At 60.9% G+C, this 61963-nt stretch overlaps 2 protein-coding genes across 2 annotated transcripts; one reads left to right on the top strand and one right to left on the bottom strand.

Moving 5' to 3' along the window:
- Window positions 1–13627: 13627 nt before the first annotated feature.
- Window positions 13628–39577, bottom strand: MAPKAPK3 (MAPK activated protein kinase 3). The gene is made up of 11 exons (XM_070391343.1): window positions 39463–39577; window positions 38942–39219; window positions 20361–20500; window positions 20016–20080; window positions 19516–19595; window positions 18222–18345; window positions 17049–17124; window positions 16647–16771; window positions 16178–16263; window positions 15845–15925; window positions 13628–15190 (listed from the first exon to the last, which is right to left on the bottom strand). Exons 2-11 carry the CDS (start codon window positions 39161–39163, stop codon window positions 15041–15043), a joined length of 1149 nt encoding a protein of 382 aa, XP_070247444.1. The 5' UTR covers window positions 39164–39219; window positions 39463–39577; the 3' UTR covers window positions 13628–15040.
- A 6185-nt stretch (window positions 39578–45762) lies between these two features.
- CISH (cytokine inducible SH2 containing protein) lies at window positions 45763–50623 on the top strand. Its single transcript, XM_070391003.1, has 3 exons — window positions 45763–45866; window positions 48690–48898; window positions 49118–50623. Exons 1-3 carry the CDS (start codon window positions 45847–45849, stop codon window positions 49642–49644), a joined length of 756 nt encoding a protein of 251 aa, XP_070247104.1. The 5' UTR covers window positions 45763–45846; the 3' UTR covers window positions 49645–50623.
- The last annotated feature ends 11340 nt before the right edge of the window (window positions 50624–61963 follow it).

Below are 61963 nucleotides of genomic sequence, written 5' to 3'. Positions count from 1 at the left end.
CCCATCCCCAGCACTACCGAGTTCAAACCCTGGTGTCGTCCCTCCCTATCACTCTTAGACACCCCACTCTTCACAGCCCAGCTGGGTGCCTCACCTCCAGGAAACCTTCCCTGCTGGACCAGCAGCCAGACTGGGTCCTTCCCATCCTGGGATCCCGGCTGCGTGCATTTGTGTCTTCTTTCTCCCAAAAGGCAAGCGCCAGGCGAAAGCCACCCTTCTGGTCCCTCAGCACCCAGATTGGCACCTGACAGATACATACTTGCTGAGTAGGAAGCAAGGCGAGTACAAGAATATCTTGGTCATCAACAAATCTTGTTGAGTCTTCCTTCCCAGTGTCATTTGGGATTGGTTTCCTCCTCCCAGGCCTGACTGTGCTCAGCTGGATTCCAGTGGTCCCCCCATAACCCCCATTAGTCATGGGGGGATGCATTCCAAGACCCCCAGTAGGTGCCTGAAACTGTGGGTAGCATGAAACCCTCTGTTTTTTCCTATATGTACATGCCTTCTCACCTAAAGGAAGGACTGGGCAGCTTCCCGTTGGCATGCCCACAATGCCAGCGTCACTACTTTTGCACCTTGGGGCCATTGTTAAGTAAAATAAATGTTACTGGAACAACACGAGCGCTGCATGCAATACAGTGACAGTCGATCTGATAACTGAGACAGCCACTAAGTCACTAACGGTGGAGTGTCCACGGCACGAACACACCGGACAAAGGGTGATTCACGTCCCGGGTGGAATTTCATCGCACTCCTCAGAACGGCATGCAATGTAAAATTTATGAACTGTGTTTTTCTGGAATTTTCCACTCAATATTTTCATACTGCGAGGTGAAGATAGGCAACTGAAACTGTGGGAAATGAAACGGTGGATAAGGGGCGACTACTGTATTGCCACCAGCTCCAAGTTCCGATAGATTCCTCCTCCCACCAATGAAGGCTGCCCACTCCTGCCCCCCGAACATGCTCTGTGGGTGATTGAGTTTCTCAATAGCTAGGCGCTTTGTTGGCCCGGGAACATAAAAAAAGAGATGCTCTTACTTAAGTCGCTAACTGTTCCAGGGTGACAGACCCCTGCCCCATGGCTACCATGGAATGTTACCGGGGGATGAAGCCACATTCCCACAGATCTTTCTCCGGGGAGCTATCCAGCACGTGGGGCCAGGTTACACAGACCTTCTGGACAACCTTAAAGCTCTTATTTCATCCTCTGGTTTCGCCCCATCAGCGGATGTACGTGGTGACCATCTCAGCGCCAAAGAAGGCTTTTCCCAGTTTCCCCTCTCGTTCCCGGTCTGCACCCATCTCAGCCGGCAGGTTCCTCAGACGCAGACGGCCCCTGTCCGGGAATGCGCACCTCATCCAGGGCGCATCCAGTCAGACCCAGGCCCCCACGGTCTTGCTGTTGGTGCTAAATTTAGGCTGTTTTCTTGAGCTGAAGCAAAAGGGCAGAGCACGTGTTCTGGAGAATCCACCTGCAGCGGGCCGGTGCACCTGCTCTCCGGCGCCCTCAGCATCTGCTCTGAGCCCTTCCTCCGGCTCTCGGTCGGCTCTCACCCGCACAGGTACACCCCTCCCGGCAAGAGAGCTGACCTCCAGCTTGCCTCTGAACATCAGGACCCTGCGCCCTGCCCGCCCCCCACCCACCCACACTTCTTTCTGTTCTCACCATCACCCACCCGGGGTCGCCGTCCGCTCCTTGTCAGGATCCCCAGGAACCCACTGCACCCTTGTTGCTCCCTGTCCCCCAGTTTTACTCCGTTCTGCTCCACAGGCTCCTGTGGTCCAGGGACCATCTGCCCTGTTGGTACCCTCATCCCCCGTCCCCTCTCTCTTGCGCCTCTTCGTCTGTCTTCGAAGGAGAATCATCCACTGCAGATCCTTTTGTTTCAATGCAATTCCTTTGACTCTCAGTCCTCGAAGTTCTGCTTTCTGACCCTGTCACCTCCCAGAAACTGCTCTCCCAAGAGCCCCCAGGGCCATCCCAACGCCAGACACAAACTGGAGTTTGCTAGTCCCCGGCTCCGGCTGGGCCTTTGCATGCAGTACCCCTCAGCCCATGTGCTCTCCTGTCTTGACACATAGACCCTCCTCACCCCCCAAGGCCAGCTTCCCCAGCTGCCCTTTCGGAAGGGTGCTGCTCTCCATGAGGCCTCCTGCAGCCCTGCCTCCCCCACCTCCTCCGAGAGATCAGTGCGTCCACCTTGCACATTGACAAGCATCTACTTCCTTCCTCAGTGGCAACGATTGCTCTTCATGTGGTTTTACCCCACACAGAGACTGACATCGTGCCCGCCGCCTAACAGGCACCCAGCTCCTCTACGCTCAGGGGTGAATGATCTGCCTGTATGTTTCCTGAGAACACAATGAAACAGGTTGTGGCTTCAAAGCCTGTCACAAATCTCCAAATTCAGAAGCTGGAGTTAATTAGGGTAAATTCCCTGAATATGGGCACCTTGGCTTTAATGAAAAATCCATCGAGACACCCTACTGAGTAGCCATGTAAAAGAGGAGCAAATTGAGCTTAAGAAACAAGAAAGTTTGCGGTTCGACTTAACATGTCGCGATGACTTTGGGTTTGAACTCATTGCCTCTGACGATAAACTGCAACTTGATGAGTGGGACGGGAACCCAGTTTTCAGCAGGAAACTCTTGAGGACTGGTGGTCATCCATAATCGCCCGAAATCCAACAGATCTGTACGTGAAGCGGACAGCAACATCTTATTTCTATTAAGTGGAACTTCCGTTAATCAACAATGTTTTTAACACGCGCAGGCTCCATAATGATGCCCCGCTCCCCATCACCTCCGGCGAATGAGCCTGGCCCTCTGCAAAGCTGGCCGGCTCCCCGCTCCGCTCCCCTTGCCCGCTGCCGCCCGGAGAATCCGCGGCCTTCCAGGAGCCAGCCAGTCTGATGACTCAGCTCATAAAACAACGTGTGGCCACAGAGCTGTTGTTTACTCAGAAGCATCCCGGAGGCTCCTGCTACTGAAGCCAGCAGCAGTAGGCAAGCGGCGCGGTGCAGGATGCTCATTCTCCCAGGAGTTCCTGGTCTCGGTGCCAGAGCAACACTCCACTCCCTCCCACAGCAGTTCATCTCCTCAGACGCTCTGTCCGAGCAGGATCTCGGGGAAACTTCAGAGCCATGCAGGGGGGATGGAGGCCGGGCAGGTGGGGTGCAGGTGAAGGCGGTGGCGGTCCGCCTTCTCTGGAGCAGGAGCTGCCTGCAGCGAGAGCGAGAGCGGGTGCCCACCTGCAGCCCAGGGGCAGGTGGAGAGGCGGCTCGGAACGGGTGGTACCCACCTCCGCTCCTCCCCGCTGGGTCCCTGGGAGGGGGGCCGCTCTGGCTCATAAAGCATCCGCAGAGCTACTTTTCTTCCCGACAGAGAGACACCCAAGCTGGTCTCACTTCTCCGCCACCCCATGTTCCCCCAAAAGCAACAACTTCCAGGAACTCTCCCCTCAGGAGGCCGCATCGGAACAAAGGCCGAACGGAGTCAATGACGAACAGAGTTGACGAACAGAGTCAACGAACCCAGAGATGGCCGACAGCCTCAGGGTCCTTTCGGGTGAAGAGACCTAAGAGCCCGAGAGGATATTATTAGCCTTTTGCTTTAAATGTTGTTGCATCTGAATCTCTGCAGTGGGGAGGGCACAGGGAAGAGTGTGAAAAAGAGCCAGATTAAGCAGAGCAATATTTCTTTATTTTCCCTAAAATGACAAGCTTTGGCCATCTGTTCCTATTGCATCAACCCATTCAAAATACTAAAATGCAAATTCCTCGCCGTCAGCCAGGGCCTTTCAGATGAGAAATGACCCAACCTTCCCTGGTTTCAGCCTCTGGAGACAGGCGTGCCACCTGCAGCTGGGCCAGCGCTCTCGAGCCCCCCAGTGAGAAACACCTGATGTGGCAGGCTCCTCGCCCCCTCCCTCCCTCCCACGCAGGACGCGGGGTCACCTGGAGACACTGCTATGCGGGGTTCTCCTGGCATCCTCGTCCCGCACACCGGAACTGCCACCCAGCAGGTCCCAGTAAACATTGCTTGAAGGAATACATGCGTGAGTGAGTAATTCCCCCCCAGAAATGCAGACCTTTGTTCCAACACAGTTTTTGTTGGTTTGTCGTTTGTTTCTGTCGAGGAAAATGGGAGGAAAAAGAACAAAAAATCAAGATCCTCCTGGCAGGGAGGGCGAGTCGACAGAAACTTGGCATCCCTTCGTGCTCCTTCCCCTTTGAGGGAAATAACTGTGCCCTTGAATTTCTCCACTAAGTCACCAAGGAGGAACCGAAATTAAAAACCTTGGAGAGTAATTAGCAACAAAACGTTCTGATGTCAAGAAGTGCATTTTATGGGACCATATTTATAATATTAATTGGGCCTCTGCGTAGCCAAATGGTGAAATTATTGCTCCCATACAAATGGGCCCAGAAGAGAAAAACAGCCCAAAATAGCACAGATATTGCAAAGCAGGACAGAGGTGATTTCTCTCCGAGAGAGAAGCGACCAATTGCAGTGCCTTCTCCAATCCGCTTTCGTGAAGTGCAAACAGGAGCCTGTGGGGAGCAGCCACGCCCACCCCATCTCTGAATTGCTCCGGGGCTGGAGCTGGAAAGGGAGCAGAGCCCGCTCCCACCACGCCACATGCTTTTCACCCGGAGGTGTGGGGAGTTTTAACTAGTCACTCACCATGTGTTTATTGAGCACCTATTATGTGCCAGGGCAGGGAAAGCTCACAGTCTTTCCCATTACAGAGTTTGCCATCCAGTTGAGGGGGGAAGAGACACTGAACCAATGATCACACCGAGGAATCTCTAATTAAAGACCTAAGTTCTAGGGCAGAAGAGCTCAGTGTACAAAGCGAGCACCCGCCCGGGGGCCTGACCTAGTTTGGTAAATCCGGGAAGACTTCTTGGAGGAAACAGTGTCTTAAACTGGCACCTGACAATGCAGATGAGTCGGCACGTACAGAAGGAGAGAAAGTGCTCTGGGCAGAGGGAGCAGTATTTGGGGAGGTAGGTCTGGTGAGGAGGGAGCTGGATGTATCCGAGATATGAAAAGGCCAGTGTGGCCCTAGCCAGTTTGGCTCAGTGGATAGAGCGTTGGCCTGTGGGTCCCGGGTTCGATTCCGTCAAGGGCACATGTCCGGGTTTCGGGCTCTGTCTCCAGTGTGGGGCGTGCAGGAAGCAGCCGATCAATGATTCTCTCTCATCATTGATGAAGAGCCACACTCAAGGGGCCAAAGAGCCGCATGTGGCTCGCTCTCTCTCTCTCTCTCTCTCTCTCCCCCCCCTCTTCCTTCCTCTCTGAAATCAATAAAAATATAGAAAGAAAAAAAGAGAAGGCCAGTGTGATCAGGATGCAACGAGTGAGCAAGTAAGTGGACGGTGGGAAGAGATGTGGCTGCAGAGGGCGGCAGGGTTGTGTCTTGGGGCTTTCTGGGACCCATGACATGGGGGCAGCAACCATTGCCAGGCCTTGGGGCAGAAGCAGAGGTGAGAGATGTAAGAAGGTGCCCTACAGCCAGGCCCCTCAGGGGGATCCTGGGCTTGTTGTGGGGACAACCCAGGCCAAGGCCCATCCCCTGGAGTCCTGGGCTCGGCCGCATATTTGCACATTCCCCACCCTCCAAACACCTGTGCACTCCCCACCCAGGGCCACTCGGCTTCCCCTCCTCTTCGAGCCAAGCCTTCTGGGATCTCAACATGCTCCCCCGGGTGTAGGCGAAGCCCCACCTCCCAAGACACAGTCATGGATTAGGGAGCCCTCGGGGAGTGATCTGGACCAGGAGCCGTGTGATTTCTCATGAGAGCTTCTTGCCAGGTGGCCCCTGCTGAAACCCCAACCCCAACCTGCCAGTCTAGGCCCGTGGTTGGCAAACTGCGGCTCGAGAGCCAAATGCGGCTCTTTGGCCCCTTGAGTGTGGCTCTTCCACAAAATATCATGTGCGGGCGTGCATGTACAGTGCGATTGAAACTTCGTGGCCCATGCGCAGAAGTCGGTATTTTGTAGAAGAGCCACACTCAAGGGGCCAAAGAGCTGCAGTTTGCCGACCACTGGTCTAGGCTACTGCCAGGCCTTGGGCTTTTTCAAGTGGCCTCGCAACGTATGAGTCGAGCGTGAGGTCTCTGGGTTCATATCCAAATCCGGAGACTTCTCCCCGTGGCTCTCTCCTCCGGGGCCTGGGAAGAATGACAGCTTCTCGTCAGGGATGCCGGGAGCGGGGAGCCGGGAAGCGCTCCCAGGGCTCGCACAGGGTAAGCATTTACTCCACACTGGGCCTCGCCCGCTCCCCACCCCCTCAGATTGCCTCCCAGAAGTGGCGGGTTCCCTGGCATTTGGGGAACCAGGCTGAGAGCTGACTCGGCCCCCCGTCTAGCTGGGCTGGCCTCCCACGCCCGCCTCTCACTGGCCCCTTCTCTCTAGTCAACACCAAAAGGTATTGATTTCCCTGAGCTGTTTCCCGAGAACCGCATGCGCCCTCAGTCCCCCTCCGGGGCCCTCACCTCCCCTGCTCACAGCAGCTGCCCAGAGCCGCGGGGTCCCCGGCTGCCTGCCGAGGCCCAGCCCTGCTTCCCTTGGCGCCGGTGTAAAGGTCAACGCGACTTTCCCCCCATTATTGCCCTGTGTCTTGTCACACAGACTCTCTCTGTTTCATGCATTAGTCACTGTCTTGCTATCAAATTAAATATTCCTCGGTGGTTATTTTTAGAGAAATCTTTTTCTAACAGTACGTGGCGCAGTGATGCGTGAGCACCCACAGCTCTGGAATCCAGCAGGAGCCGGCGGTCCGAGCCGCGTGAGGCTCCGGTTCCTGGGACAGCAGCAGCCCGGGCCGCCGTGGGGGGTGTCACCAGCTCTGTCCCTGGGGCTCCTCATCCCCAGGCGGGGATGACCCCAGCAAAGGCCCAAAGGAGGCTCTTGGCACAAGTGCAAGTGAAGCAAAGCATGCAGGTGCCACCCCGGCTGCGTGTGTGGCTCGCTCCTCGTTCCTAGGACACGGGCACTGGTCCTGATTGTGCCCCTAACCCCACCCCACCCCTGAGCCTTCATCAGTGAGGAAGGTAATGCTTTGGCCTCCATCTGGGTTTTCATTTCATCTCTCAACTTGTCCAGGAGTTGGCTGGGCGAAGGGCACTGCTTCTGGAGCACCTCTCAGAGGGCACCTGTGGGCTACAAATGCTGCGGACGGTCAGGGCGGGAGGCCACACGGACCAAGAGATCTGGGAAGGCCTGGCTGAGGAGGCCAGGTCTCAGGGGACGAGGCTGGTGGAACTCGGCTCAGGAGTAGAGACCTCCTCTCGGTGGAGGCCACAGGCACCAGGGCGCAGAGAGAAGCAGAGGCGGGTAGGAAGCAGTGGCCTGAGGTCTCCTTAGGAGAGGTGGCAGGCGGGTGAAGACAGGTGACAGAGTTCCTAGCAGTCGGTAGAGGGCAGGCTGGCTAGTCGGTCAAGGTCAAGGGATGCTTCCAAAGTCTTGCCGAGTCCAGGAGCGGTGACTGGGGACGGAGTCACTGACGGGTTCGGGGAGGATCGGCGGGGCAGGCTGGGAGGCTGCTGTGACGGGGCCATGGTTCCCTGAGGTCAGGATGTGGGTCTGGCCTGGGGAAGTGGCCCTGAAAACCGGGCAGTAGGGACCACAACAAGCCCCAGGAGGAAGCAGGTGGCCATAGAAACTGGCTGGCAGGGGCGTGGGAGACACAAAGGTTGACCTTGGACCCCACAGTGGGCGAGCACAGCCCGGCGGGGCCTGGGGAGCCACGGGGACAGCCCACTCGGAAAGTTACACGCGTGAGTCACTGGGTAGGATCTGCTCCCTCTCAGGAAGGAACATAGAACCAGTAGAGCAACAAATGGGAAAAGGAGCATCTTCCCTAACAGTCACAGACGGACGGGCTGCCATGAGATCCCTTCTCTGGCCCATCGAATGCAGAGAGAAGTGTAAAGGACAGGACACAGGCAGTCAGGCAGGTGAGCACAGACTGCTCTGTGTGATCCTCAGCGGGGGTCCAAATGCCCCCTGCCCACTCTACACCGCAAGTGGGTATCAGAAACCCCCAAAACGCCAGTTCTGTGGAAACGGGGCGAGGGCAAGCGCCACCCCCATAGATATCAATACAAGATTGTCTATCAAGGTTGGAGGTAACCCAAATACCATCATGGGATAAGTCCATTAAACATGAGGTGCTACCCATGCAATGTTATGCAACCAATAGCAACGGAAGCCGCATATCAACATGGCGAACGTGTTATGTAACATGGCGTGAACAACAATCGGGCCCGGCCCTCCGTTCACAGCACAGTTATAATTATGCAAGAACAACTGCATGTAGAAATGACCCAGAGTGAGACAGACGGGTCCCCTCTTTCCGGCAGTTCCCCAGTGAGCACGTGTGGCATTTCTGACAAAATTGCCCGTCGAAAGCAGGACGGCTTTCTCGGGAAATGACACATGTGGGCAGCACAAGGGGCTGGGCGGCCCCACACCCCGCTGCCCTCACTCTGGAGGCTGCCCTCCTACCCTTTGGGGAGCCTGTCCCTCCTGTGATGGGCAAGGAGGACTTCTAGAAGCTGGGTTCTCGGGATAGAGAGCCAGGGACGGCCCTGGCCAGGGTTCCACGTCCACATCCTCTCCTCTCTCCGCAGCCTGTCTGGCCTCCACATCCCCCCTGGCAGCCGGAGGTCTTTGTTAAACTGTAAATCCCAGCGTGGGATTCCTCCAGCGGAAAGAATGGCCTCCCAAGAAACGAAACGTCAGCCACTTGCTTCGTCTTACTCTGCTGTCGCCACTGCCATTCTGTGTTGTGTTAGAAGTCCCTGCCTGTGCACAGGCAAGAAAAACAGAGGCGGAAAGACTGGGAGGGAAGAAGCGAAGCTGCCTTTATTCACAGGTGATGTTATGGGGAATGTAGAAAACTACTGGAACTAGTGAGTAAATTTAGCCGTGTCCCAGGATGTGAGGTTAACAGGTAAAAATCAATTGCATTTTGATAAACTAGTAATACACTACTGGAAAATTTTTAAAAAGTTTTAATTCTACTTGCAATGGTATCCAAAATAAAAAAAATGCTAGCAATTAATGCAATGCACGATGTGCAAGACTGTGAAATATTGCTGAGAAAAATGAAAGAAATCCTAAGTAAATAGATATGCCACGGTCATGGATCGAATGTAATCAATACAGGATGATATTGCCAAATATATAGACAATCAGGTGATCAGTGGAAGAGAAGAGAGTCCAGAACTAGACCCACACATGTACAGTCAAGTGGTTTTTGATGAGTGTCATCAGAATTCAACGGGGAGAGAAATCTTTGTTTTTCTTCAAGAATGGTCCTGTCTAGATATCCATGTGGGGAGAATATAAGCCTCAATCCTGAGCTCCCACTACACTCCAAAATCAACCACAGGGGGGTCATGGCCCCACGTGTAAAAATCAAGATTCTAGGAAAGAAGGAAAAATAGAAGGTATGTGTGTGACCTTGGACTAAGCACAGCTTTATTAGAGAGGACATAGAGAGAACTAATTATACAAGAAAAGGCGATAAAGTGAACTTCTCGTCATTCATCCTCCTCCTCCTCAGAGGCCTTCCCTGAGCCTCCTGTCGCAGCTGTCACCCCACTTTGGCTACGGCCCTGTGATCATAGGACTCCCATCTGCTTAGCTCTCCCCAGCCCACAGCCCGGGAGGCGTGCCCCAGGAGACACTCCCACCAGCGCATCCCCTCGTCTTGTGCAGTGAGCAGCCCTGTGCCCCACGTCCCTGGATCCCCTCAGGACCCTGTGAGGACAGATTCTCTGGACCTGCCTGGCTACCATTGGGCAGAGCCTCCTCTGCCTCGCCTGTCCTCCCTCATAGCCCTGGCCAACTCTGCTGCATAGACCACTAGACCCTGGCCTGCCCGGGACCTTCAGAGAGAGGCCCCAAGCGCAGGCGGGCAGCTCAATCAGACAAGGGCTCTGACTGCAGCTGGAAAGCCCTTTTCACAAATCTCTGTCCATCCAAACCTGGCTTGCCTTTCAAATTTATATGTCACCACCTCTGGGAAGCCTTCTATGATTGCCCCCAGTCGATAGTAGCATTCCTTTCTCTGACCCCCTGCAGCAGAGAGGGCAGTGGCTACGAGCTTGGGGCTCAGTGTCTCCATGTGTAAGTTGGGAATGTGAGGACTGAGATGACCCAGGTAAAGCGCCAGCACCCTCCCGGCACACAGTAGGCACTTAGCCAATGGCAGCTGTTCATCATGATGTTATGGTCTCCCCCTCCACCCAGGCAAGACCACAGCTCCTTAAGCTCTGGCACACAGTAGGCACCTACTGAATGCTCACCCGGCTGACCAGCAGGTGGCCCCACACCCTAATTAACCTGCCCTGCCCAGCTGCTCTGAGCCCAGCTGCTTCTCCTGGTCAGGAAACAGAGGGCAGGGCCGGCAGAGCCGGGGCAGATCAGCATGTCACCGAGTAGGCAAGTGGGCTGCATGGTGAGCAAGGCCTTCGGACTTGGCCCCCCTCTCCCTGTCTCCACCGCAGCCCTGCCCACCTTGGGAGGATTGAGGCCCAGCAAAGTGTTTGATACGCCCGAGACCACAAACTGTCAACTATCCCTGATTCATCAGTGTCTCATTCTGCTGATGGGGACCCTCAAACAGTAGAACAGCCACCCCAGATCCTTCAGTGCCAGGGCCGGTGGTTAGAGCATGGCCCTTGCACTGAAGGGTCTTGGGTTCAATTCCCGGTCAAGGGCACGTACCTGGGTTGCAGTTCACTCCCTGCCCCCAGTCAGGGCGCCTGCGGGAGGCAACATGGGGATGATTCTCTCCCTCTGTCTCTCTGAAAAGCAATGGGAAATGCTCTCAGGTGAGGATGACACCAACAGCCACGGCTCCCAGCGGTTCTCAACCTTCCTCACGTCGCGGCCCTTTCATACAGCTCCTCATGCGGTGACCCAACCATAAAATTGTTTTCATTGCTACTTCATCACTGTAATGTTGCTGCTGTTATGAATCATCATGTAAATATCTGCTATGCAGGATGTATTTTCAGGGGTCGCGACCCACAGGTTGAGAACCGTTGGTTGTAAACCAAAGCTTGGGTCTCCTGGCTCTAAACCCCACACGCAGGGCGGGCGGTGGGCTTCCCAGACCCCTCCCTGCCTGCTGGCCTCCACCCCGAGGGGCGACCATGCAGGCTGCCCAAAGGGACAAAGGGAGGAACGTCCCAGCTGGCTGCGGGGCAGCTGTGAGGACGCACTAGGGGTGCAGAGGGCTCAGCGGCCAGGTCCGGAGACAGCTGCCCGGGCTGTGCCCTCTCCCTGCCCGGGCGGGAGCTGCAGGCTCTCCTGGGAACCTCGAGGCCCCTGCAAGGCTCGCAGCAGAGGCGTGTTGAGGCTCAATTGTGACCCGGCGGTGGAGGGGCTGGTAGCGGCGGAGAGGGACGGGTGCAGAATAGCAATGAGCCTGGCCGCTGGAAGCCAGCCAGCGCCAGGTTGGCAAGGCAGAGCACCCTGCTCTCGGCTGGGTCAGGGGGGCATCCCTGGGAAGAAACATCTCACACGCGCATGCACGGTGCACACACATGCACACACACAAGCACCCGCACGTGCACATGTGTGAAGACTCCTCATGGCTTTATTGGAAGCTCCCAGGGAAGTGACCTGGAGCCCCGCAAATGCCTGGGTCTGAACAGGCTGAGGCGAGCGTGTGGCCACTTGGCTGCTCAGCCATCCGGTCCCAGCGGACCCTCAGGGAGTGGCTCCCACTTCCCAGACAGCCTCGCGGAGGCCAAACAAGCTGACCTGGCCAGGCAGCCGGCCCCCGGGCCTTGGTTTGTGAGAGCTGCACCTGACGCCTGAGAGCTGGGGACCCGGCCCGGGGCTGGGCTTGTCGCTCGTCCAGGCTCCTCATGGGAAGCGACCCGGCAGACTGGAGACTTGGGGGGACCCTTCCATCCGCGCCTCTGCTAACTGCCTCTGCTCCCCCCCAACAGCACGGGGCCACGGGTGCCAGCAGGAATCCTTCCCTGGGACTTCAGGCGACAGACGCCTGAGCAGATGCCGAGACGGCCAAAGCCATGGTCCTGCATGTGGAGGCCATGCCGGCGGGGAAGATCAAGGTCGGCCCCGGGAGACACAGACAGGCAGAGCTGCATCAACCCGGAACCTATGGGCACAGCCCAGCCACTGGGGCGCGTACATTCCCCCTTTTGGCTTAAACTGGCCGGTGACATCTCCTTCCCCAGCCCCGCCCTGACTTCACAGACCGTCTCAAGCCCGAGATGCAACACGTGTCTGTGTAATATTTTATTCTTCCCTTCTCGAGGGTGAACTCCTGGGGGTGAGACCCTGTCCGTGGCTCCCACGCTGCCTCCTGCCCCCAGCAGGGGGTCCCGGGCCCGGGGGTGCTCGGTAGCCAAGGGGAGGAGTCCGTGTCTCCGCAGCTCGGTGACTAGACAGACCCCCTCCGCCTTTGCATCGCCATCATTTCACTGGGCAGAGTACACGGCGAGGCGGGTCTGAACCACAGCCTCCGTGAGACCCAGAATCCCTCGGGGGAGCCAGGCGCCTCAGAAGGGTGGGCCCCCTCCGAGAAGCCCAGGGCTGGAGCCGAGGTCCAGGAAGCCACGTGATGCTGCTCTGGAGAGCGGTCCCCTGGGAGTGAGCCCCACAGGTGGACAAAGCCTGGTTTTCTGCGTGGAAAACCCAGAGGTCGATCTGGGGCTGGATTGATTTTCCCTCGAGCAACTCCCAGCACTTCTCTCCCTGACGGCAAATGGGTGCTGGCACGAGCCCTGTGCCAGGCGCCCCTCAGCCCTTCACATGCATCACCGGCCGGAGCCCGCAGATGACTCCCAGGTGGCAGTATCGTCCCACTACACAGCGGGGGAAACTGAGGCAGGAAAGCTGGAGGCCGTGTGCAAGGTCACCAGGCAGGAAGCAGCGCACAACTCAGGACTGGGAGCCTGTCACTGCCTCCCAGCACCTCCTCACTCCCCCACACCCCAGGGGAGAGAGGGGGAGGAGGGCGAGCTGCTGCAGAGCCCATGAGCCCTCGAAATCTGGGAGGTTTCAGGATAGGAGCGGGGCGGGGGGGGGGGGGCGGGGGGGGGGGATATGCCACAGTCAGGGCCCCCCTCGAGGCTGCCCACGGGGCCCCTCAGGGTTGAGGGTGCTCCGCTGCTGGAGTCATTGTCAAAAGGCAGTCTCCAGCGTCCCGCCCCCTCCCCTCCCCAACATTCTCGCAGCCAAATGAAATCTGGCAGCTTCTGAAAATAGCTCAGCGCTGCAGCAGGCACTGTGCCTGCCCTTCAGCAGGCTGGCACACAGCTGGGGGCGGCCGCTGTGGGCAGACGCTGGCGCACATGGGGCCGGGGGTGGGTGTCACACACACAGTGCACAGCGGCACAGAGCAGGGGCGGGGGGGGGGGGGGTGGCTGCCGTCCTCCTCTCTCTGACCTTCCCGTGCGGGGGGGGGGGGGGGGGCGGGGGGGGGCACAGAGGCCCTCCAGCCGGCCGGCCCGCTCATCGGTCCGAGGCACCCTCCCAGCGAGTGTAAAATCACTCATGGGTGTGAGTGGCTGCCCTCGGCCACTTTTGTCCACTCATACAGACGGAGAGAAGCCAGGAGCCGGGGGAAATGCCACATGGTGTTTATTCATCGGACCACCCAGCAGTGCTTTCCCATGTGGCGTGGTCTGGGGTTTCTCCGCCAGGAAAGGGTGAGGAGCCGGGAACCAGGCTGGGTGTCAGGCACTTGGCAGACCCGATCGGGGGCATGTGGCGCTGGGTGAGCCTGGGTGAGCCTGGGTGAGCCTGGAGGAATGCTCACTCATACACGGGCCGGGACCAGACTTTCAAAGCGTCACTCAGCAGCCTCCCACCACCTCGGGTCTGATGTGGGTAAAAAGAGGCCCCTGAGCCCTGGCCAGTTTGGCTCAGTGGATAGAGCGTCAGCTGGAGGACTGAAGGGTCCCGGGTTCGATTCTGATCAAGGACACGTACCTCGGTTGCAGGCTCTATCCCTGCCATGGTTGGGGGACATGGGGGAGGCAACCCATCGATGTGTCTCTCTCACATCGATGTTTCTTTCTCTCCTCCTGCCCCCCCCCCACTCTCTCTAGGAAAAATTTAAAAAAAGAGAGGGGGGGGGAGACCCTGATGAACAGGGAGCCTCCTGGCCCCGCCCGCAGCCATCCACTCCCACTGCAGTCCCCCGAGCCCACCAGGGCAGGCGGAGGACGAACTATCATGAGGAGAGGCTCTCCGGCCTGGGATCCCGGGAGCAGGTGGGAGCAGAGGAACTGGCTTTTGTCACAGTGACATTTTCCAAAGTAGAAAAGCGTTAAAAATACCTCCCACCCTCCACTGAGATGAGAGGCCACTCCTTGGGGAGGGGTGTAACGGGAGGGCTAGGCCAGGGCCTGGGGAGGAGGAGCCCCAAGGGCCCTGTGGGATGGGGGTGCAAGATGAGCACCACCCCGGGAGGCAGGCTGGCTGAGCCTGCGGCCTCGGGGAGACCAGAGAGGCTGAGAGTGAGCGGGCAGGCGTGGGAGAAAGACAGCCTCCCCCGAAGGCAAAGGCAGACCGACCCTCAATTGCCCCTTCTCCCTCCCTTGCTCACTCACTCACTCAGCATTCACAGACAGCAACTCTGTCCCTGGTCACCATGGCAACCAATGGCCAGATGCCTTTCCCAAGGCCAGGCCCATCTGCCCACCCCACAGGGGGGCATTTTCATAGTAGGAGGGAAGCCCAGCCACAACTCCCATGGCCTAGAAGTCTAAGGCACGGCCAGGGCAGGGCATCCGGGCGAAGGCACTGCAGCTGCAGGGATGGCTCCCCGGCCCCAGGCTCTGCCCTCTCAGGCCAGCGCCTGCATTAGGGCACTGAAGGAGGTGTGGGGCCACGGTCCCTCTTCCTGAAGTTCCAAGTGACAAATTAAAACACAACAAAATAGTCCTTGTGTTTAAAAAAAAACATGACCTGGGCCCTCTGTGTCGGGGCCTCAGCCCCTCCAGTCCGTCCAGCAGGCTCCGAGGCCCGGGAGCTACTGGTTGTTGCAGCCCTGCGAGGCCGAGGAGCCCGCCTGCTTCTTCCTCCGTTTGTTCAGGAGCCGGTTGTTCGAGGTCTTCAGGTCCTTGATCTTCACCTGGTCGTAGTCCACGCGCATGGTCGCCAGGGCACTGGTCATCTCCTCCTGGGACAGACGCCAGGATGAACCGACCTCCACGGCCAGCCCCCTCCCGCCTGGCGGCCCCTTCGTAAAGTCAGCGAAGGCGACGACACCTCTGCTGCCCAAGGACCTACTGTGTGCCCAGCACGAGGCCTGCCTGTGCGCACCACACGGTCCTCCCCACGGTCCTCTGTGGTGGACACGGTGCTCCCCCGAGAAGGCGCAGGAAGTGCCTAATGACTCCCTGGGCCCACGCCCAGGAGAGCAGGACAGGGACCTGCACCGTGTCACGGGCTCAGAACCACGAGGCCTGCAGGGACACTATCTTACTGGACACGCAGGCACTGGGGCCTGAGGACTGTGCCCGGGGAGGCGGGGGTTCTGAGCTGCTGCCCCATATGCTCCAACCTGGCCGCTGCTGCGTCTAAAACCAGGCTGAACGCCCCCCAGCGGTGGAGATCATAAGACGGGGTACGGCCAAAGCCCCCTGGGGGAGGGAGTGAGCCGGGCGCTCCGCCCAGGAGGGGGCAGTGCAGTGCCATGTGCCATGGGGGGACCGCTGGTGCAGCCATGGAGACACGGGGTGCTCCACGCACGGGGCCGGGGCCAAAGACCCAGACTCTGAGTAGCCATCACCCTGGTGGGACCTGCAGGGGGAGCGAGGCCGAGTTCACCCACCTTGACTTCGTCCCAGTGGTCTCTGTCCTCCTGCAGCACTCGGGCCGTGTGCAGCGGGGTCTGCGGCACCACCGTGGATTGCTGGAAGGGGCCGGCGCCCGTGGGTTAGAGCCTGCGGGCACCCGGTGACAGGCACATCACTGGCTCCCCCCCACCCCTTCTCCCCGGCTCAGATGGGGAAACCGAGGCTCGGGGAGCTGAAGGAGCCTGGCGGGGGCAGCGGCAAGGTGAGGTTGTAGGCGGGGCACTGCCTCACATCTGTGGCTCACGCCAAGGCCCCCCGAGCCATCGCCTGCCTGCCTGGCCACCCTGCCCACCACAGGCGACGCTCACGTTGATCCAGGGGTGGTTCATGAACTGCGTGATGGTCAGGCGCTCCGTGGGGTCCGTCTTCAGCAGGAGGCGGATCAGCTGCTTGGCTAGGACAAGAGGGGAGGGGTGAGGGCACAGCCCCCCATCGCACCCCAGACACCACAAGCTTCCAGATTCCTAACCCACGTCGTCAGCCTGCCGGGGTCCGGGGCCATGTGCTGAGCAGCCGTGGGAAACGGACACAGGCAGGCCTGCCCGTGGTCCCCGCAGGGAAATAGGGATGGGGCCCGGGCGTTAGAGGGAGTTTCAAGGAGGCAAATGCTGAGCCTATCTGACAGAGATAGAAACCGAAGTTCCAAAAAGTCAGGTGACCTGCCTCGGGGCACACAGCTGGCAGGCAGGGGAGCCAGCCCTTGAACACAGGGGGGTCTGACCCCCGAGTGGGGTCTGCAGGGTGAAGGCTGAGGGTCCGGTGCAGAGGCTCACTCACCGTCCTCGGAGACCTCTGACCACTCGGGGTTGGGGAAGCCGTACTGGCCCAGGCGGATCCTGCGCTTCATGCCCGGGGAGATGGCCTGGCCCGTGTTGGAGTAGAAGGGCGGGAAGCCGCACAGGCTGTGGAGGGCGGAGGGTGTTGGCACCGGTGGGGGCAGTGCCAGGGCGGACCTTTCTCCTCCCCCGGCTCCTAACTGGGGAGAAGGCAGCCGGACGCCATGGCAACAATGCCAGCCCTCTGTCCCGTCCCCCCTCCCCCCGCACCCCCAGGAGTTTCTGTCCTTGGTGTGGACAGGCCTCAGGCGGCCCGGAGGAGGGGCGTCCCATGACCGGGGGAAGGGCAGCCTGTGGTTCTGAGGGTACATGGGGTGCAGGAGGCGGAGACGGTTGTACTCACAGGATGTACATGATGACGCCCAGGGACCACATGTCACATGACTTGTCATACTTCTCCGGACCCAGGACCTCAGGAGCTACAGGGCAGAGGGCACAGGAGGGTCTCAGCCCCGAGGGTCTTAGAGCCCAGGCGGGAGCCTGAAGCCCGGGCAGGTGGGGAGCAGGAGCCAGGCGAGGGAGCGGGGCTGAGCAGACTGGTGTCTGGCACCGTCTGGGAAGGCAGCATGTGTGTGAAGTTGGGGGAGGAAACGCAGCTCCCCGAAGAAGCAAACCGAGTCCAGGCTGGGCGCGAGGAAGGAGCCTCCCAGCTCCTTCGGGCCGGGCTCAGCCATGGCGGGGAGAGGAGAGAAAGGCTGGCCTGGGGCTCGGCCAGGTCCAGTCACAGGTGCGAGGGCCTCAGCCCCAGGTGCCCTGTGTCCCCTGTCTCCCCGACACACAGGGCAAGGAGGGGTGGGGCAGGGCTCTGGACCCCAGTCCGCTTGGCCACCATCCATGGGCCTGGGTCTTCCCTCCAGGGCGATGGGGTGGGTCGGCCAGAAGATTGAGGTTGAAAGGCTGCACACAGGTCCTGACACACAGAGGGCCCTGTCAGCCGTCCCGGGGGCCTGGCGCCCCTCGCAGCCCCTGGAAGGCTCCTGGGGGAGGAGCGCCCTCAGTGAAGGCGGCATCGCCCCACGCCCCGTGGGGCACCTCCACCAGGGACGCCTCCGGACCTGAGGGCTGCCCGTCCACAGGGAGCGAGGAACTTTCCAGGAAGCACGAGTGTGTGCGCCCCGGTGCCGTCCGGCCACGGGAGGCGGCTGGAGCCCGCGCCCCTCCGGTAGAAGGACAGGCCTGCCCACTTCCCGCATCTGAGTCCCAGGAAGATAAGCACCGGAGAGAGAAAGCCCAGGGCTGAGCAGACTTTATCACGTATATATTTAGAGCTGCTGTGATGTCACCCGGCTCACAGGCCACAGCCAGAATTTTCCTGGATCTATTTTCAAAAGCAGAAGCTGAAGTTCGGAAGAATATTTTTGCTGCCTCCGGCCCCCCACCTCACTGCCTCCAGCACACAGAATGCCCCTCCCTCGATACCGGGCTTTAACCCTTTGGCTTCTGCAGCCCACCGGCGCCCGGCGCCATGGCAGGGGGGGTGTGGGAAGGGGGGGACACACCATGCCCAAGGACTCACCCACGTAATAGGGAGTGTAGCAGGGTGTCTGCAGGGCATTCTGGGTGGTCTCCTTGGCAAAGCCGAAGTCGGTGAGCTTGAGCACCGCATCTTTCTCCTTGGACGTGTAGAGCAGGTTTTCGGGCTGGGCCAGGCAGAGAAGACATGGGTCTGGAGCAAGGCACCAGGTGGGGACCGAGTCCCAAGGTGACCTTTCGCCAGCTTCCTCCCTCTCTCCCCCCAGCTGGCCCATGAGGAGAGGAGGCAGGGTGGGGGGTGAGGCGCCAGTGTCGAGCCAGGGAAAGCTCTTTCCCGAGTTCGAGTGAGGTGACTCGACCTCGGATTGGGGTCAAACGGGGAAGCAGGTTTTGTCTACACAAGGGAAGGTTTTCCTCCCCTTGGGAAAAAGGAAGCCAGCACCAAAGCAAAGCAAGGGCTCACAGAGGGCTGCTGGTGGACCCAGAGTCCTAGGAGAACTGGAGGTCGGGGGGGAGCAGTACCGGCCAGAGGAAGGCCCGGATGCAGCAGCTGGACGGCAGCTGGACCACAGCTCCCTGGCCCAGGGAGGGAACAGGCCTCGGGAGGCTAAGCTCTGGGCCTGGGCAGGCTCATGCAGGGTGGCCGCAGTTTGCATTCCATCGGCCTGATCATGACCTCTAAGACCCAGTCCCCCCTGGAGAGGAAGGTGGGAGGGCTGCGGTGGGTGAAGCCGTCCACAGAAAGAGCAAGCAGCCCTGGCAACTGGACCCACGCGGCTCCTTCCTCCTGGCCGCCTAGCGAATGGCTTCTTTCCCTTAAAAGGCTGGCGTTAGAGGGCTCGACCTCTATGGCCGTCACCTCACAGAAGCCCCAACGGTGCCAGGCAGCCCTGCCTGAGGCCCCGCACAGGACGTGTTCACAAAATTCCTTGCTGAATGAAATGAATGAACCAACCCGTGCGGCAACTTCATGGCCTTGGGCATGACACTCTCTCCCCGAGCCTCAGTTTTCTCATCTGTCAAATGGGCACTGGCCCCTAACCTCACACGGTTAGGTGAGGGTTTAAACAAGATGTTCGCCGGGGCCTGCTGGCTTGAAGCAGGCACTCAGCTAGGCTTGCAGCTACTGGGTCAGAGTTTGAAGGCATCGAGGAGACCCGCGTGGCCGCAGCAGCACGAGTGAGCTGGAGCCAGGGGAGAAGAGACTGAAGACCAGCCTGGGCCAGGAGCAGAGCCCTTGAAGGACTCGGCCTCCAGGCGCTGGGTGCTGGGAGCCACTGGGGGTTGTGACTCACACTTCCCCCTTTGGCCCCCCAACTCGGGTCCTGGAGCCTCACCTTGACGTCGCGGTGGGCGATATTCTGGCTGTGCAGGAACTGGATGGCGGTGCCAATGTCACGCATGATCTCCGCAGCTTCTGCAGACACAGGAGGTTGAGTGATGCCAGTCAGAGGCCAGGCAGCCTGGGGTCCCCACCCTGTTACCCCCCCCTGGGACAGCACCAGATGGTGACAGGACTCCTGCACCCCAGAACCCCATCCCATACACCTACCCAGTCACCCTAACTTCCTCTGGGGACGCCTTAGCCCTCTTTCCTCAGGCCTGGGCTACCTCTACCCCAGGCCACGGAGAGCCCATCTCCAACAGGTGCTACACACTCCCAGGACTCCCTGGGGCAGGGACACTGTCTCACCCTCTTGTTCAGCTGGGGAGACTGAGGCACAGAGAGGAGCAGGGCCTTGCCCAGCATCACACAGCAACTCTATGTGATCCCTCTCAGTCCGAATCCCCCTCTGCGCCCCCTCCCCCCGCCCCGCGACCCAGCTGCGGCGTGTACCTCTCTCAGTGAAAGCCTGGTCGCCACGCTCCTGAATCCTGCTGAACAACTCACCGCCCTCCATGCTGCAAGAGAAGGTGGCTGTGAGCGGGATGGGACAGCCGGGCGCCAGCCGGCCCCTGCCCCTGCCCCTGCCCCTGCCCCTGCCATAGGCTCAGACCCTCTGCTCTTCCCTGGGGAAGTCACTGGCAGCTCCCTGGGCCTCGAACAGCCTGAGCGTGGTGGCTGTCAGCTTGAGTGGGTTGAACTGAACTCTTAGAAGGAGGGGAGGGTGGTGAGCTCAGACCCTCCCCGGGAGTCCCGGGAACCTCGGGGTCCCAACGAGGCGCGAGGCGGGGGCCGCACCACTCCATGATGATGAGCAGACAGCGCTTGTTGCGGTGCATGTTCTCGTACACGTCGAGGATGCGCACGATGTGGGGGCCGCCCGACGCCTGCCAGTGCTGCTCCACCTCCTGCCGGGCCTTGGGGCTGTCGTACAGGACCTGGAGGCAGCACAGACAGTGTCAGGCTCGCGGCAGCCCGGACAGAGCCGCTGCCCCCCGCCCCCCCCCCCCCGCCCCCCCGCACTCCGCAGAGAGGGACCTGCCCCCGGGCGCCCAGCTTATGGAGGACACAGCGAGGGTGTGAATCCAGGTTTCCCTGGTGCGGGCTCCAGGGGGTGAGGTCAGCCCCAAGCAGCTTGGCTGGGGCCCGGGAAGGCCGTGTGAGGGGCAGCCCCCGCCTCCCTTCTCGGGGCGGCAAGTGAAGTGGAAATGGAACGGGTTTCAAGTCCAATGGCACATGGGCTGTGGGGCCCAGGCCAGGGCCACACATGGGCTGGCACAGGGTTGTGGGCCCAGAAAGAGAGTCTGGGGGCAGAGAGGACCCCAGCTGAGGGAGGTGACGGCCTGGTGGGGTGCAGTCCGGGTTTGGGGCTAAATTTCTCCCATGACTCAGTGCGATCCAGGCAAACTTTCCCAGCTCCCAGCGCAGCCCACAGCTCTGCACAACGGAGCGATGGCAGAGTCATCCCCACAGGACGCAGCGCCCAAGGCAGGAAGTGGTGGGCGGCGCAGGGATCCTCACTCAGGCTCGCTCAGCCCTGGGCGATGGCTGCCACCAGAAGGCCAGTCGCAGGAAATGAGCGCAGCCTGGAGTGCGGAGAAGCCGGCTGCCTGGTGACGTGGCCGGGATGGGGAGAGCAGCAACGGGCCCTCCCCCACACCCCTCCCCCCACACCCCACACCCCCACCCCGCAAGGCTGGGTTTCCAGCTCAGCGGGGCTGAGGACCCGGGCGGGAACCCAAGGCTGGGGTTCAGGTCAGTCCCGCCTCACTCGGCACCCACAGGACCTGGGCCACCCCGGCCGTGGTCTCCTTCTCTGCTGCACATGGTGCCGGGCAGGCTCTGGGTCCGAGCGCTCTAGGCTCGGGTGGGAGGAAGGCGGTGGGTGCTGGCATTGGCTGCCCCTTCATTTCTGGAGCAGCTCAGCTCACCTCTAGCCTGGGGGTGCAGAGAGCTCCAGCTCTAGGGGCCCTGCTCCACTGCCCAGCCTGGGAACCAGGGCCTCTTGCTCCTGCTGCCCTGAGCTCCCACAGAGCCCCTCCATGCTGTCCCCACACAGCCCCACCGACCAGCTTCTTGCTCACGGTGCTGGGGGCAGAGGCTCGGCCGTCCCACTCCCCACATCAGCCCCGACTGTGTCCTGAGGTGGCTCTAGCGAGGGGGACGCCAGTCCTTAGCCAGAGGACCCGAGACACACCATCCTCCCTCCCTGCTCTATCTCTCTGCACCCCTTTCCTCCTTGGCCTCCTGCCTGACCTGACCCTGTCCTGCTGGGACCCCAGGCTGGCTCCTGGACGCCTCCTCATTCTGCCTCACTCTGGCATTTCTAGCTCCACCAAAGCCCCCTCTCTTCTCTAAAAACTCCCAAGCCCACAGCTGGAACGCTCTCTGTGCTGTCCTCAGCCCCACCTGTCCCCACCTGGCCCTTCACTTCTCCCCCCTTTAAGTCCACCCCCAACCCTGTCCCCTTGGAGCCCAGGGCTCGCCTTCCTCTCCCACTTTACTCCTCTTCCTCTGGCCCCAGGCCAGGGCCACACATGGGATGGCACAGGGTTGTGGACCTGGAAATGGAGTCTGGGGACAGAGAGGACCCTCGTTGAGGGATGTGGGGTTCTAGCCAGAGGATGCACTTGGTGGTCCCACACAGGCCGCACTCTCGCCCTCTCCTTCTCCTGGGGAGGAGCCTCCTGGGCCCAGCTCAGGCATCTCCTCCTCTGGAAGTCCTCCCAGCACCTGCCCCATGGTCTGTGCCTCTGTCCCTCCCACCAGGCGAAGCAGCTTGAGGGCAGAGGCAGGTCTGTAAAGCTGGGGATCACGGGCAGGGACCTGGCCCCAAACACTGGGCTCCAGAACGAGGGGGCGGGGGATGTGGGAGGGGCTGTGGCGGGAGGGGGCCTGAGGTCTCGGAGGGGAGAGGAGGCGGGCAGAGAGCTTCACAGCCGGCGGCCTGCACCCTGTGCTCGCTGAGGTGGAGGAAGGCGGAGCTGCCCTGAGCCACAGCTTCCCGATGCCTCCCACCCCACTCAGTGCATATTTAGGGACTCATTTCCCACACAAGTTAAAATAGTGCTTCGCTGAGTGCCAAGGCCCCGAGAACAGGCCCAGGAGCAGGGAGATGCTGACCCTAGAAAACGCAGATGCCACCACTGGCCTCTCTGCAAGGCCCACCAGGCCCAGCTGCCAAGAAATCTCCCGGCTGCCACTCTCCATCCCTCCACGGAGTGTGGTCCCAAACGTCTTGGAGCCTCAGCTTCCTCCCCTCCCTTCCCCACAGCCAGAGACTTTTCTCTTCTAGGCATCCTTCCAGTGTCACCTCCTCTCGGAAGCCCTCCCTGACTACGCTGTCTAAAGAGGGTCTCAAGGGTCCCTCGTTTCCTCTCCACCCTATCTTTGTCTTCCTTGATGTACATTGTTTACTCAGTTATACTTCACGTACAGCAAAATGCACCAAATCCAAGAGTCCAGTTCTAGGAGGTATTCTGTTCTTTTTATTGCCAGTTCAATGAATTCTGACAACTGCACACGCCCCTGGAACCCACACCCCCATCTGACAGAAAGCATTTCCAGCTCTCGGGAAAGCTCCCCCTCATCCCCTTTTACCTCCCTCCTGGGTAGCACTGGCTCACAACCTACAATTAGCTGTCCCTTTTGATAACCCTAATCGCACGCGTGCACACACATACACGCATACACACACACACACACACACACACACTTTCAACGTGCCTGGCTCTGTTCAGAGCCCTTTATAAATATTAGGAAGAAGGGACTTCATTCTCACCATCTTCAGCTGAGAAATGGAGGCCCAGAGAGAAGTAGCCGGTCCCAGCTCATGCAGCTGTTTCCCCGCCAAGCAGCCACCATGCTGCCTCCCTCATCAGACGGTGGGCCCAGAGGGGCAGGGCCAGTCCGCCGGCTCACCTCTGGGTCCCGGGGCGGAGGCACAGGGCCTGGCAGACAGCACTGGCTCAGAAAACGTTTACCAACGTCATGACCAGATCTAAAAGCGGAGGGCGACAGCCAGAGCCTTCACAGCGCATCGCGAGGACGGAGGGAGAGGAGCGATGGGGACCCAGGAAGGCTCAGCACGTGAGACAGGAGAGGCGGCCACGCTGTCCCCACTGCTCCTCACCCTCCCTCGCGGGTGAGCCAGGCCTCGCCCCCCCTCCTAGGGGCCCATCCTGATGGCTGCGGCCCACAGGCCATTGCTGCCAACCGGCTTCATCCACGCTCCCCTCGGGAAAGCCGTCCCCGGCCAAGCCCAGCTCCGAGGCCTGGCAAGGAGCGCCGGGGCTAGGACGGGAGGCCTAGGTTCCGCTCCTGTGCTCAGTGGGCCCTGGGGCCAGTCCTCTGCTTCTCTGGCCTGTGGCTCCCTAATGCGGAACTGCAGGCCTTGGGCTAGACTGGGGGAGGGAAACGAAAAGGAAGACATCGGCCCCGGCCGGTTTTCCCAGTGGGTAGAGTGTCGGCCTGCGGACTGAAGGGTCCCGGGTTCAATTCCGGACAAGGGCATGGACCTTGGTTGTGGGCTCAATTCCCAGTAGGGGGCGTGCAGGAGGCAGCCTATCGGTGTTTCTCTCCCATTGATGTATCTAACTCTCTATCCCTCTCCTTTCCTCTCTGTAAAAAATCAATAATATATATATATATTTTAAAAAGCGGGAGACCTCTGATCAGGGGCTCCTTGCAGAGGACCTACTGTAGCCCCACTCCCATATCCCTGCCCCCGTGGAGTAGCCTCTGGGTCTCCATGGACCCCAAATCCAAGTGCTTGGACCCAAAGGGGGCCGCCCGGCATGCTGGTCCCCAGGCACAGCTTGGAAGAAAAGATGGGGTGGCCTTCTGGCAACCCAACAGCAATTCCCTTCTTTCACTCCCGCCCTCTACCCCCTGGGCTCTCCAGGGGTCCCCCAAAGCTGGAGGGTCTGCGATGGCTCCCAACAGGAATCCCCACACCTGGGAGATGCGATCCCGGCTTCCGCCCGGGGAGGGCGCTCCCGGCTGTGCGCGAGGCGTGGCCCAGGGACGTGCCAGGAGCATGGAATGTGAGATGACATTCCCTTTTTTGTCGTTGTTATATATTTTTTATTGATTTCAGAGAGGAAGGGTGAGGGAGAGAGAGATAGAAACATCAGTGATGAGAGAGAATCATGGATCAGCTGCCTCCTGCACGCCCCCCGACTGGGGGTGGAGCCTGCAATCCGGGCATGTGCCCTGATCGGGAATCAAACCGTGACCTCCTGGTTCATTGGTCAATACTCAACCACTGAGCCACGCCGGCCAGGCGACATTTCCTTTTTTATTTTTAGAGAAAATGAAAGGGAGGGAGGAGAGGGAGAGAGTGAAGCATCAATCTGAGAGAGACACATCGACTGGTTGCCTCCCAAACATGCCCCGACCGGGTCAGGGATGTGCCCACAACCCAGGTACATGCCCTTGACTGGGAATCGAACCGGAGACCCTTTGGTCTGAGGGCTGGCACTCTAACCACTGAGCAAACTGGCCAGGGCAAGAGGGCATTTCCTGGCACGAAGGACACTGCTCTAGCCTCAGGCTTTGGCCAGTGGTTTCGCCTCCCTTCCCCCTCACTCTCTTTTGCCGAATTCTCTTACCCGCGCCGCCCCCCCGCCCCCCCAGCTGGATGGCTGAGTCCCCTACCACCCCCACCGGACCGGGCCCCGCCCTGCAAAGGATGAGGGCGGAGGAGCCCACGCCTCCAGCATCGCCTCAGAACTGGCCTCACCTCCACACACTCCCCACCCCAGGACGCAGGCGCCTGTGGGCGGAGGAATCTTCCGCGCAGGAGCTGGGCAAGCAGCAGCAGCATCTGCCGCTGGAAACACAGTTCCCCATTGACAAACACGCCCCCGTGTCTCACCGGAACGCTGGTGCCACCCTGTGAGGCAAGCAGGGCGGGACCACCCAGTTGACAGACTGAGGCAAGAGGCTCAGGAGGGTGAGTCATGACCTGGCTGCGGGACGGCGGGGCTGGAAGGACCCACGCAGCCCCTCCCTGAGAGGCCATGTCAGGAGCGGGTGCCCAAGCTGGAGAGGCTCTGGCCAAAACTACAGCTTGCAAGACTCGGGAAACTCGTTCTGAAACAACCGTGTGCCTTGGTGCACGGGCGTGTGCACGAGCAGGGGTGTGTGGGGCGGGGGGGGTGCATGGGAACACGGGTACATGCAGGTATAGGGGGTGCGTGTGGGGGGGGTGCATGGGAACACGGGTACATGCAGGTATAGGGGGTGCGTGTGGGGGGGTGCATGGGAACACGGGTACATGCAGGTATAGGGGGTGCGTGGGGGGGGTGCATGGGAACACGGGTACATGCAGGTATAGGGGGTGCATGTGGGGGGGGTGCATGGGAACACGGGTACATGCAGGTATAGGGGGTGCGTGGGGGGGGTGCATGGGAACACGGGTACATGCAGGTATAGGGGGTGCGTGGGGGGGTGCATGGGAACACGGGTACATGCAGGTATAGGGGGTGCGTGTGTGGGGGGGTGCATGGGAACACGGGTACATGCAGGTATAGGGGGTGCGTGTGTGGGGGGGTGCATGGGAACACGGGTACATGCAGGTATAGGGGGTGCGTGTGTGGGGGGATGCATGGGAACACGGGTACATGCAGGTATAGGGGGTGCGTGTGGGGGGGTGCATGGGAACACGGGTACATGCAGGTATAGGGGGTATGTGGGGGGTGGGTGTAGGGAGGATGGGGGGTGTGAGTGTGTGGGTCTGTGGCTCCAGCCTCTGGGATGTGGGCTTTGAACCCCTGAGAATGGGGCCATCCATCTGTCCATTTGTTCATCTAGTATTTCCTCCTCCTCTGAAGTGCCTGGCAGAGAACTGGCACAGAGAGGTGCCCAAGAAAGGCTGGGGTCCTGCTGTCACAGCCCAACCTGTGACAGACAGCCTTGCCCACGCAGGGGACCACGCCAGACCCTCCGCTCCCACTGAGGCCCCATCCCCGCGGCGCTGCCCAGAACTGAGAGCCGGATGTCTGCAGCCCCCAGCCCCCCACATGCCCAGTGCCCGCAGCCAGCTCCCCGGGGCTGGCTCTCCTCAAATGACAGTGTTCACAGTGTCCATCTGTCTCACACACACAGGGGCCCCGGCCACCAGCCTGGGTCAGCAGCTCTCCCCCTCCCCGCCCCCAACCGCCCCCCTCCCAGCCACTTCACCTGCAGCTGTGCCAGCCGCCCTGCGGCCTCTGCCGGAACCCCCCGCCCCCCCCTTCCGGGGGCAGCACGCGGCCTACAATCTCTCCCATCAGTCAGGCGCCGCCAAGTGAAGAAATACGGATGCTGGGTTTCGTGACAACCCACAGCCCCAGAGATCCTCCCTCCAACAAGGGAGCTGCGGAGGCAGGCACCCCGTCCTCCCTCCCTGCCTCGGGGCCACTGCGAGTCCCCGATGACACTGCCGGGCTCCCTGACCACGGGGCTGCCGGCATTCATAACCGGACAGCGTGACAGGAGCCAAGACAACACCTGTTCCTCTTTACAAGGAAGAGAAAGGAAAATGCTGCGAAGCCCATGGAGGTCCATCACTGATCGAGCACACGCTTCCCTTCTGAGCTTCCTGGTGGTCTTGGCGAGGAAGGAAGCCGGGTCGGCTCTTTCATCACCAGGGACGGGGAGCACCTCACTGACTCCCTGGACTCCTGCCGAGACCACGTTCTTACAGCGATTTAGCATTAGCTGCTCCTGAGGGACCAGTATGACAGCCGGCAACGCCTTCAACAATAACTGTGCAAAAAATACAAATGACCGCATCCAATATGGAGCTTCATCAAGACTGGGGCCAGCACACGGCATTGTAGCCTGGCATGAGGCCAGCACCTGGCACTGTCGCCTGGCATGAGGCCAGCACCTGGCATTGTCGCCTGGCACACCAGCAGGAGCGCTGAGATAACATCATGAGGCCCCTAACTTTCCTGGGCTTCCAGCTTCGTCCTGGGCCGGAGTATGGACAGGGGAGTGGCAGGAGGGGCTGGCATGGCCCTGACACCTCCTCCCCCGCCTGGGGTCTCCTCCGAGCCCCAGCAAGGGCAGGCACCGCAGTGCACATGCTCAGCGCCGAACATGCTGGCGGCGGGACCGAACAGAATATTATAAAAAAACGCGGGCTTTCAACTCCTCCTTCTTCCCTGTGGGGAACCTCTGTTCTCTGCAGTTGAGGTTGTGGGGGAGAAAAGCACTTTGCATCTGCCACACGCCCTCCTTGACGGGCCTTTTCAGCTCAGCCACATCCGAGGTCCCTGTGGCTCCCAGCGCCGCCGAGGTCACCGGGGATTATCTTCCCCTGGGTCAGGGCACACTCCACCCTGCCCCTGGCCGGTCCACTTGGAGCAGAGGCCTGAGCCCCAGGAATGGGACAGTACAGACTGACCTCGAGTTCAGGGTTCAGAGCAGGAATGTCCTTTTTTTTAATCCTCACCTGAGGATATGTTTTTATTGATTTTATTTTATTTTTTAAGAGAGAGAGAGTGAGAGGAAAAGGGGGGATGGGGGAGAGAAACGATTGCCTCCCATACAGGCTGCACTGGGGATGGAACCCCCAACCTAGGTATGTGCCCTGACCAGAAATCGAACTCACAACCTTTTGGTGCCCAGGACGATGTTCCAACCAACGGAGCCACCGGGCCAGGGCAGGCATGTCCTGTGAAGGCCTCAGTATCTTCCTTATCGAGCCAGAGCCGCCCTCACCAAGGGCACCGAAGCTATTTGGGGAGCTGCCTGCCAGCATCAGGTCTAACATCTTAGCCACCGCTTCGCACTTAGCGCCTCAGACGGGTGCCATTACTCTCGCACACTCATTTCCTGGCTTTCCCAGCTCATTACGGGAGCTAATGGAACCACTTGCGCAGCTCTGGGTGAGCTGGTCTCGCGCCAGATCAGACCTCGCTTCATTAGGTCCTGACCGTGTCCGGCCCCATCTCACCGGCCGCTGACTCTCCGCCTCCGCAGCTCACTCCATTCCCGACCCCACCTGCCCGGCCCGGGCTGGATGCTCACCCTTCCGGGCAGTGTGACTGCTCGCCCTGGCGCCCTGCCAGCGCCGTGTCCTGAGAAGGCCCAGCACCCTCCCTCCGCTGGGAGAAGCCGCGACTCTGACGCGTTAAGTGACTTGCAAAGTCACAGGGCTGAGCAGTGAGAGTCGGATCCCCACCCGGACCTGTCGGCCCCGGGCAGTGGGACCATGCGGACAGCTGCTGGGCGCTTGGCCCCACGCCCCTGGCTCGAGACCAGGCTGGGCCCTGTGGTCATTACAGCAGCGATGGGCCGGGAACCCTGCCCTGGGCCAGCCGGTCACACCCTGAGCTCTTGCCCTTCCCCGGCCACATCAGTAACCATCATCGTCGTCGTCACACGGCCCACACGGGCCACCTGCAAGTCCCAGAGTCCTTTGGGACCGGGACTCAGCCCTCAGGCCCAGGGAGGCCTGCCCATTGCACAGATCCCTTCCCCACTCCTGCGCTCATTTGCCGGCCCTGCCTGGGGGCCAGGCCCAGAGCTGGATACCGGCTGCCACCGGTGCCGATGTGGGTCCAAGGATGAGTTACTGCCCATTCGGAAGCCTGATGAGGACACGGGGTCTAGGGGACTGGTCCTGGCTCCTTCTCCGTCCTTCTCCTGTCCAGAGCCAGAACCTGGCAGAGCAGGCAAGATGGAAAAGGGCAGCCCCTCCTGAGGGGACCCAGGAACAAGGAGGGCCCCCAAACAGCCGCTGCCCACCCAGGCCGGGTGGGGTGGGGGTGGGGAGAGGGGTGGCTGGAGCTGCCAGGCCAGGAACCTCCCTGACCTCCCAACGGAGTCCTGGGGGGGGGAGGGAGTGGCCGAGGGGGTCTTCCCAGGAAACTGCCGCTCGCATTTTGAAACTGTCAGGTCTCAGGAACATAGAACCCTTTAACTGGCTAAATTTTGGTGGCCTCAGTTTACCTACTGCCCACCAGCCACAGACAACCTGGAAACAAAGCCGGTCTGGGGAGGGGTGGAGAGGGTGGGGTATGCTCCCAGGCAAGGAGGGGGAGGGACAACGGGAACATGAGTGCTCATTGGGGTGGGGGCGGCGGCAGGGCATCCCAGTGCCTCAGGCCACAGACCGGGCACTAGCAAGGACCAGCTTGGCCACAGGGCTCCAGGTTAGACGGACCTGGATGGCAGATGCAGAGGCCAGTCCAGCCTCCACTCACCTGTGGCTTCAGGCAGGCCAGTGACCTCTGCGCCTCACTTGGCCCAGTGTGGAGAATGGGGGCAGTGGCAGCACTCATGCCCGAGGACGGAATGGGAACACACCGAGCTAGGACCAGCCCACGCCGCGTGCAGAGAGTGGAAATGGGCTCCGAGGCTCGCGCGGCCTCAGCATTTCCCCGGGCCTCCCCTGAGGTGGCCGCATGCTCCTCACCGCGCAGACACCCAATCCAGCAGGTTGCAGGAAATGGTCTCAGACGCTGGGAGGGGCAGGACTGGACTGGGCTTTGCAAAAGTGGATCGAGAATCTACTGATACTGTTTTGCTGTGAAAGGCACAGTGAGGAGGGCAGACCCCCAGGCGGGGGTGGTGGGCTGATCTCAAGGGAGGGACCCTGGTGGGAGGAAGCAAGACTGAGAGCCGGGGACCCCAGCCAGGGCACTAGCCCAGCTGCCGGCCTTGGCAGCACAGCGGGGCACAGCACGCCCTCAACCCTCAGGCACATGCGCCCTTTTGAACAACGGCCCCCCGTGCAGAGCGTGTGGTGGGCCTCCCCGAGCCCCAGCTTCCCACCTGTGAAATGGGCACGCACCCTCCTCACACAGGGCAGGGACCGGGCAGGTCTGGGACTCTCAGCATCTGCCTTAGGGTGGAGGCGGGGAAAGAGGCCCCGAGAGAGCTCTGACTCCCCCTCTCCCGGAGGCTGCCCCCCAGGTAAGCGGCAGGATCTGAACTCCCTCCGCCAGGCAGCTGCCAGGTCTGGCCTTCCGCCCACCGGCTTCCCAGAGGGGCTGGGAGGGGCCACCCCAGCGCCCTGTGACCCCTGGGGACCCTGCCTGCACACTCAGAGGGTCCAGGTCTGTTTTCCTCCTCTAACTTCGTAGGGGATGGAAGGGTTTTCCTGTCAAAACCAGCTTCGTAATTGGTAAACATCACCGTGGTGCTATTTCTTCTGTGACGGTATAAAGACAGAATGTCTTCATCCTAAGACTGCGGAATTTTAGCAAACAAGTGTTTTATTCTAATCTCAGAAAGAACGCCCCTTCCATGGTCCCTCCTCCTGAAGGGCCGTGGAACGTGTCTCAGCTGGCCCACTGCGCCCCGGAACGCCTGCGGGGCCGGCACAGGGCACAGAGGGCAGCCCACGTCCCCAAGCAGGAGGGGGCGGCCAGGGCAAGTGAGGCCAGGCCTAGGTGACCCCGCTGAGGCACTGCAGTTCGAGTCCCTGGCTCTCAGAGAGTGACAGCTGGTCTCTCTCACCTGGAGGAGATGCCACAAAGATGGACAAAGGAATAAGAAGTGGGGGGCGTTGGGGGCACTGGCCTGGCAACCCCGGAGGCATGGCGCAGAGGCCTAGGGACCCTCCAATCCCACCTCCTTGCCTGTCTCCATCTCTCCCCGCTCCCTTGGCTTCATCCCCGTCCCTGCAGCTCCCCTCACAGGCCTGGCCGAGCACAGGCAGCCATGGCCCTGCTCAGGCAAGGGAGCTGGATCCCAGCCTCCCCTGACCCCTGACCCCTCTCTCCCTGTGCTGTTCAGCCGGAGGGCTCCCAGGCTCCAACGCCCAGCCAGCTCCTGGCAACGTGCCTCGATTCCCGGATCTGCCGAGGAGCCATGGACGTCGCCCTGGTCGGTGGATCAGTTGGTCAGCGCATCACCCTGTGCACCGAAGGGTCACGGGTTTGATTCCTGGTCAGAGCATGTGCCCAGGTTGTGGGTTCGATCCCCGGTTGGGGTGCATGCCTGAGGCAACCGAACAACGTTTCTCTCTCACATCGATGTTTATTTCCCTCTCTCTTGCCCCCTCCCTTCTGCTCCCTCTAGAATCACTGAAAATCATGTCCTCGCATGAGGATTTAAGAACAAAAAGGAGCCCTAGACGTGATAAGGGGAAGCAGGGGAGGGAGGAAGGCCCGGCTGCCCAGGAGACCAGGTGGCCTCACTGAGGGACGCTCCTGCCGTGGGAATGGCTGCAGTGACGGTCCCCTCTCTCGGGCCTTCCTAGGGCACAGCGCCCTGGCACAGGCTCAGCCTGACTCCGGGTGTAAGGGGCCTGGCGTCCAGTGGAGAGCGGTCTTCGACCTGAGTCATGCCCCAGAGCTGCGGTCCCTAGCAGAGCCCAGACCCTGCGGGCAGTGCCACCACGGCTGACTGTCCCCTGGGAATCTCGGGAGGGCATCTCGGGGTGTCCTCTAGCCACTCCCTGCAAGCGCAGCTCCAGCAGGGGGCAAGGTGGGGCCCCCCACCCGCGCGCTTCCTGGCACTGCCCATGGCACTGCCCGCCAGAAGGGGGCCCTGGCCCAGCAGAGCACCCGGCCCTCCTCTTCCAGGTGGTCAGGCTGCGACCAGAGGCCCTGCTCCTGATCCCCGCGGAGCCCGCACACAGGAGGGTGGCTGAGAGCCACGACCTGGCTGCCAGACTGGCTGGGGTTCCAGCCCAGCCGGGGCGTGTCCCTGCGATGTGACACCCTGACTGAGCAGCTCTGCCCGTCCCAACCGCAGTCTCTGCATCCGTGCCATGGCGGTGGCAACAACCCACTCTTAGGCCCTGCCGTGTCGTGTTCAGCGGGCGCTCTCATCCCCAACCCCCAGCCCTGGGCCACCGCCCACCGGGGACAGGCAGAGCCACCGGCCCTGTGCCGCGTCCTGAGAAAGGGGCTGGTTACGCGGGGCACCTGCAGGACAAGCTGTGTGTCCCTCAGGGAGGCTGCGCCCTCAGAGCCCTGGCCCTTCGTGCCCTAAAAATAGCCTCTGAGCTTCGCTGAGGTGAGGGGTCGGGTGCGGGGTGCAGGCCGCAGTCAGCTGCTCCGGGCGCGTGCCAGGCAGTGAGGGACAGTGCGCACCGTGTGCCCTCCGAGGTGGAGGCAGGCTGCGTGCACCTCCCAGCCCCTCCACAGGTGCCTCCCTGGCTCGGAGGCGCTGCCTCAGGCGCCAGCAAGAGTCTCAGGCCGCTGAGCCATAAAAGGAGCCCCGACAGCAGGGGCCGCGGCGGAAGCTGACTTCCCACACTCCGCGGGGCGCCTCCGGTCACACGCTTGGCCCAAATGCTCCTGACTCCGCTGCTCCAGCTGCCAAGGCCGCCAGCACCTCGCCAAAGCCAGCAGCAGGAGGGGCACTGTGAGTGGCCTGGGCACAGCCAGGCGCTCCTCCTTCCTGTCCCACATCCCCGCCCCGAGCCCAGGATGAACCCCCGGCCGCCTGCCTCAGCCCACAGGCTGCAGAGAAGAGGCCCCACCAGCCCGGAGCCATGAGGCACCCAGAGAGCCACAGCGCCCAATGGGACAGACAGGGCGGCAGCAGGAGAAACAGCTGAGAAAGGAGAAATGGGGGGAATGGAAGGCAGAGGAGACAGACAGACAGACAGAAAGCGCCACAAAGAGAAAGCAACAGGGACAGAGCCCTCATCGAAAGATGATGGAAACTTAATTCCAAACCTGCAAGGAGCCCACGGCCACTGTTCGGCGTCTCAGGTCTGCCCAGCACTGCAAGGCCTCCGGGGCTCCTGTCCCCTAACAGCCGCCTCAGCCCTGCGCTAAGCCAGCGCCCCCAGTTCCCACGCAGCAGGGTCTTCATCACAGCACAGCCCCTGATCCACTTAGTTCCACGGAGGGGGCGGGGCAGCCCGGGACCTGAGCTCCTTTCACCCCCTTTCTCACCCCAGAGGGGCTGGCTCCCCAGGTTCAGGGTGAATACAAGTGAGTCCTCAGAAAGGCCAATACTGTCCACCCAAAAGCGGCCAGGCTGCCCCCAATGAGCCCAGGCCTCCGAGAATGTGCCCAAGCCGCCCCAAATGCGCCCAGGCCGCCCCAAGCGAGAGCTCTGCCCCCCGAGGAAGCTGCTGCCTGCGCTGTCCCGGCGGGAACGGGGGAGCGTCACACTCAGGGCTGGCTGCACCACAAAGGCAATTTTGCAGACGATTCCGGAACTGTCCTCATCCACGGTCACTCGGGGAGAGAGTGGCAGGAGGGTTTCAAGCCCGGAGCCTGCTCCTCCCTCCACCCCCCGCTGCCCCTCCCATGGGCTCACGCAGGGTCTCGAATGGATGGGGTGAGGACGGCAGAACCAAAGTTCTCCAGGGAAAGGACAGCATCCGGGGTCACGCTGCCCCAGATCAGCAGACCCGGGCGCGCGCGCGGGGCTCGGCGCACTGTGGCCAGGTGTACTGGGAGCACCTCACCCAGGGTCTGGCCTGGTGCCTCACCTTCGGGTACCGGCAGCCAGCGGCCAGGCTGGGCCCGAGGAAGCTGGGGGGCTGCAGAGCAACAAGCAGGGTCTCCCACGATGATGCCCACGTGGAAGAACAGCTTCCCCCAGGGCGAACCCTGGCGGGCATCACCTGCTGCCATGAAGGCCAGGCCCGGCCTGCACAGCCTGAGCTGAAGGACACCCTGTGGTGCTCCACACGGGCCCTGGGATGCTGTGACCGCAAGCTCTGCGAGCAGGAGGGAGGCCCCACCGACAGGCCGCTGGTGGGTGAGGTGTGAACCTGAGGGGCAGTCCCCGCCGACCTTCTGGCCTCATCCTTCGAGGCCCGACACAAAGGCCTCTTGCACACAGCCCCTCCATCCTCCACGGCCCCAGGGTGTGCCGGGGCCTAGACACCAGCCCCGCTGAGAACAGCCACATCCTGCCGGACAGGCGGCGAGTGGGAAATGGCACCCACAGCGGGCACTGAGCTGTCACGCCAGGCAGGTGGTCACACCTCCCGTGCCCGCACCCACGCCCTCCTCAGGCCGGAGACCTGGACACGAGCAGGTCTGGACAGCTGGCCCAGCCCTCCTGGCCACACGCGTGGGCTGAAACACCACCTTTCTGAGGTGGCCCCACAGCCACCCCAGTCCTCGCACACTGACCCTGCGGGGTCACCACCTGTCCGTTCACACAGAGTCCTGTGTCGGCGGAGATGTAGGCAAACCCCAGAGCCGCACGTGAGGCCCGGCCAGGGCTGCCGAGGAGCCAAAGAGGACGATGCCAGGTCCCTCCCAAGAGCCACATGTCAAAGACCCTCCCGTAGCCCACAGGTTTGCACCAGGCGCGCTGAGATGACTTCGGTGCTAAATCCCAGCCCTGCCACTCACCAGCTGTGCCCCTCGGGCAAGTGGCTCACCTCTCTGAACCCCAGTGTCTCCATCCACGAAATGGGGATGACAGGAAGGAGTTGGGTAAGCTAGCACGTGTGTGTCACGCATGGAAAGCGGGGCCTGCCCGACAGAAGGCTCTGGATGAGAGCGTTAGCTTTCAATGAGAATCCTAGAATCCACAACACCAGAGCCTAGAGCAGCCGTGGGCAAACTAGGGCCCGCGGGCCGGATCCGGCCCGTTTGAAATGAATAAAACTAAAAAAAAAAAAAAAAGACCGTACCCTTTTATGTAATGATGTTTACTTTGAATTTATATTAGTTCACACAAACACTCCCTCCATGCTTTTGTTCCGGCCTCCGGTCCAGTTTAAGACCCATTGTGGCCCTCGAGTCAAAAAGTTTGCCCACCCCTGGCCTAGAGCCTGGAGAGCTGGCACTGGCTCCTGATCGAGTCCCAGCAGAGGGGGCCCCGCCGTGAGGCGGGCGAGCAGCTTCTAAGGCTGTGGGCGAGGCCCCCGGGGCAGGGCGCACAGCATCTCCGAACAAGCCGCTCCCGCTGGAAACTCCACTATTGCGTTTCTCAGGGTTCGATGCCTCCTGAGGATCCTCGGGTAAAAAGCAAAGTGCCAGCCGGGCAGCCAGCAGGCTCCGCCAGCGTGGGCACCTGGGCACCTGACACACTTCCCTCCCAGGAGAGGGGCCTGGGGAGAAGCTCGGGGCGCTGACAACACGGCTGGGGACTCGTGGACAGGGCCGCCAGCCCCTCCGTCCACTTCCTGATATGGTGACTCAGTAGCAAGCACCCCTGCGGAGGCTGCCCTGACCGGTCTGGAGAGCTGCCGAATGAGAAAGCACCTGGCCTGCCGGCAGCCCCACCCAGCCCCAAATCCGGCTCCGCAGCGCCAGCTCCCACAGGCCGGCCGCACCCATCGAGCAATGCGGGGATCTCCCGGGCATGCGCACTCAGCGCCCCGCCACCCCACTCTCTCTGACAAAGACCAGAAGAGGAGGGCGCTGGGAGCCCCGAGGGCCTCCAACATGTTCCAGCGGTCAGGGCAGAGGGCCCCACCCAGCCCCCAAGACCAGCGAGCTGGGCAAGAGGGAAGACTCCCTCTCCTTCCACGTGATGAACCGCTGTCTCTGCGAGGCCTTTCTTGCTTTTATTTACCTAAGCAAGTGCCATGGTTACGTCCGCCTGCCAGGAGGCTGAGGACCACATGTGGGCTGGGCAGGAAGTCAGGCAGGGAGGGGATTCTGGCCTCTGCTGCGATCCCATCCCAATCAGGTCACGTGACTTCTGACTACAACTCAGGTCCCAGTTTTCATCTCTGTGATCAGGATGGAGGAGCTGGGTCTCCAATGTGCTGGGGTCACTGGTGGGGACAGAGCTTCAGGGCTGTGCCCAGTTAGGAGGGACACTTTGGGGTGCCAATGAGCCAGTCAGGCCTGGGAGGGAGCACAGTCAAGAAGTCAGCAGGAGGCCGTCGCCGGCTCCCATACTCAGCAGGAGTCCAGCTCCTGCCCAGGGGACAGCAGCAAGCACCCAGGGTGGCATGGAGAGCTGCGTGACTGCACTAGTTGCAGAGGCTGCCCTGGGAGGGAGCCCCTGAGTGTCAGCAAGGCCGTGGGGGACCCAGCCAGCGGTCAGGGCCGAGGGAAAGAGGAAGAGGCCCAGCTCCCCGGGAAGGAGGGGCCTGCTCCTCGAGGGCCCCCGAAGAACAGCCACAGCCACGGGGACAGCGACCACAGCTCTTCCTGTTCTGAGTGCCTGCTGGGCTCCAGGAGTCACGCTAAGTACAGTCTGCCTTGTTGGGCCACAAGGCCGAGAGGACGGGCCTGGAGAGAGGCCGGGGCACTAGGCCTGGAGCACCAAGAAGGGCAGCGATGGCCTGAACGTGTCCAGGCTACTAGACGCAGACAGGCCAGCCTGGGGGACTGGGATGGAGGTGCGGGGAGGCAGAAAGACACGGAGCCCAGGGGCCCACCTCGCTGACCTGGGCAGCTGGGAAGAGGGCGAGGCAGGGCAGAGAAAGGGCTGAGTCCCTGGGCCCCCGCCTGCCCAGGTGCTGAGGTGCCCAGGCCCTGGTCCTCCTGGGCAGGGGGCTAGAGGCAAATGTCAGAGGAAAAATGCCACCTCCCTCCTCAAGGCGAGAGCCACCACTCACAGGACAGGCCCCACGTGCCAGAGGCTGTGCTAATCCCAGCTTGGAAGGTGTAATGCGAACCTCCCTGGCTGGGTAGGGACTGCCAGGTGTGGCCGCTGGTGTGAGGGACCAAGAACTGGAAGTGGGGGCCAAACCTAATCCACGTGCCTCTCGAGGGCCAACGTGGGGCCAGGTCCCAAGCCAGGAGCCCTAGCCAGGCTCACCCATACAGCCTAACGGGTCCAGCGGGGGAGCCTGCTCCAGGCGGGCCCAGCTCCCAGGGAGCAGAGACGGCACTGAGGCCCCGCGTGCAGGAGCGGTGCTCTGGACGCTGCTGCAGTCAGAACTGCCCCAAGTCACTGATCAGACACGGCATCTATGGGGCAGAGCCCAGGCCCAGCCTGGTTAAAGCCAGTGCTGCCTGGGCCCCCCAAACTGTAGCCTCCCCCTCAGGTCTGCTTGCTCACAGCACGGGGGCCAGGCAGAGCGCAGCCCTGGCTCACAGGGCCTTGGTACTAAGAAGAGATTCTCTGGCCTCAGGCGGCCCCTCCCCACCCAGACTGCACCCTGACACTAACACGGGTGAAAGGGCTAAGGTGGTGCTGAGGGAGAGGGTGGACATGCTCACTTCTCACCCCCTGAGCCCATCCACCCCTTAGAAAAGCCATCTTTTCCCTGAAGGACTCCAGGAACCCATTGAGGGCCCCAACCCCACCCCACTGCTGGGTCAGCAGGCAGAGGAGCTGTGTCAGAGACCCGGCCTCAGCAGCCCACCCCGAGCCTCCTCTGGACCCAGGCTCCTGACCCCCAAGACCACCCAGGATACAACCCCCGCTATCAGCCCTAGCGCCCCTGGGAAAGACACAGGGACCTGAGCCCAGGCTCCTGCTCAGACGCTTGCAGACCCTGTGCCCTAAATAAGTCCTGTCGCCTCCCCAGGCCTGCCCCAGGCCCTCTGCACATCGTCTCCTCCCCAGCTCACACCAACCCCTGTCTTCCCCCCGCACAGAGGCAGAAACCTGCTTTCCAGACTCCAGAACCTAGTCCAAGGTCACGGAGCTGGCAAATGCAGGCCAGAGGTCAGAGCAGGACTGTGAGCTCAGGCTCAGAACGGCACCATCTGTAAAACGGGAAGGGCCTCTGCTGTGTTCTGACCTCCAGGAGCCACGCTCTGGGCCATGCTCTGCCCATCCAGGTGGCCGCTGGCACCAGCTGCAAGTGACTGAAGTTCTCAGATTCAAGGGATTCCGAGTCTGGGGCAGGGTCCCGGGCCTAGAACTAAGTGACTTAAGCCAGAACAGGGTGGCTAGATCAGCCACTCCCAGGACTCCCCGATTCCACCTGCATCAGTGAGGTTTTAACCAGACCCCCTGGCAGCCTGTGGTGTCACAGGGCTAGCTGGCTGGCCTGCCCTCTTCCCAGAAACCAGGCTGGGTCAGGCATGGAGCAGGGCTTGCCTTTTTCAACATGGGGCCTGTGACTCAGCTGCAGCCGTCAGCAGCCTCCTGCCCGCGGGTGTGATGGGCATCAGCTTTGCCCACCATGCAGCCTGGGAGGATCCCAGGGCTCCAGCCCAGGCAGGCAGGCAGGAGAAAGTAGCTCCCCCCCCCCCCCCCCCCCCCCAAGCTCTGGTGGTTTCTCCGCCTCCGAGGGAAACTCAGACCCATTCCAACCACAAGCCCAGCCAGAACCCCAGGGCCAGGGGCCGCTCCTTCTCCACTTCCGGGTACAGCAGGCTCTACCCACACAGACTCCACCCTCTGCTCCCTGGGACACCAGGGGCTTCGCTGAGCCAAGCCTCAGTTTCCCATCTCTAAAGCAGGCGGACCAGGAGCCTGGCCCCACAGGGGAGTGTGAGGCTGAGACCTGATGCTGAACATACGAAGCCTGGCGGGAGCCGCAGCCTCTGCTGCTGGCCCCTCCGGGTCACCGGGCGGGCGCGGGGAGGGTCACTGACCTTCAGGGCGCACTTCTGCCCCGTGCGCCGGTGGAAGCACTCCAGCACCTTGCCGTTCACGCCCAGGCCCAGCACCTGCTTGGACAACTGGTAGTCCTCGGTCACTGCGTGCTTCTTGGGCTCCCGCCGCCCCGCGAGGGCCGGAGCGCCCGCCTGGCCGGGGCCGGAAGGTGCACCTGGCGGGGGGCAACGCGCCCCCGGGTTCCTCTCCCATCTCGCCATCCATGGCCCCCGCGGGGCGCTCAGAGGCGGCCCCAGCCTGGCGCGTCCAGAGCCACCTGGGAAAGAAGGGAGAGCACACTCCAGCCGTGGCGCCCGAGCCGACCGGACCGGGGGCTGCGGGCTGCGGCGGCAGACGCGCTGGGGACCAACTGCCTAGAATCGGACGCGCGCCAGGGGCGGTGGTCGCGCAGCCGGGCGCCCCCGAGTCCGCCCCGGGCACCTCTGGAGTGCGTAAGGGCCCGTTGGTCCCGGGAACGGGCGGTGCAGGGGCGCAGGGAGGGCACCTGGCGAGGGCGTACCTGACCGCAGCGCATCTGGCAGCGGCGCGGGCGAAGGGCAGGGGCGGCGGGAGTGGGAGCCGACGGCCACCGGCGCCCGGAGCCGCGAGTCTTGCCGCCCGCGGCCCACGTGACTGCACCCCCTCCCCCGCGCGTCTATAACTGGAAGCCGGGCCTGGTCAGCCTTAAAGGGCCAGGCGTTCCCAGGCAGGACGGGGCGGGGCGGGAACCCCTGGAGGCCCCACCCCCGAGCTGTGATTTGCATGGACGGGGGCGTGGCTTTCCGAGGGGCCTTAACCTCCCCGGCTCCCGGGACCTCGCGGGGAGACCCCGGCGCGAAACGGAGTCCCGCACGCGCTGTGCGAGCCCCTGATTTTACGAGCGATCTAGGAGTCTTGTTCCTCCATTTGAGTCGTGTTTTTCTCTCTTCAGACTGCCAGGCGGCCTCCAGTATGGCTTGTAAAGCTTGAGACTTCCTTAGTGGTGCCCAATCTAAAATCTCGATTTTTGCCCCCCTGCTGAGTGAGATAGCATTTCGTTGTGATTCGCGTCTCTCTAGCACTGGCATCTCTCTCCTTGTGTGCACCCCCTGCGCATACCTTTGGTTTATTTTTTTCCCTTGGGAGACAACATCATTAACTCAGAAATCCTAAATTCCCATTTAATTTCCCCTTGAAGTTTGGGCTTTTAGTATCGTGTTTAAAGTCTCCTCCTACCCTACCGGGCCAGTGTGGCTCGGTCGGTCGGGGTCTCGTCTGGTGCACCGAAGGTCACGGGTTCTTCCCCGTGGAGGCCCTTGCTTGCTGGGAGCGGCTGGTCGTTTTGTCTCTCTCACACCCGTGTTTCTCTCTCTCTCTCTCTCTCTCTCTCTCTCTCTCTCCCCCCACTCCCCCCTAAAATAAATGAAAAATAAAAACTCTCCTCCTCCCACACCCCAGTGACAGTTTCTCTATTAGCTTGCGGTTTTCCCTTCCACTGTAGGTGGGTCTGTTCTTAGGCTTCCTTACTTATTTTTGAGCCAATTTTCCCATCACAAGCTGTTAACTCTTATTTCACCAAGGAAATGGAGGCCCCGTGAGAGGGAGCAACTTGTCTAGAGCCGCAGGGGTGTTGCTGTCTCCTGGACAAATCTGCTCCACCCCTGCCTGTGTCCCCCGCCCCCCTGCCCCCCACAACCCCGAGGCTGAGGGACGCCAACCAGGCGGCTCACCTGGACTAGGCAGGTGCGACTCGGTGCAGGAGCCCTACGCGTGCCTCTGCTGCCATCTACAGGCCACCCGCGGGACCGCAGGTCCCGGGGCCCCTGTCCTACCATAGGTGTGTCTCAGCTGCTCTCAGGCTTCCGGATTAGGGACCAGCGACCGCCCCCGCACCCCGCGCCCTGCGCCCCCCCTTCCAATGCGTCAACACACAGCCGTACGTGGACGCCTGGCTTCGGGTCCAGGCTCTTCAGAGCAGCAGATCCTGGTGAGCGGGGACCCGCTGTGTGCAGGCATTGAACTGAAGGCCCTTTGAGGCTGACGGAGCCTCCTAAGGTGACCTTCACACCAGCAGGGTTCCGTGAAACAGGAGGCCTGATGACCGCCTCGACTGACCTGCTGAACCGTTCTTCCCGGGCAGACGCTGGGTGGGTGCTCTACCTGGGCACCCAATGATCTCACTGGACTGGAAAAGCGAGGGCTGTACCCACCCCACACAGCCTACACGGCAGAAACGCAGACAGAGAAACCCTGAGAGGAGGCCAAGCGGCCTGCCAGAGGTCAGAGCCCCCATCCCAACCCCAAAGAACAGCTCCAGGGCCCAGCTCTTACCCTCAAACTAGGCTCTCCTCTTGTGACTCCCTGACCCCTCCCACATCCACATGTACAAACACACTCTCACACAGCTCACATATACACACATGTGTACACACATGCACACAGACACACCAGCATGCACAAACACAGAACACACAGTCTCACACACATTTATGCTCAGCTGGACCCAGACCTCTGTCCCTGAGCCCCGTCTGAGAATCTGATCTGAGCTCTCAGAGCCTTGGAGGAAGCCTGAGATCTGGAAGCTTCCATTGCTTGGAAACTGGAGAAGGCACTCCCTCTGGTTTGGGCCAGGTGAACCCGAGGCTGAGCAGAGTCCCACTCACACGCAAAGGACTGGGCAGCTGAGGGTGGGACTGGGTCCTCTTCCCAGCCCAGGGCATCTCAGTGCATGCTCTGAGATAACCTGTTTTCTACAAATGGAGTTAATACCCGGCCAGCGTGGCTCAGGGGTTGAGCATCGACCTATGAACCAGGAAGTCACAGTTTGATTTCCAGTCAGGGCACATGCCCAGGTTTCAGGCTCAATCCCCAGTGTGTGGCGTGCAGGAGACAGCCGATCCATGATTCTCTCTCGTCATTGATGTTTCTCTCTCTTTCTCTCTCTCTCCCTCTCCCTTCCTCTATGAAATCAATAACAATATATTTTAAAATAAATAAAAATGGAGTTCATTAGATTACAATTCCTCTAACATTTTTATAATTTTTCTTAAACTGGTGTCCTTTTCATTAAACTTTTAAATGTTTTTATTTTTATTTTTATTGATTTCATAGAGGAAGGGAGAGGGAAAGAGATAGAAACATCAATGAGAAAGAACAACATTGATCGGCTGCCTCCTGCACGCCCCCTACGGGGGGGTGGAGCCCACCACCCAGGCATGTGCCCTTGACTGGAATCAAACCTGGGACCCTTCAGTCCACAGGCCGATGCTCTACCCACTGAGCCAAACCAGCTGGGGCTAAACTTTTAAATTCCATAAGTAATACTTGATTATAAAAAAAACAAAGTCAGCCGTGGCTGTGCCGCTCCCCTGCCGTCTCCATAACCAATGCCAGTGCTCACACAGCACACACTCCTCACTTGGGTCCCACACAGACAGATGTTTGCACTTAACCCCGTGTGCCGAGCTGGCACGGCCATGGGTGAACCTGAGGGGGGCGGCGAAGGATTAAAGACAGACAAGAGAATAAAGCTGGGTCTGGGTGAGACGCTCCTCTCTGATGGAGAGACAGCGCCATAGACTACAAGCCAAGTCTTTATTTTATATCCAGATTCCAGGAGGCAAAGTAAGGGTGTGGTCAAGATGTTTACAATGTTCTCGCAGGTTTCGGGTCAATCTACTCAACTACATGCACCTGATAAGCTTTGTTGCACCTCCCGCAGCTTATATCACTCAGCCACGTGGGACCACAGGTTCGGACCATAAGGTCAAGCTCACAACTGTAGCCTTTGGACTTGCACGTGGTTTTGCCACGAGAGGAATGTGCCCTCTCATTAGTTCCAGGCTTGAACCTGTCCAAACGCTGGAGCTGCTCTCCACAACCCAGGAGTCAGAACACAGTTTCTCCTCTCGCTGCTCCTGTTCCAGCAGCTGTCTGCCACAGCCACCTGCACACAGGGGAGGACTCAGTATTGGGGACGGCCGGGCTGGGGCAGGAGTGGGCTCATGGGGGCAGACTCTGCCACACAGACCTCGTGATATGTGCATGTCCCAGGGGATGGGACTAAGGCCTTTGGAATAGCCTACAGTGACCAGGGCCCAGTGAGTGCCCGGGAGAGCTCAGTACACACACACACACACACACACACGTGGACTGTCCTTCAGCAGAGGAGAGACTGTACCTAGTGAGAATACAGAGACCAAACCAGCCCGACTTTGAGGAAGGCACTGCTGTGCACTGTTGTGACCTATCTGGTGACCGCTCTGGGTGGGGAGGGGCAGGGAGATCCTGGAGCGAGGCCCATCCCTGGGGGGCGGGGAGGGGGTCCCCTCCAAGGGACAATCTGTGTATGGATTTGCAAGTGAAACCAGGGGAGGAATGGCCAGTGGGTGGCAGTGTGGGACCAGCAGTCCGTAGGGACCTCCAGGAGCTGCCAGGCCAGGAGAGGTGATAATGAGGTGGCCAGAGGGACCCACGGCACCTGGGGCAGGCCGGCACCTGGGCAAGCAGGGGCACACACTGTGCACAGCACCGGCTGAGGTGCGTCGCGCTGTCAAATGTGCAAAGGGTGGCCGGAGGGCAAACCTTTAGCTTACACACAGTCTGCACTCTCACTGATTCTGTAGGGGGCGCTTTCCGGCACCGAGAGAGGAAGTGGGGAGGGGCAGGACCCTGGGCGCCACCTGCTAGCTGTGAGATCCAGGGCGCGTGGTAACCCTCTGTGCCTGTTTTTGCCGAACCGGTTTGGCTCAGTGGATAGAGTGTCGGTCTGCGGACTCAAGGGTCCCGGGTTCGATTCCGGTCAAGGGCATGTGCCTTGGTTGCGGGCACATCCCCAGTAGGGGGCGTGCAGGAGGCAGCTGATGGATCTCTCTCATCGATGTTTCTAACTCTCTGTCCCTCTTCCTTCTTCTCTGTAAAAAAACAATAAAATATATATTTTTTTAAAAAGAGAGGACAACATGTAGTAGTTAGATGAGATGAGGTGGAAATGACTGTGAGTGCCTGGCACGTAGTAAGCGTTCAGTAAAGTAGGTCCAGTTGCAGTGGTTCTCAACCTTCTGGCCCTTTAAATACAGTTCCTCATGTTGTGACCCAACCATAAAATTATTTTCGTTGCTACTTCATAACTGGGATGTTGCTACTGTGATGAATCGTCATGTAAATATCTGATGTGCAGGATGGTCTGAGGTGACCCCTGTGAAAGGGTCGTTTGACCGCCAAAGGGGTCGCGACCCACAGGTTGAGAACCACTGGAGAGAGAAAGGATAGAGCCTCAGGGTGGAGAGCTTGGGATTGGGCCCCGTAGAAACCGAGCTTCAAGTCCTAGCTCTGCTGCTTAGCAGCTGGGACGTCCCTTTGTCTTTATAGTAGACGGTTCCCACTGAAGGACTATCTTACCCAGGGGCCCCCTGCTGGCTCTCCAGGGGCCCCAGCATCGAAGTGGATGACCTGAGCTCCTCTTCTCTCCTGGGAACCTGGGGCATACACTGGACGGAGGGGTGGAGGGTGGGGGGTGGACCCTGCCACTTCTCCAATTCTCTCACCCTCCTTCTGGCCTAAGGGCTTGGAGGAGGTGTGCACAGCCCTATGGTCTTTCAAAAGGCTCCTTGGTGAGTCCAGCAAACTGGGAAAAGGTGGAGAAGGTCACAGGTAGGCGTGTGAGCTCAGGATTCAGAGTTGGGATCCAACTCCCACCCTGCTACGGCCGAGCCAGGCATTGTGTTCCCTGGGGCTCGGTCTTCTGGTCTGCAAAATGGGGGCATTACCAGCTGTTGGGGATCAAACTTAGCTCCATGTGGACGGAATCGGAATCAGGTGTCGTGCTCCGTCCCTCTACCTTTATCCCCCTCCCTCGGTTAAACTCCGAGGTGTGCAGCTCCAGGTCTCACTTCCGCACTTTTGGAGACCCGCCCGCCCAGAGACACAAGCGGGCTGTCCTGGGTGGTCGGCTGGGGGCTGGCCATCCCTGCCTGCCTCCCCAGGTGGGTCGTCACTTCTTCCCTGATTGGCTGGCGGGCGGGCCAGAGGCCAGCATGGGCGGAGACTGGATGGCCTTGCAGGTGCCAAAGGCTCGGCTGTGTTCCTTCTCCCTGGACTTTCCCAGAGAACGTTCTTGCCCGGATCCGTTCGGCTATGACAGCCACAGACTTGACCCCTGCGGACCTGCTTGGATCTGGGCCCCCCCTCCGCACCCTTCCTCTCCCCCCCCCCCGCCCCCATATCCCTCTCCAAACCCACCCCGTGTCACTCACCTCCCCACACCACCCTACACACAGAGTCTGGGGTCCAAGAGGCGCTTGCACACCAGGCGGACGGCCCAGGAGGCCTGGGACCCGCCCACCCGCCATCTACAAAGAAACAAGGCGCCTGTCCCCAGCGAAGTGAAGCGCACGAAGGAAGGCGGCTCGGGTCGCTAGGCGCGGCCCCTCCCCGGCCTCCTCCAAAGCGGGTCTTTCTCAGCTCGTCTCCGGGTCAAGTTCAAGCCCGCAAAGCGCGTCAGCCTCCGTCACTCGACTCCGCCCCCTGCGCTACGATAGGTCGGCGCTCGGGGCCCCGCCTCCTTTTCCTGGAAAGTTCTTGGAAATTTGTCAAAGGTGTTTCCTGCGGAGGCCCCACGGCCCCTGACGCGGAGCCTGCGCCCCCGCCCGCCCGCGCCCCTCGGCGGCCCAGCTGCGCCGCCCGCGGTTCTAGGAAGACGTCGCTTCCGGGAAGGGCTGGGGCGAGGAGGACAAAAGATTAGGCGGCTCGCCCCGCCTCGCCCGCCGGCCCGCCCCCCGCGCCCTCCCGGCCCGCCCGCGCCGGCGCCGCCCAGTCCGCTCCCGCCGCCCGTGCGCCCCGGTTGCCCGCCCGGGAGCTCGCTCCGCGCTCACGCGCCTCCTTCCAGCCGAGCCCCGCTCCGGGCGGCCGCCGCCGCTGCCGGGACATGGTCCTCTGCGTCCAGGGGTGAGTAGGCGCCGCGCTCCGCCCGCACCCGGCCTCCTCGCGCGCCCGGGACGCCGGAGAGCACCGGCCGCGTGCTAGCCGCCGGGGAGCGGGGCTTGGTGGGTTGGAGGTGGCCGAGAGCGCGAGGACGGGGGGAGTGCCAACACGGGAGGGTGACCGCACCACCGCCACTGTAGGCGAGCCGGGGTCGGCTGGCGACGGGGCACACAGGTGTGCTTAGCCTGGGTTCCGGCTGGAGCAGGTACCGCCCGTGGCAGCACATCCTCCCAGATGGGGCTCACCCGCCCGGACCCCCCTGGGCCCAGAGCGCGCTCCTAGCCTGCGGCCCTGGGCCTGCTGCGGACTTGGGCCAGCCGGCCCCGCTCTGTCCGGCCGGCCGGCTCCTGCCACGGGCTAGCAGTAGGCTTTTCTTGGTCAGCAGCCTGAGATCCGTGGCTCTCAAGCCGGCATCTGCCAACCAGCAGCTCTTGGGAGGAAGGGTTTGGCCTCGTCCTGTCTGGGGCTCCCCCACAACTGCTTCACCCCTCCTCACAGCCCAGGCTAGGATCCTGTCTCCCTTCTCCAAGTTTCCCAAAGACTGCGGGGGCGGCAGGGGCGAAGCATTGGCCTGGGCGGAGCATTCCTGGCACATTCCTGCCATTCCTTCCCAACCCCAGACCCTCAGCATCACCCTCAGCCAGGGGTCTGCCGCTCCCCAGACTGACGGCAGCTCAGAGAGCCGCGGGGCGAGCCGGTGGCCCCGGGGTGCTGGTGTCAGAACTGGGTGGTGCCAGGTGAGGCAGGGTGCCCGGTGGGGCCAGGCTGCCGTGCCCTTGCCCTTGCCCGGAGCGGAGAGGGAGGTCCTGTTTCCAGGAGGAACCTGGAGGTGCCAGGAAGAATGTGCTTCTCCACTGCCCCTGTTTGTCTCCAGTACCTCCCCCCCCCCCCCACCGCCGAATTCTGGGACTCTCCTGGACACCTCGCCGTCCCCAACCCTGCCTTCCTCAGCTCCCCCCAGTTCTAGGGTCCCACACTCTCTTTCACTTTGCTTCAGCTGACTCAGGGCCAGAGGTGGGAGCAAGACTTGAAGACACACACACACACACACACACACACAGCCACAGCCAGCGGCCTCCTGGGGAGAAGGAATTCCCAACTGTGGGCTTGGGCTGCCGCTTTTTGGAGGGGCCCCCCTCAGGGCTGTTTGCCCCATGGGCATGTGTCCCCAGGCGGGACTCCCGGGCCGGGTGGGCTCCACAGCGGGCACATGGATAGGCCGCCCACACCTGGAACACACTGGCCACCACCCCCGCCATGCCGATGCCACAGCCACCGGACACACCCCTCCGCAGACACACAGTCACTCGCCAGAAACTTGTGGGCCCAACAGCCGTGCCCACACCCACATGCGCTGCTACGTTGTCTAGACGCAGCCGCCCCCAGAGGCTCCAGCCTGGCTGGCTAGCCGCCCACTGTGCCGGAAGATTCCTGGGCCTGAGCTGAGCGCAGAGGCCCAGCGGGCAGGCCACCAGCCAGGGCCTTGGAACGCAGCCTCCGGCTCCCTGAGTGGGACCCCGGGTCCCCAGGGTGCAGCCAGAGGGGGGTGGAAAGTATCAGGCAGGCTGGGGTGTGGCAGGGCCGCGTGGCTCCCTCTGCTCGTGGGTGCTTAGGGGCCCTTGTTTGTTAGTTTCCGAAGGGTCACCTCTAACCTTCATTGTCGGACATGTTCCTCTGCCGGCCGGCGGCTGGCTCCTGCCCTCTTCCTGCCACCCGGGCAGCATCTGGCACCGCTTCCCCTGCTGTCACCTCTGCCTGCAGGGCCTTCCCCTACTCCTTCCTGTGGCCTGGCGGGCGCGGCTCAGGCACAGGGAGATCCTGACTCCCCCAGACACCCTGGGCTTTATGACTCGGTTATAAGTTCTCCCCGAGGGTCGGGGCCGTGGTTTCGTTATCTTGGACCAACCGGGGACCAGACCCAGCGCTGAGGCCTAAGGGTGCAGTTTGTGAGCAGTGAGGGAGGACCAGCTGTCCCTTCCTCGGGACCCAGGGCCGTGCCCCTCACTCCTGGGAAGGCCAGGCATCATGCTCGGCGGGCTTCCCCTCCAGGGGAGCTACTGCTCAGATCGGGGCCAGCTCAGCGACCCGCTGGCCAGCCGAGGGTATGGTGTGGCCGGAGAATCGGCCTGGGCTCGAGGGCCCTTTGTGGCAGGTGCGGGAACGGTTCTAGCCAAGAGCAAGGGTTGCGTAGAATCGCAGGGCCTGGCGGGGCTGGCTGCCAGGGTGGGACCAGAAGGGGGCATGCCGACCCTGCCCTCTGCCAGAAGCTCGTGTTGATGGGAGGCGGGACTTGCCAGAGCCTTGGAGACCACTGCCCGCTGGACCCTCAGCCGGGAGGAGCAGGGAGCAGGAGAGGACGATGCCCAGTGTGGACCTAGGTCCCTCCCGTGGCTCAGCCAGGAGGACACCACTGTGAGGGGTCTATGCACTGAATCCGGTCAGTGCGGTGGGGACCCAACTGGCCACTGGGAGTTAGAAATGCGCACAGGGAGTGGCGTGTGGCTTTGATTGGGCCACACAGAGAGAGCGCACGACTTCCTGTCCAACGAAAGCAGGAGAGCGGGGACGTCTTTCCAGAGAACCCACGTGCAGGGGAAGCAGTCGGGGGATTTTGTGATAATAGTGGGAGTGGGTACTAGACTCATTGAGCCCAGGGCTGGGCAGAAGGGAAGCTCAGGGTCACAGTGCGATGGACCGGACAGGGTCGTGTGCCCAGCCTGGGGCACGGGATCGTTGGAGGTGGGGAGAGCGCAGGGCCTCCACTCACTGCCCGCCCCTCCCTTCTAGACCTTGTCCTTTGCTGGCTCCGGAGCGGATCGGGCAGCGTCCCCGGTGGGCCCAGCCTGAGCCAGTTATGCAGCCGTTGCCTGCCGGGCCCTTCCCGGAGGAGGTGGCAGAGGAGGCCCCTGCCCAGCCCGAGAGCGAGCCCAAGGTGCTAGACCCCGAGGAAGACCTGCTGTGCATTGCCAAGACCTTCTCCTACCTGCGGGAGTCGGGTGAGTCCGGAGCGGGCAGGCTTTTCCCTGGCTCAGCTGAAAGGGGCAGCTTAGCACTGACGGAAGCGGAACGGGAGAGGCAGAGCCCTGCCCAGGAGAGTCTGGCGGGGGAGGTACAGCCCTCCCGAGGGAAGCATGAAAGGGGAGACAGAGTCCCGCCCTGGTTTGGTGCCCCCAGATCACTGTGACCAACCTCTCGGCCCCTCTCCGCTTGCCTAGGCTGGTACTGGGGCTCCATCACGGCCAGCGAGGCCCGGCAACACCTGCAGAAGATGCCCGAGGGCACGTTCCTCGTCCGGGACAGCACCCACCCCAGCTACCTGTTCACACTGTCCGTCAAAACCACCCGCGGCCCCACCAACGTGCGCATTGAGTACGCCGACTCCAGCTTCCGCCTGGACTCCAACTGCCTGTCCAGGCCGCGCATCCTGGCCTTCCCGGACGTGGTCAGCCTTGTGCAGCACTACGTGGCCTCCTGTGCTACCGACACTCGAAGCGACAGCCCGGACCCGGCTCCCACCCCGGCCCCGCCGGTCCCCAAGGAAGCGGGGGACCCCGTGCTGCCCGCCCCCGCGGCCACGGCTGTGCACCTGAAGCTGGTGCAGCCCTTCGTGCACCGGGGCCGCGCGCCCAGCCTGCAGCACCTGTGCCGCCTGGCCATCCACCGCCTGGTGGCCGACGTGGACTGCCTGCCGCTGCCCCGGCGCATGGCCGACTACCTCCGCCAGTACCCCTTCCAGCTCTGACCCGCCCGGCCGCCCTCGCCTCACCCCGACCTCTGGAGGGGACAGCGGCCCCGCTGGACTCAGGCTCTCGCTGTCCCTCCTCCGGTCATCCCGGTGCCCATGTGTTTCTGGCAGCTGGACCTGGGAGAGCCCGCAGGAGCCAGGCTGGGGGGCGAGGAGCGGGGGGAGTGTCACACAACTTGGAGGTTGCGCCCCCAGCTCCCATGTGGCTCCTGGTGGCGAGCCACGTGTCGGAAGAGAGGGAGCCGGCAGGCCCCGGCTCACCTTGTGTGCGGGTCAGGCCCTGGCTCACTCTGTGCGCAGCCCCCTGAACTCTGCAGACTTTGTCTTAGACTTTGCAGGGCTCTCAGTTCGCAGGGTGGGGCGGGCCCTCCTTCCAGCCCGACTTTCTCAGGGACGATGGCGGCCAGAGGAACGGAGGTGGACAGTGACGTCCCCTGGTGGGGAGCAGGCCAGGCTGGGCCGCGCGGTTACACGTATTTATTTATTTATTCTCCTCGGGCTGGCCTCAGGGTCGGCCAGCCCCGCCTCTCTGCCCTGAGCCCCGAGAGCTCTGAGACCCCAGCTCCGCCCAGCTTCTCTGCTCCTCCCTGCGGAGGGCCCATCCTGAGACCCCAGGCGCCGACGCCCCGTCTGTGGATGTGTCCGCCCGTCTCCCCAGCCCTGTACGCAAGGTGGGCGAATGGACAGGCACATGGAGCCGAAGCTTCAGCGCCCAGCGGAGCCTGACAGCCCCCCCACCCCCGCCCCCCAGGGCAGAGCCCTGTGTCCTCAGAGCTGGTCTCCTGGCTGCCGCTCCGCTGGCCTGGCTTCCTCCCAGGAAGGGGCCCGCCTGCCCCCTGAGAGAAAGAGATGCGCATCTGATAAGACTTTATAAAATAATTATTATAACAAAAACAAAACACACACAGTTTGGTAGTCCTTCCTCTTCCACTGATTTTTCTATAATGGCAATAAAATTGTTCCTTTCGTTCGTGGAGCCTCTTCTGAGTCTGTACACAGATTGTTGCCCTTGATCTTATCATCACGCGCTTTCCGTCTGGGCCGTCCAAGGCCCTGGGACCTGCTGTGGCTGAGCAGGCCCGGCCCGGGGCCCATGGGAGGTGGGGGCAGGGCAGCTCTGTCCTCTCAGCCTCTTGTTCCCGGGGAGGATGAGGCGGGAGGGAGGCCGCTGCCAGGGCAGGGGTGGCAGAGGAGCACCAGGCCCGAGATGAGCCAACAGGAGATGCCAGTTAAAAGGGGAGACTTCAGGGGGTGGGTGCCCTGGACCACTCCTGGGCTCATCTTTTGAGATGAGGAGGCCAATAGCCAGAGAAGCCCTGGCCAGTCACCTGGGGAGCAGGTTCAGGGAGTGCGGGGGCACCGGACATGACTGGGCAGCTCACTGCCGCCCACAGGAGGCCGGGGGGGGGGGGGGGGGGGCATCCTGTGCACTGGGGCAGCTGGTGGCGTAGGGGATAGTGGCCAATGAGCTGGTGGGCAGGGCCTGGCCTCAGGTGGGGGCAGGTGGGGATGGGGGACCCTCTCCTCACACTCAGGGCCCTGCACCCAAAAGGAGGTAGGAGAGCAGCGAAAGCGAAAACTTGCCCTCGTCTGGCGGCCTGACCTGGGACCCTCCGCAGTCCCACTGTGTGCTGACGTTTGCCTGTTACTTCACAGAACAGCTCCTCCACCCGCGCTCGCAGCCTTCACGCCCTTATTTTAGAAGCGGCGCTCGCCATCCCGTTCTCCTGGCCTTTAGACCATGAGCAGTTGCGGAGCGCGGGGGCCACTGCTGGCAGATGAGAGCAGGGAGCTGTGAGGGTGACGAGGAGGCAGGACAGGGTAACGGAGGCCCAGCGCCTTGGGTGAAGAAGGGGCTGGTTGGTGAGTGAGCAGGAAGTGGGTCGGGGCCCAGGCCTCCAGTCCTGTGCCAGTGCCCGCTCTGTTGCTGGCTATGGGGCCTGGTGCCACGCCTCCTCCAGGATGCCAGGGCTCTGCGGGGGATGGTAAAGCTCCTCATTGCTTCAGCCGGGGCCGCAGTGCCTTTGCGGCTCCCAGAATGCCTGCGAGGACCTCTCTGTCTGCTCCACCCCCAGACCCGAGTCACCCCGTGGGCAGGTAGCAGAGACGGGGTGGCCAAAGTCAGGCTGGTCCCCGGCTGGCACAGTGGCCGGGACGGAAAGCTGCTGGGGCCGGAGGAAGCCCGGCAGCTTCATGGCCAACAGAGGGGAGATGGCAATGGACAGGGGTCTGCACTTGCGCAGAGCTCGCCACAACCCTGGGCCTGGGTCTACATGTTCCCTCCTCCACACAGAAGGAACCGAGGCCCAAGGGGGCAAGGGGCTGGCCGAGGGCCTGAGGCGCTGAGGAGCCAGCCCCGAGGGGTCCCGGCTGCCCACTCACCCCTGGACTGCTCCAGGAGGTGACAAGGCCTGGCCACTCAGGCAGGCTGCTCCTGGCTGCTGTGTTCACTCCCCGGGTCCCTCCTTGCAAGATCTCTGGAGCCACTGGCCTGGCCAGCAGGGCCCTGTCCCCTCACCTTTGCCTCCACTCAAGCCAGGGTCCAGCTCTTGCCTGGGAGGGGCTGTCAGCTATGTTTAACCTCCAGTATTTTTCTGTTTTAATCTTATCTCCTTTCTTTAAAAAAAAAAAAAAATACTAGTATATATTTGTATTGATTTCAGAGAGGAAGGGAGAGGGAGATAGAAACATCAATGATGAGAGAGAATCATGGATCGGCTGCCTCCTGCACGCTCCCCACTGGGGGTTGAGCACCCAGCCCGGGCCTGGGCCCCGGATTCATGGGTATCGAACTGTGACCTCCTGCTTCACAGGTCGATGCTCAACCACGAGCCACGCCGGCCGAGCTCATCTGTTCATGGTTTCCTATCAGGGAAGTGAGTGATGCCTGGAACAGGGACAGTGGAGGGTGTGTCATCCGGTCTCAGACCCAAGACAGAGACTCAGCCTAACAGACGCCCAAAATCCTGCGGTCAGTGCCACCAGCCCGGGCGGCCAGGAGGCAGAGGGCATGGCCTGCCAGCGCCCGCCAGGGACAAAGAGAGGGGCCGGCTGGCAGGTGCCCCGGGCCCGGCACAACATACAAACAGTACCTGATGGCAACTCTTTACCAATTACGTCCTTTGCCAGCGCACATGCTCCCTGCGTACCACCTGAGCCAGACGCCACCTGGGCCCGAGGACATGGCAGGGAACAAGGGTGCCAACCCTTGGGGGCTTATGGGCGAGAGACAATAAACGAGGGCACAAATGCGCACTCGGGACAAGTTCTGAGGGTAAACAGAGCCAGCAGAGCAAGGGGCAGAGTGGCTTTGGGGGGACACGGCTGCAGGTGAGAGGCTCAGGGAAGCTCTGCAGCAGGTGGCACGGAGTGTGGACACCTGTGCAAAGAGCAGGAGCTGGCAGCGCCGGCAATCAGGGCAAGGATATCCGGGGGCGGGGGCAGGAGCTGCCGGGCAATCCTCTTTAGGGCTGGGCCTGTCAGCGGGCGGGATGGCCCCCGGGAGGCCTGGGGACAGGACACCCCGGAAGCTGAGGAGTGTGGGCTCTGGCAGGCAGGTGGCAGAGGGGGAGGGGGCGAGGGGCGGCGTGGAGCTCCCGGTGGGGGCTCCGCTGAGTCCTCGGTGCAGCCTTGCCCACCAGCAGAGGTTGTGTCACTCGCAGCGGAAGCCGGAAGGCTCCTAGAGCGGTGACCACACAGCCTGTGAGGGGCAGAAACCGGGTGCGAACTCCAAGTCGAGAGCTCTGCCCTGCCCCCCAGGGGCTAGCAAGCCAAAGCCTTGGCACCCACAGGTGCTGAGGGCATGACAAGGGTGGGGCGATCCTGGAGGGCTCCCTGGAAGAGGGAGCAGGGCTAGGGCCGGAGGATTCTGCCCGGCCCTGGGAGGTGGGACTGGAGATTTGTCCTTATGCTGTGCCTCCCTGGACTCACCACCCTCCTCTGGACCGACTTTGGGGGCAGAGATGCCACTAGGCCAGTCAGTGCGAGGTCTTACCTGGACGTTTCACCCTGAGTACTGAGTGTCCTAACGTCCCCTGAGTCACCTGGCCCCGGCCCCGGCCCCAGCCCTTGGGCCTGGCCTTGCAGCTGCCAACTGAGCAGATCTTGCTGGGCCGGGGCCAGCTCAGGTGTGAGCGGGGCTGGGGCGTGGCCGGCTGGCTCCACGGAGGGGAACCCTCCCACCTGCACGGCGGCCCACAGTGACGCCGAGGGGCAGGGGGCCTGACATTAGCCGGAAAGAAGGCGGAGGATCCTGGGAGCTCCCGAGGCCCCCTTCCTCCCGGAGACTGAGACGAGACGTGAAGCCAGCGCGGGCCTGGCAGCCCTTTCACACCAACCTGTTGGGCCAGTTTCAGGAGAGCAGGCCGAGCTGTGCCAGAAATCAGTCGCCTCTCACCACCCCGACTGCTGGGGCGGGGTCCCAGGCTGGGGCTCCTGTGTGTCCCAGACGAGATGGAGGAGGCCCTGGAGGTTGGGTCCTCCTCACACACCCCCACGCCCTGGTTTCACCCCCACCTCCCTCCAGCCTGGCCTGGGCGCCATGCCCTTGGTTCTGGGCCTTTCCCCTCAGTCTCACGAACTCCGACGATTCCTTGGCTGTGAAACAGGGAGGGTGACAGCACCTCTCTCCAGGGGCGCGTGGACGCGGGGACGCGGGGCCCAGGGGCATCTCTGAGGGGGTGCTCGGGAGATAGGCACTGAGCCCGATGAGGTTCAGTCTGGTAGCTGCTGCAGCTTCATTGTAACTAGCCCTTGTCCATTTGTGGGCGTGTTTTTAAAAATATATTTTTATTGATTTCAGAGAGGAAGAGAGAGGGAGAGATAGCGACATCAATGATGAGAGAGAATCATTGATCTACTGCCTCCTGCACGCCCCCTACTGGGGATCCAACCTGCAACCCGGGCATGTGCTCTTGACCGGAATCGCACCTGGGACCCTTCAGTCCGCAGGCCTACGCTCTATCCACTGAGCCACACCGGCTAGGGCTCCCCTGTCCTGTTTTAATCCCATTGGAGAGGTGGACTGGAAAGGTACTGATGTCCCCTGAGGCTGGGCTGGAACTCCCTGGGCCTCTAAGCGGCCCCTCCCCCATCAGCCCTGCAGCTGCCTCCATCCCCAGCCCCCGACCCTCAGGCATTATTTGCCATCGTGGCCTTGGGTTCTAGTCCTGGCGAATAGACACTTTGGTTTGTTGTCTGTGTGGGCTGGGGTGGAGGCGAGGCCAGCCCAACCTTCTAGTAACTTCTTTTCCAGCTCCAGTAGAGACTACACCATCTACTACGCTTGCCTGGACCCAGGCGCGGGCTCCCATCCCTCTGTGGTCCGTGCCTTCACGGGAGAGTTACAGGCCAGGGAGGGGAGCTGGGCAGGTGCCTCTAGGTCTGTTCCATTTCCAAGATGCAAGCCTGAGACCCAGAAGAAAACGTAGTTTGTCCATAGTCACCCAGGGAGGAAGCAGGCCTACGGGGTTTAATTCCAGGCCCTCGCCCTAGCACTTGTGAACTGCTGCCCACTGCCCGCTGCCCGCTGCCCGCTGCCCACTCTCCGCTGCCCGCTGCCCGCTGGCTGGGGAAGTGAATGGCCTGGTCCGTGGCCACCCAGACTCCTAGTGTCCAGACCTGGACTCTTCACTGCCCCACACACACCTCACCTTCTCCCGTCTTGGAGACAAGCCCACCTTCATTCCTGGCCTGTGGATCTCACGTCCATGCCTGGTCCCTCCCGGCTGCCCTCCGGCCGCTCCCCTGCTGTCTGGCCCAGACCCAGCCTCATCACCTCTCGCTGGCCCGGCCGGCCCATGCTCACGGCCTCCCCATAATCCCTCCCGCCGTCTCCAGGGTGAGGTGCTTCCAAACCCAACCTCGCCCTGCCTTGCCCTTCGCATGTCCGTGGGCTTCTCCCGTGCCCTGCCTGTGCCTCCGCCCGCACCCCCCGGGCCCAGGACAGGGCTTTCCAAACTGCCCAGCCGTTCTGTTCGCTTCCCCACAAAGAGTCCACCGCGCTGTCATTCGACCTTGAATAGCCTTCTTCCTCAGTTCCACCAGGGAAAACTCTTACTCACCCTTCAAAGCCCAACCCAAAAGCTCCTTTCTAAGAAGGCTTCCCTGACTTCCCCAGCCGTTAGTCATGTCTGCCTGAGGTAGCGGCTGCACGCTGGGGATCTCCCTGAAGCTGGAGTTTTCGCAGGTTCTCCAGCCTCGGGGAGAAAACATACTTCCCATACATATTAAAACAGCCATTCTTTGGTTTCCTGTGAAATCTCTCTCTCTCTCTCTCTCTCTCTCTCTCTCTCTCTCTCTATCACACACACACACACACACACACACCATGCTTCTCATGAAAGTCCCCTGGGGGTGTCTTAGTCAGCCAATGGGAAGAGAGAACACAGGCAGGGTCCAGCCCCTCCCAAAGCGCTCTAGGGCCTCAGGCAAATAGCTTAACCTCTTAGCTCAGGGGAGGGCAAACTTTTTGACTCGAGGGCCACAATGGGTCCTTAAACTGGACCGGAGGCCGGAACAAAAGCATGGATGGAGTGTTTGTGTGAACTAATATAAATTCAAAGTAAACATCATTACATAAAAGGGTAAGGTCTTTTTTTTTTTAGTTTTATTCATTTCAAACGGGCCGGATCCGGCCCGCGGGCCGTAGTTTGCCCACGGCTGTCTTAGAGCCTCAGTTTCCCCATTGGCCTAATAGAGATAGTGGTAGAGCCCATGCCAAGGCGGGGTAGGGGGTTGGAAAGTGTCAGGCCTGGGTTTGGGGTCACAGAGAGAGTGGAAGCGGGTGCTCATCTCTCAGCAGGAGGCTCAGCAGGCCCAGAGTGGGAGGCACCTTGATGGCGTGGCCAAAGCTCTACTCTCAGTGGGAAGACATTTGCCCCCAGGGACCAGGTCTAGTCAAAGTAGGCAGGGCCCAGAGCACAAGAGGCAGCCACTAAGGACTGAGGGAGGTTGGACCTCCTCCAGGCAGCCCTCCAGGACTGTTCTGCCACACAGTCCCCACTGGGGAGGCCCACACTCTGATGGTGTGGCTGGAGGGAGAGGGACACCAGCCAAGGCTCCCAGACAGAGCCTGTCGGGGACTTTCCCCACTCCCAGCACCTACAGGCCACACGGCCTCTCCTGTTGCCTGAGCTGGGTCCTCCTCCACCAGAGGTAGGGATGTCACTCAGAGCTGGATTGGGACAAAGTTTGGCTCATTTTTGTTGTCTTTTTTAATCCTCACCCGAGGATATTTTTCCATTGATTTTTAGAGAGAGTGGAAGAGAGAGGGAGAGACAGAGAGAAATATCGATTGATGTGAGGCAGACACATCAATGGGTTGCCTCCTGCACGCACCCCAAGCAGGGCCTGGGCTGGGGAGGAGCCTGCAACCGAGGTACGTGCCCTTGACCAGTATTGAAACCAGGACCCTTCGGTCTGTAGGCCGACACTCTATCCACTGAGCCACACCAGCTAGGTCAAAGCTTTGCTCTTAAAAATGCCTTTCGGGCCCGGCCAGTGTGGCTCAGTTGTTGAGCATCGACCTGTGAACCAAGAGGTTCCCGGTCAGGGCACGTGCCCGGGTTGCAGGCTCCATCCCCAGTGGGGGGGGGGGTGTAGGAGGCAGCCGATCCATGATTCTCTCTTGTCTCTCTCCCTCTCCCTTCCTCTCTGAAATCAATAACAATATATTTTTTAAAAATCCCTCTTGGCCCTCTGCCTCTCCAAAGAAGCACCTCATGGCTGCCCACCCCACCAGCCCCGCCCTGAGCAACATCAGTGTGTGTGTGTGTGTGAGTGTGAGTGTGTGTGTGAGTGTGTGAGTGTGAGAGTGTGTGTGAGTGTGTGTGTGTGTGAGTGAGTGTGTGAGAGTGTGTGTGTGAGTGTGTATGTATGTGTGAGTGTGTGTGTGTGTGAGCGAGTGTGTGTGTGTGAGTGTGTGAGTGTGAGTGTGTGTGTGTGTGAGTTGTGAGAGTGTGTGTGTGAGTGTGTGTGTGAGTGTGTGTGTGTGAGTGTGTGTGTGAGTGAGTGTGTGAGAGTGTGTGTGTGTGAGTGTGTGTGTGAGTGCATGAGTGTAAGTGTGTGTGAGTGTGTGAATGTGTGAGTGTGAGTGTGTGTGTGTGAGAGTGTGTGTGTGAGTGTGTGTGAGAGTGTGTGTGTGTGAGAGTGTGTGTGTGAGAGAGTGTGTGTGTGAGTGTGTGTGTATGTGTGTGAGTGTGTGTGAGAGTGTGTGTGTGAGTGCATGAGTGTGTGTGTGTGAGTGTGTGAATGTATGAGAGTGTGAGTGTGTGTGTGTGAGAGTGTGTGTATGTGTGTGAGTGTGTGTGTATGTGTGAGTGTGTGTGTGTGTGAGTGTGTGTGTGTGAGAGAGAGTGTGTGTGAGAGTGTGTGTGTGTGAGTGTGAGTGTGTGTTAACTTGTGCACTTGGCAAACACTCCTTGTTTTTCTCAGCTCCTGGATGGCCGTGTTACTAGAACAAGTTCTCAGGAAACCTTTTCTCCAAAGCCCCAGAGAGGCCAGGCCCAAGGAGGCTTGTCCAGGAGGGAGTTGAGGGGGTGGGTAATGCAAGGGGCGGCCCTGGCAGAGAGCACCCTTACCCCATGGGGCTAGCGGGGGGATCCTGGGCAGCTCGGCATGGTCAGCCGGGCATCTAGTGGGCAGGCTGAGCTGGGGCAGGCAGAGGTGGGCGCCTGGGCAGACGGCTTGATCTCGCCGGGCTGTGCATGCCTCAGAGCAGCCCTGGCTCCCTCTCTGCCTACCCCTGAGGGCCAGGCTGGTCTCTGTTGCCCTTGACCTCTTCATTCAGGGTGCCTGGCTGGGGACTGTGAGCTTGGGGAGCAGTAGCCCCCCCTTTCAGCACCTCGACAACCGCCCCCTTTCTCCTGGGTCTCGGTGGGCGAGCTGGGGCCAGGCTCCCGGAGCTCCCTGTGGTCCGCAGGGCAGAGGAGGCCTGTGGGCACCCCGCCCCCACCGGTGAGGTGTTTTCGCTAGAATCACAGCAGCTGCGGCTGGAGGCCTCTTCCCAGGAAGAGGGAGCCCAGTGCCTTTTCCAAGAACTCCGAGGAGGTGGGGGCGGGGGGGGGGAGTTAATTTTAAACCAGCCTTCACCACTTCTCAGGAACTGGTTGCTCAACATGATCTTGCAGGTCCCGGGCAGTGGCAGGCACGGTGCCAGCTCAGAAGTGGTGGGCGTGGAGGGCACGCCCCACAGGGGGAGCCCGGTGACCTTGAGGGGGCAGGGTCCTATCCTTGTCCACGAATCAGCACCTGTCACCTCCGACTCCCACCGACCCAACCCGACTTGCTGGGGTGTGGGGTGGGGTGACTGCCTCTGTCCTAACCAGGTAAGTGACATTATCACGAGATGAATAAGCCCGGTGGCGGGCCCTCCAAGGGCCCCAGACTGACTGTCCCGGCCCACTGTCCTGCTCAGAATCTGCCACTCCTGTCCCCTGGCCTGCCCCTCGGAGGCTGTCTGATGAAGGCCTGCTCTGAGGCCAGAGTCAGGCCTGTGCCATTAACCCGTGGGTGGGACCCTTGGGATCAGGCCAGCGGGGGTGGGGGAGGTGGAGGGGGGACCCAGGCAAGCTGGCCTAAGCTCTGGGCCCAAGGAGGGAGGGGCCTCGCTGGGCCTGCCTCGAAGCTGCCCGGAGGCAGAGTGCCTTCGTGTACACTGATCTGCTGTCCCCTCCCCAGTGTGGCCACCCCTCCCAGCTGACAGCTGGGCCAGCCTCCCAGTGTCAGGTCCCTGAAGAGGCTCCTCCCAGGATACCCCCCTCCTCTACCTCCACCAGCTGCCCAATGAGACCCCAGAAGCCTGGGCTGGCGAGGCCTGTGTTCTAGGAAAGAATCCTGAGCGGCGACTGCCAGGAGCCCAAGTTCTTGGAATCAGCGCCGCGGGGAGAGGGGACGCTTCTTGGAACTCGCAGGCCACTCTGGGGAGAGAGGCTCAGAGGACAGGCGCTGACCTGGTGGAGAGGGAGGGGGTGCTAACGCCTCAGCTTGGGTCACTACCTCCAGGAAGCCCTCCTGGACTTCAGGTGCCTCCTTAGACACCCCTATCTCGGCAGCGAGTCTGCTGGGTCCTTCTAAGGGCTCTGCCAGCACAGGCCCAGGTCTGGCACGGCTTCTGCGGTTCCCAGCGTCCAGCCGAGGGGCAGGCACAGCGTGGACAGCCAGAAACAGTAGGGGTACAGGCGGCACCTGTGCCCGGGGGAGGGCAGCGTGGGTGTGGGCACGCAGGGGAAACAGGGATGTGGGGCACAAGTTTACCTCCCGGGCGGGTAAGGCGCGGGGAGAAGGGGGCTGGCTCGGTGGGGTCAGCAGCGCCGGCTGCTCACCCAGGGCCCTCGCTGGTGGAGGCAGCCTCTGGCCGGGACCCCTGTCCTCCTTCAGGCCCGTCTATTCCTCGGCCTCAGCGTCAGGCCACCAATGCCCAGTGTGCAGCCTTGAGCACGCACCTGGCCTGCTGGGGCCTCAGTTTCCCCGTTGGGAGAATGGAGAGGAGGAGGGCTGTGAGGGGTGTGAGCGGTTCTAGAGCCAGGCCACCTGTGTGACGAGCCAGTCACACATCCCCTCAGAGCCACCCTCTGAAGTGGGGACACTGCGATCACCCACCTTCCGGAATCACGGAGAGGAGTCCATGTGTAGACTTGGCGATTTTCCTTTCCCTTTGGGGTCTCCTCCCAGCCCACCCTCCAGCCCCCTCCTACCCAGGGGTCCCAGTAGACACAGCCCCACTTTCCCTCTGGCCCTCGGAGAAGCGAGAAGTGCCCGCGGCTCTACCCACAGGTGCGCAGGCCCCATGTTCGCAGTGCCCCAGGCGCAGGACAAACGGAGGCCCGCGTTACAGGACCGAGACATTTAAAGATTATAAATCAAGCTACAGACTGCTAACGAAATATGTGCTGGCTTCCTCCTCAACAAATGAACTTTCACAACAATAGAAACCTGTAAATCTGTGATTTTTATATGTCTGACAGTCATAAAAATATAAGAGAAAGTCAAATATCAAAAATGATTGAACTTGATTATTGCTCAGGCCCAGGTGTTCAGTGATGTTCGGTAAGAAATAAAGATGGGCTCTGGCCGGTTTGGCTCAGTGGATGGAGCGTCGGCCTGCAGACTGAGGGGTCCCGGGTTTGATTCTGGTCAGGGGCATGTATGTGCCTTGGTTGCGGGCACATCCCCGGTGGGGAGTGTGCAGGAGGCAACTGGTCGATGTTTCTGGCTCTCTGTCCCTCTCCCTTTCTCTCTGTAAAAAATCAATAAAATATACCAAAAAAAAAAGAAAAGAAAAGAAATAAAGATGGACCCGGCTGGCATGGCTCAGTGGTTGAGCATCTACCTATGAACCAGAAGGTCACGGTTCAATTCCCAGTCAGGGCACATGCTGGGTTGCAGGCTCAATCCCCAGTGGGGGGTGTGCAGGAGGCAGCCAATCAATGATTCTCTCCCATCACTGATGTTTCTATCTCTCTCCCTCTCCCTTCCCCTCTGAAATCAATAAAAATATATTTTAAAAAAGATAGAAAGACATGCCTAATACATAAAGTATTATCTATTTATTCTGTAATATTTACTGTTCTCACTTTTATTCCAGTAAAACTATTATTATGTTGTTATAATCAAGATTTTCACATCATTACTATTGTATTGACAGTATTGATTTAAAAGACTCAAATAAAATATTATATTCAAAGATCACAAAATAAAAATTAAATCTAATTTACTATATTAAAATGTAAAAGTATTGAAAATATATTTCAAAAATTGATTGTTAAAATAATCAAAATTAGTAAAATTAAAAAGCAACATACTAACTCTAAGTTATAACAAACTAAGGTCAAATTCAAAAGATGTGATAGTAAAACTTTAGCTTGTTGAAATTTTTATTAACGGTTAGATATTTTTATAGAAATAAAACCTTCTCAGTTCACATTCAAACCCTCTGGAACCTTTGAGGCGAGCTCACAGCTCCCCGCATGGCCCTGGGGCCCAAATGGTGTCATCACAAGTGCGTGTTGGGGTTTGTCTGACGCCGTGCCAGCCGGAGTGTCACCTCCCCAGGGATGGGGATGCCCTGAGTTCTTTGGCCCATTTACTGTGAATTGATTGTGTGTTTGCGATGCATTCCCCAGAGCAGGCCCCAGGCAGCGTAGAAGAGTATTGACAGCCCAGGCACAAGTCCCAGCAAATGACACTGGAACAATCTGGAAAAAAATAAAGTCCAATGTCTTCCTCACACAGGCAACGACCGTAACTTCGAGATGGACTAAATATTAAAACACTAGAGGCCCAGTGCAACATTCGCGCACTGGGGGAGGGGGGACGG

Source organism: Myotis yumanensis, unplaced genomic scaffold, assembly GCF_028538775.1.
Source record: "Myotis yumanensis isolate MYYU_CA2020_CCGP unplaced genomic scaffold, mMyoYum1.0.hap1 SCAF_14, whole genome shotgun sequence".
Taxonomy (NCBI): domain Eukaryota; kingdom Metazoa; phylum Chordata; class Mammalia; order Chiroptera; family Vespertilionidae; genus Myotis; species Myotis yumanensis.
The sequence above is the reverse complement of the archived record's forward strand: the minus strand, read 5'-3'. Positions and strand labels throughout refer to the sequence as shown.

Bases quoted from the DNA above. Each gene is read 5' to 3' on its own strand.
- CISH (XM_070391003.1), top strand. From the start codon at position 45,847: ATGGTCCTCTGCGTCCAGGG. The intron at 45,867-48,689 runs GTGAGTAGGCGC...CCTCCCTTCTAG, and splicing joins ATGGTCCTCTGCGTCCAGGG to ACCTTGTCCTTTGCTGGCTC. The intron at 48,899-49,117 runs GTGAGTCCGGAG...CCGCTTGCCTAG, and splicing joins CTCCTACCTGCGGGAGTCGG to GCTGGTACTGGGGCTCCATC.
- MAPKAPK3 (XM_070391343.1), bottom strand. From the start codon at position 39,163: ATGGCGAGATGGGAGAGGAACCCGGGGGCGCGTTGCCCCCCGCCAGGT. The intron at 19,596-20,015 runs GTACACGCCGCA...CTGTGTCTGCAG, and splicing joins CCAGGCTTTCACTGAGAGAG to AAGCTGCGGAGATCATGCGT. The intron at 16,264-16,646 runs GTGAGTGAGCCT...CTCTTGTCCTAG, and splicing joins GTCAGAGGTCTCCGAGGACG to CCAAGCAGCTGATCCGCCTC.